This window comes from Osmerus mordax, chromosome 17, assembly GCF_038355195.1.
Source record: "Osmerus mordax isolate fOsmMor3 chromosome 17, fOsmMor3.pri, whole genome shotgun sequence".
Taxonomy (NCBI): Eukaryota; Metazoa; Chordata; class Actinopteri; order Osmeriformes; family Osmeridae; genus Osmerus; species Osmerus mordax.
Window position 1 is genome coordinate 5,153,530 of NC_090066.1, and position 60,372 is coordinate 5,213,901.

At 43.1% G+C, this 60,372-nt stretch overlaps 6 protein-coding genes across 8 annotated transcripts; 3 read left to right on the top strand and 3 right to left on the bottom strand.

Moving 5' to 3' along the window:
* Positions 1-3,916: 3,916 nt before the first annotated feature.
* On the top strand, positions 3,917-13,448 carry pah (phenylalanine hydroxylase). The gene is made up of 13 exons (XM_067255061.1): positions 3,917-3,982; positions 4,740-4,856; positions 7,861-8,044; positions 8,956-9,044; positions 9,428-9,495; positions 9,963-10,159; positions 10,521-10,656; positions 10,799-10,868; positions 11,243-11,299; positions 11,408-11,503; positions 12,173-12,306; positions 12,428-12,543; positions 12,788-13,448. The coding sequence occupies exons 1-13, from the start codon at positions 3,917-3,919 to the stop codon at positions 12,829-12,831; spliced, it is 1,374 nt and encodes a 457-aa protein (XP_067111162.1). The 3' UTR covers positions 12,832-13,448.
* Positions 13,449-13,870: 422 nt separating this feature from the next.
* On the top strand, positions 13,871-16,750 carry th2 (tyrosine hydroxylase 2). The gene is made up of 12 exons (XM_067254153.1): positions 13,871-14,098; positions 14,183-14,357; positions 14,451-14,539; positions 14,620-14,687; positions 14,766-14,816; positions 14,979-15,124; positions 15,339-15,474; positions 15,570-15,639; positions 15,742-15,798; positions 16,013-16,108; positions 16,256-16,389; positions 16,509-16,750. The coding sequence occupies exons 1-12, from the start codon at positions 13,871-13,873 to the stop codon at positions 16,666-16,668; spliced, it is 1,410 nt and encodes a 469-aa protein (XP_067110254.1). The 3' UTR covers positions 16,669-16,750.
* A 4,509-nt stretch (positions 16,751-21,259) lies between these two features.
* On the bottom strand, positions 21,260-29,717 carry nup37 (nucleoporin 37). Of its 2 annotated transcripts, none has more exons than XM_067254617.1 (10): positions 29,581-29,717; positions 28,466-28,679; positions 28,247-28,371; positions 26,761-26,833; positions 26,156-26,250; positions 22,402-22,492; positions 22,081-22,262; positions 21,904-21,954; positions 21,644-21,737; positions 21,260-21,490 (listed from the first exon to the last, which is right to left on the bottom strand). In XM_067254617.1, the coding sequence occupies exons 2-10, from the start codon at positions 28,619-28,621 to the stop codon at positions 21,377-21,379; spliced, it is 981 nt and encodes a 326-aa protein (XP_067110718.1). In that variant the 5' UTR covers positions 28,622-28,679; positions 29,581-29,717; the 3' UTR covers positions 21,260-21,376. The 2 variants fall into 2 exon arrangements, with proteins under 2 accessions (XP_067110718.1, XP_067110719.1); XM_067254618.1 differs by having other exon boundaries at positions 29,508-29,585.
* A 406-nt stretch (positions 29,718-30,123) lies between these two features.
* On the top strand, positions 30,124-38,248 carry parpbp (PARP1 binding protein). 2 transcript variants are annotated; one of them, XM_067254277.1, is made up of 11 exons: positions 30,124-30,158; positions 30,402-30,556; positions 30,922-31,155; positions 31,481-31,585; positions 32,220-32,390; positions 32,483-32,637; positions 33,852-34,029; positions 34,152-34,333; positions 34,546-34,627; positions 36,849-37,050; positions 37,618-38,248. In XM_067254277.1, the coding sequence occupies exons 2-11, from the start codon at positions 30,407-30,409 to the stop codon at positions 37,920-37,922; spliced, it is 1,764 nt and encodes a 587-aa protein (XP_067110378.1). In that variant the 5' UTR covers positions 30,124-30,158; positions 30,402-30,406; the 3' UTR covers positions 37,923-38,248. The 2 variants fall into 2 exon arrangements, with proteins under 2 accessions (XP_067110378.1, XP_067110379.1); XM_067254278.1 differs by having other exon boundaries at positions 37,621-38,248.
* Positions 38,249-38,408: 160 nt separating this feature from the next.
* pmch (pro-melanin-concentrating hormone) lies at positions 38,409-39,649 on the bottom strand. The gene is made up of 3 exons (XM_067254845.1): positions 39,401-39,649; positions 38,606-38,741; positions 38,409-38,458 (listed from the first exon to the last, which is right to left on the bottom strand). The coding sequence occupies exons 1-3, from the start codon at positions 39,647-39,649 to the stop codon at positions 38,409-38,411; spliced, it is 435 nt and encodes a 144-aa protein (XP_067110946.1).
* A 4,848-nt stretch (positions 39,650-44,497) lies between these two features.
* igf1 (insulin-like growth factor 1) lies at positions 44,498-57,824 on the bottom strand. Its single transcript, XM_067254065.1, has 5 exons — positions 57,646-57,824; positions 56,155-56,314; positions 49,196-49,458; positions 48,861-48,899; positions 44,498-47,556 (listed from the first exon to the last, which is right to left on the bottom strand). Exons 1-5 carry the CDS (start codon positions 57,691-57,693, stop codon positions 47,497-47,499), a joined length of 570 nt encoding a protein of 189 aa, XP_067110166.1. The 5' UTR covers positions 57,694-57,824; the 3' UTR covers positions 44,498-47,496.
* Between the last annotated feature and the right edge of the window lie 2,548 nt (positions 57,825-60,372).

Here is a 60,372-nt window from a genome sequence, read left to right on the forward strand (position 1 = left end):
TCTGAGCCGTCTCCACGGAAACCGAAGGAGGGGGATTAGGAGAGGTTATGCCTTTGATGGGAGGGGCCACTCTGAAGATAGGGAGGAGGTTGCCTGGGGAAACCGAGAGGAAGGGTGAGCCAGAGAATGTCGTCCTCTGGTGGCAAAAATATCTATGCTTCTTTGTTTTCAGAAGAATTGCTGATGGAATGCTTGCTTAGAATTGAAAACAGACAAAAGATTTGACTTAAATCTACGTTTGATATCTATGTTTATAATTACTTAGATTAGTTACATTCTCAATGCATGAAAGCCACTGAGGGCAGACAATGAAATGAATGGTTGATTAGTTGTTGTGGAGTGACGTCCCATGAGTGGTTGAGAGACATGTATTGTCTGACGGCACAGGCTGTCGGTACATCACAGACATCTAATTAAGAGCCCAGGTATAAAACGCAGGGCAGTGTGCCTGTGATCACCGTGTAAACACGGCCTTCAGCGCAGCTTGAAAGGAGTCTGTGAGAGTTGAATGGATCTGCCAATGGCAGGCGGAAGTGCTGAGAGACATGATGCTCAACACTGAGTAAACAACACCGGGGTAGACTGATCTCATCACCTTCAACAAAAACATGGCACATGGAATCAGAGAGCCAGTGTGAGTGGCAGGAGAGAGCCCGTGTGAGTGGCAGGAGAGAGTCAGTGTGAGTGGCAGGAGAGAGTCAGCGTGAGTGGCAGGAGAGAGTCAGCGTGAGTGGCAGGAGAGAGTCAGCGTGAGTGGCAGGAGAGAGTCAGTGTGAGTGGCTGGAGAGGGTCAGGGTGAGTGGCAGGAGAGAGTCAGCGTGAGTGGCAGGTGAAAGTGACCAGGCAGTGTGGGAGGAAACACCTATTGTGCTTGTTCAAGAGAGGGCACAGAGGCAGATAGGCCCTGCTCAGTCGCCCGCATCCCTCTGCCAATGAGATCATCAGCCAGATTCGCACCCCCCCGGGGGCTTTTAATGGACTGCTCTCTCTCTCTCTGTCTCTCTCTGTGTCTCACTCTTTCTCTCTCTCTCGCTATTTCTATCTAATCAATACTCTCCCCCGTAAACACCCTCAGCATTGCTGCAGCTCCCACACCCAGGATAGAGTCCTCAATCACCACCCCATGTGTTGAAGACTGGACCTGAAGACCCATTGGCAACAGCACTAATCTGCACTACAAGATGCAGACTGCAGACTGACATTGGGAAGCAACCTCTATTGAGAGCAGAGTGTCTACCTGTTGGGATTAGCGTAGCTATCTCCAAGTTGTAGCACCAAGCAACCGCACGTCACGGTGGTCGGTGGTCCATCCTATCATATAACGCTGTCACTGGCTGAAATAAACTGCCATGAGGAGAATACACGAAACATAATGAACAAAGACACAACAAAAATCCCGTTGAGTATTATTATTCTCTTTCATCCCTTCTCTTGTTTTGCTCATCAGTCTCCATCTCTGTGCTGGCCTGGCCTGGGTGAGATGTGAGCCTGGGAGAGTTTCTGTCAGGGCCACGTGTAGAGGGGAGGTGGCCGGGGGTGACTTTCCTGGGTGTAAAATTCAATTATGCAGCGGGTGATCGTATCTGAGCGTGTCTGTTGTGAGCGGCGGGCGCACGGCTGCCCGTTCCCAGCGTGCGGCGAGGGGGTTAAGTGCCACAGAAAGCCCTCCATTATCCCGAGTGAGAACAGCCCATGTGGCTGGATGTGCGGCCCCCACACTCTTTCACTCTCACAACAGCCCTGCCTGAAAGCCTCAAAGTTTCTTTCTCTTTTCTTTGCACCCCCTCTCTCCGCCCCCCCCCCCCACTCCCCCCGGCCCCCCTCCAATCTCTCTCTCTCCCATCTCTCTCTCTCTCTCTCTCACTCCGAAAAGAGTTTACACAATGCCATGGAAAGGCTGGAGCAGATTCTTCAGCACCCCTGTGGACAGTGGGAGAGAGTGCACATGTGGACCACATTCACGGGTTGTCTGTCAACTAGTCCGTAAATCAACATCATCTCTCATGAGGACACAATTAAGCCTCACAAGTCCATTCTGAGTATTGTCATCTTCTTTTCCTCCACAGCTTTGCAACCTAAATCCTTACCCCGAATAACAGATCTCTCAGGGACATCCATGTCTGTTAAGTTCAGCCCAGCTCTTCTGTTAATGCAGCATGCAACCATTTCAGAACATTGTGGTTTGTGAATGCTCCATAATGATGAGAAAGAAGCATAGGCCTACTTACTCATGATTCATTATACTAAGGAACAGTACAAAACAGCTGGTTCTAATTATGGGAGACATAAGACCAGGCCTACAGCCCTAGATATAAATGTTCATCATTCCTCTCTGTGTTTCATGGGGCACCATTGTCAAATGTCCAAACGCACATCTGGCCAAGCCAGAGAGGGTGAGAATGGACTCTGTGTGAGAAAAGGACTGTGGCCTATGGATCAGGGTCGAACACAGGCATCAGACCACTCACATGAAGAACGAACGCTTGTCTCCAACACTGTTAATGATGGTAAATGACGCAGGCAGTCCTCGATCCGCCATACAGTGTAATAGAGATGAGGGAACTGACACTTTAATTAGGTTTAATGACACCATTATAACATAATTCATTGAATATGTCTGTGCAAACACAATGTGGAGTTCAGAAAATTACTAGTCATGCTATTTAATACCAAGTGTCCCTCCCTGTGACTACAGCAGACATAGCTTTTCAGTCAAAGATTATTTCCTTCAGTTGGACCACATAAGCATTTATGTAACCCACACACTCATACCCAGACTTACTTACCTTACAAAGCCATGTCGTGCTGGCTCCAATAATAAATGGATGATATACTTCAGAAAGGTAGCTACGGAAGTCCAGAGACAGTACATAAGTAGGCCTCAATGTACGAACGTGAAGCTCCAAAAACCTAAATGACAACAGAATGTTCGCATTTGACGTGAAAAGCGCCCAGGGTGTTTACACGCAACATAGGATGATATGTAGATAGAGAATGAGCACAAACTGGGATGATGTTGTTATTATGTTGTTTTTTACCCAAAACAATGTAAACATGCGATGTGTTGTTGGTATGAAGCGTGGACGCTAGGATAAAGTTAACTTGCCGTTATATACTTCCCTCTAGTGGTTAACACTCAATCAACCGCTTACTCGCCTTTTTGATGAAAGGCGACATTTAGAACATTTAGACTACATAGAGATCGATTCAACTTGGTCTGTGAACAAAGAGTAGGCCATAACTACTTTTTCCCGGTAAGTTGAGTTCCATTATAATAATACACTATAGAAGGTGTTATAAAACTACTCCTGTTAGGTGGTTGTTAGGCGTCACCTAGTGGCAAGTCTGTTATCACCACTGGAAGCCAAGTGCTCCAAATGATTCCCCCTGAAGGTGATTAACTGTTAAATAATCTGTCTTTATTTTCCTGCGAATGGCTTGCTGTCAAAACACAATAACAAAGTCAAGTAAAATAATCAAATACATATGTTTATTACTGTACTTATAATTACTTATTTTACAAGTATTTGCATGGGTTTAATGACAGCTATCCAGGTATAGCTGAATTACTGTTTCCATGATATATCTTGTACAAGATGACCGCGGAGGCGTTTGGACGGGCTTGACTTTGTCAGCAGGAAGGCTCCAGTCGGTTTTATAATGAAAACTTGATGCTGAAGGTATTCCTCCTGCCTCCTGCCCCAGCAGCACTGAACAATGCGAAACAGATGTGCCATTTCACAACACAAAACCAGTCGCGTGACAGGAGTATGCCCATATGTCCAAAGGGGGTGTGGTGTCACGTGGCTCAACTTTAAATTGCTGAGGCTTAACAAGAGCCGCTCAGACAAACTTCACCAAACAAATACTGTTTCACGTCCGTGGTTTCATACCTGTGCAGCACTCAGACCAAAGGATGGACGCAGCATACAAAAGAGTGAACGGAGATCATGGACCCATAGAGGACCAAAGTCCGTCACAGGTAAACCTTTATTAATTACTCAATATGTAGCAGTACCGACAATCATTTATTTCTGATAAACAACTGAAAAAAGAATGACGTGATTGCATGATTAAATGATTGAAATGAACATCATGATCTGAGCAATGTTGAATTTATTTCAAATATCACCTTTCAAAAGTTTATTTTCGATATTGTGCTTTCCATTGTATTATTTCCTACTTGGGAAAAAATTAAACAGACCAGCATCACTTAAATCTGCAGTTTAAAATAAAAGTGATGCACAACTCAAGGAGCATCCATAGCCATAGTTGATGTTGACCATTACATTTACAGTGCTATGCATTCATGGGTTCATATGAGGTATGTGGGTTGGATAATGCCTAGTCATGCTGGAGCTGGGTGAGCAGCCTGTGTTTGCAGTTCAAGGGATCAGAGGGACGAACAGGAAAGGGCAAGACACAACTGCGGTTGAGGTCACCTCTCTACAGAAGTTTCATTTAACAGAGCAAAGTTTTGTCAGGCGACAAGCTTCATTATCAGTATACTGCCACAGCTACCCTGCTAAACCCAAACCCCCACCCCCCAAAAAACAAGTTATGGCTCCGCTCCAGAGTCCACCATAACACCATTTTCTATGCCCCTCTCTGGACCCAGTGTCCAATGCTATGTGTTTGAAGGTGTAATCTCTGTGCCAGCTAATATTCGCTCTCTGGATAGTGTGTACAGTGGTGTTATTGGCCCCGCGAGTCACTCTTCTCTCTTTTCTCCCTGGCAGAGGAGAGGCTCCATGTACCTGGAGGAAGAGACCAGCAACAAGACAGGTGTGCTGTCCTGCTTCTTCTCTCTGAAGGAGGAGGTTGGGGCGCTGGCCAAAGCCCTCAGGTTGTTTGAGGTAATACCCCTCCCACACACACACACACACACACACACACACACACACACACACACACACACACACACACACACACACACACACACACACACACACAAACCACCATCCACACTACCACCAATTCCCCAGTATACTTACTACTGTCTAAACACGTCATAGATAAAAACACAATAAATATGAGTATAACCGAAAAATACTGTACAATAGTTTGTTGGTGGAGAGACAATTGGAGAGGAAGAGTCGGGTTACCATGCTAATATGTAAGTGGTAAAATTTATGAAAAAATACAAAATTCATTGCTCCTCCTCCTGCACCAAGGAAGAGTCACCCATATCATATTGACAGCTGCTTTTGGACACATGAGATTGTTCTGTCTCAGAACCTCCTTCTCACCTTCTGTGCTGAGCAGAAGGAAACTTTTCACGGCTAATATCCTGACCATAAAATGAGAGCAGATCAAACAGAAGTTTCTGTCAGAAAGAGGGGTTCATCTAAAAGAGACAGGTAGGACTTCACACTAAGTTAGGAAGATCTGTTCTCTCTTCTTCCCCAACCAAGGAGGAATTTACGAGCCACATAATCTGTTGCATACGGCAAGGTGGTTTTACTTAGCTGCAGATGCTAAAGGCATCGTCCTGCAATCCCATGACGCTCCCAGTGACGGCTCTGAAATGGGCTCGAGCAGCAACAGTTCAGGGTTATAAACCAAAACGCTAACTCATGCACCTAATAAGGTAGAAATACTATACCTTTAATTAGACTGCGTACGTGCATACCCAAAGCAATTAACAAGCCTTGAGGCATTTCACCAGTATGGTATCGAGGTGTTGGAACAGTCTGTTCTCTTTGTTTTTTTTTTACTATGAACAGAGTATCACACACTGATACTTCCCCTAAGGGCAGCACTGTAAATAATTGTGAGGTGTGTATTGAAGAAAATTGTGGGTTGATATACAAGATGCAATATAATCATTATAGCAGTATTATAGTGGGAAAGTAACAAATGGTTCTTCAGAAAGCCATCTGGAGGCTTTACCTGGTTTGGGAAGTAATAAAAACATTGAGCTGGAATCACAAGCCTTTGACTAGGTCTTATGCCAGTGTATCGATTGGCCACTGTTGTGTGTCACCATCAGAAGGTCATCTTGTTACAAGGTACGTCCTGGTTTTATTTTCTGTTTACTTACAACCTACGTGCTAAATCGCATGAAGTAAGGACTTGATAGATTGATAGCATTTTATCCTATTAACCTACTGTGTGGGATGTCAGGTGATCTACACTCCAAACACAGTTGTAAACATGAGAAGTTTCTCTGGGCCTATGGGCTCCCATCCTCCAGATCCACCCCCTGCTCCACCTCCTCTGCTTACCCCCTCCCCACCAAATCCGGCAGCAGTCCAGCAACCTCATAGCCTCTCCACATCTCTCTTTCTAGAAAACAGGCTGAATACACAACATCAGCACACCCTCCTCAATATCATAAGATTTTCTGTACAAACCAGGTCAATTGTAATGTATATGACCAACTGGATCTGGTTAAAAGACAATTAATAAAGTTCTGGTTTCTAAAGCCAAAGTGTGATCATATGGACAAATCATTCAGGAATGCAGTAGTCCATATGGCTGTGTTGATGGATGTGGAGTAAAACATCAAGGTAGCTTGTGCCTCTCACGCACACGTTTTCTTTCACAGGAATTTATTTTTTAACAACAGACATCTCACAGTCATCCTTTTTTATTTTCAGTGAAACATCTTAATCAAGAAGTGTATTTATTTTCTAAAATCCCATCACAATTGACTTTGTAGAATCAAGGTGGCGAGATCTCTTTATTTGAAACCATGGTTCCTAAACTTAAATCCACTCACTGTTTATCCTTTGGAAGCCCAGCACATGTGATGTGGTGTGGGCATCATGTGAGGCGCAGCAATTACCAGCATCTTTTAAGCTTGTTCTGCCCAGACCCAGACCAGGGAGGTCATCCAGTCAGGCCAGGAGCAGGATTCCTGTCCCGCACGGTACACTTTCATTCTCAATGGTGAAATAGCCACAGTGAAACCTCTGTAAGTTACTTAGATCAAACCTAGCTGTCTTATACTTACCAACTTAGCCCTGTGACTGTCATGAGCTAGGCTACACACTGTCATCCACATCATGTTAGTTTAATTGATGTTTGTTGATGTAGAACAATAACCAATTATTTACCCCTGAACTAATTCTGCTGACATTAAGACCCAGCAAACAGTTTGGGCATGTTCCCTGACTCTGCGGAATAATCACACATTCTTATGTGATAATAGCAGGGAGGTGCTATTCAGGAATAAGCATTGTTTTGCTAGGGGATGCAGAGCCATGTGACCCCCAGAGAGCCACAGTTGGGAATAGGATCCAGATGGAGAGAAGGAGCAATGAGAGAAAGAAATGGGCAGAATGCCGCCCCTTTCCTCCTCTCTATTGGACCAATGGCAGGAAGAGAAGACCACACTCCCTCTCCATCCCCATGGTTTACATAAATAAAAACACATTTTTATCACAATTACTAATATTTTTATGGAGTCTAGGAATTTGAGTATTGAAACCATACTTTAGATGTGTGTGCCACGACAAGGAACATAATTATTTAGTTAGAAGATGGTTCACAGAAACTTGGTTTTACATTTTGTGACCAGTGTAAATGTGTAGACTCACTCTAGTCAGTTTTGTAACAGCCAATGGTTGATAAGCTGGTTGATTGTTCTCTGCGGTTTTGACCCCAGGGCATGGTAGACTCCAGAAAGTCTAACAGAGCACGCACAGTCAGACATGCTTATACTGACCTCCAGTGGTGAAACATAAACTTTTAAAGCTCTTGGCTACAGCAGGCAATTATACAGAAATGAATGCCTTATCAGAATCCGCCTTACAATAACACACTAAACAATTAAACACTGCAATATATCAAATAACTTAGATGTAATGCATGGAAGTTAGTATCAAAACCATGCCCTGTTTCCTTGAATGACAGGAAAAGGGGATGAACCTGACACACATCGAGTCTCGTCCGTCGCGAATGAACAAAGAGGAGTTTGAGTTCTTCATCAGCGTGGACACCACCTGCTCTGTGGCCCTGGATGAGGTCATCAACGGCCTGCGCACACAGATCAGCGGCCACGTGCATGAGCTGTCACGCAACAAGAAGAAGGACACAGGTGTGTGATTGAGAATCAAGACTTGTTTGGAGGCCTGTGTGTGTTGGAAAACGATATCGTACCAACCAAGTGGAATTTCCAAAAAGTAGTTTCAATAACGTAATTGTTAGACTTGTTTGTGCAGTGTGAACAAATACTGTACAAGGGTTTCGCTGATTCCATTTTAATTCTGAATTACAAATGGAATGTGTTCATTGTCCAGAAGTAGACAAAGCTGGTGTTATTGATGATGTTTTGGCAACATTGCATGAACTCTGGGATGTGCTTTAGCAGGCAACCAGCCAGACATGGTGATGACTAACTAGCGTCGCCACGGAGACGGATGGCCTGTCTCCCACATCCAGCCCTTTATTAGTTGTTTCCAGAATGACATTAGTTTAGTTACTGAGGACCAACAGGCCTGGTAGGAACAGAAGAGCCCAGTGTCACTGGACCCCTACAGAACAGACAGCCAGTGTGACAGCCTTGGCCCGGGGAGACCCTAACAAGGTCAAGGGTCAAACATGATCCAGACATAGAGACTGAGACAGACAGGGCCACCATCGAGTATGCATTCCCTGACCTATCCCCAGCCTATGATATGCTGGACAGGGTCAAGAGTATGAGGGGATATCTATATTTATGGCCTGCGATGGAGACAGCCTGTTTGTAGAGGGGCCTGGTAGGGGTCTGTTGTTCTCAAAGCCTCAGGCTTGACCACACTGCACAAATGTAGATTAATGAGTAGACCCCAGTGATTCTGTCTGTCATAAATCCACATCCAGCCAAGATATGACCCCTTCCTGCTGTTCTGTTTAATGTCCAAATGTCTCCCTTCCACCCAAGCACATAACACTCAACAGAAAATTCTCCACAAATCCATACTCATTTAAATTCACTTGTTGTTGATTAACATGATGTTTTTTCTACAGTCCCATGGTTCCCCAATCAAATCCAAGACTTGGACCGCTTTGCCAACCAGATTCTGAGTTATGGATCAGAGCTAGATTCGGATCACCCAGTGAGTCATTTATCTCCTGGTCACGACATCCTGTTTTGTGAGAGTGTATGGGTGTGTTTGCCTGTGTGTGTGTCATTAAAAAGATGGAGATGACAGGCCCTTGTTCTGCAATGGAAACTGTCCAAGCCCACAAATTGATGTCCTTGCTTTAATTGAGCCCCTATAATTATAGATAATTGCTCTCTTTTGCAACCGCCATTAAAGTGAAATGTATTCATCATAAGCTGAAAACACTCTACAAAGGCTCCATTTGAATATGTATTTCAGTATACTTATTAGAGTGGGAGTGCATAACGCTGTCAAAGGCCACAGGACTTTTGTTTATATGAAACAGAGGATCATGGGATCTAACACGGCCTACATTTACTTCTCTCTTTCTCCAGGGCTTCACAGATTCTGTCTACAGAGCCCGGAGGAAGGAGTTTGCCGACATTGCCTTTAACTACCGACAGTAACTATCCTTTTAAATTCATACCAATAATGCGTCTTCACTTTACATGGAGACTTACTCGTTCTTGCACAGTTGGTGAGATCAAATCCTTAGTCCTGCACCGCGGAGCCTCCTAAGCCTGTGACAATCCCTACATTTCCTTTTAATGAAAATGACCGCAGACAAAAGAGAGACAAATGACAGGGGAGCAGTGGTGGACTTGAAGCCTTTGGCTTTGTCTCCATAATTGAGACGTTATTCAGAGGCACTACAAAGAGCACCAGCACCAATGAAACGCCCACAGAGAGGAATCTCATTTACATTCTGTAGCGGGGAGACCTCGCTGGTCACCCACACCCCCCCCCCCCCCCTCGACTCTTTCTTGCCCTCCTATTCGTCCCCCTGCCCAATGGTTTGAGTGTGTGTGTTTGTGTGTGTGTGTGGCTGTGCATGCATGTGTGTGTGTTAACAGCATACCTTTGTCTCAGTGGCCAGGTTATCCCCATGGTTGAGTACACACCTGAGGAGAGGGCCACATGGGGCACGGTGTTCAAGGAGCTGAAGACCCTGTACCCCACGCACGCATGCCGCGAGCACAACCGTGTGTTCCCCTTACTGGAGAAATACTGCGGCTACAGACAGGACAACATTCCCCAGCTGGAGGACATTTCAAACTACCTGCAGTGTACGTGAAAAGCAGGTTCCTCACCTCTACCACTGAATCAAAAGGCTCAGTGGAATAGGTGTAGCTCAGTAGCAGAAGGTTTGAGGTAAAAGGTTCTTCTACATGAAAGGACAAGGAAGGCCATTAGCCTGTACTGTAACAGAGGGCTCAGTCCCTTTTGAGTTATCTAGCTCTAAGTGTGGCCTCTTCATCTTTTCATTCTGAGACAGTGAGGATATCTTCTGTGATGATATGCAAAGTGGGCCATGTAAATATCCAATTTTTCCAGACCAAATATACACTCACATGATACCCTCCCATCACCCTCTCTCCCCTATCTCCCCCCTCCTTATCTCCCTGTCCCTCTCCCTCCCTCCCGCAGCATGCACAGGGTTTCGGCTGCGCCCCGTGGCTGGGCTGCTTTCCTCCCGTGACTTCCTGGCTGGTCTGGCCTTCCGGGTCTTCCATTCCACACAGTACATCCGCCATGGATCCAAGCCTATGTACACACCTGAGCCGTGAGTATCTCCTACAGGAGATAAATCAATGAAAACAACAGTGAACTGTGTGTGTGTGGGGACGATCTGCAATCCAACACTCTTAGAAGGGGAACAATTCAGTAGTAACCTGTCTTCTCTGTGTCGACTTGTCTTTCCACAGGGATATCTGCCATGAACTCCTGGGACATGTTCCTCTCTTCGCAGACCCCAGCTTTGCCCTGTTTTCCCAGGTCAAGTTTCTCAGTAGTATTCCTCCAAATCAGCATAGAAGAAAGAGCTCAAGTTCATTTTTGCTCAAGGGGAATGTTATAGCTGAAGGCTGCATTATACTGAGGTTACCTGCCTACTTTACATTTACATTTAGCAGACGCTCTTATCCAGAGCAACGGATAAGGTGAGTAAGTACAGGGACATTCCCCCCGAAGCAAGTAGGGTGAAGTGCCTTGCCCAAGGACACAACGTCATTTGGCACGGCTGGGAATCGAACTGGCAACCTTCAGATTACTAGCCTGACTCCCTCACCGCTCAGCCATCTGACTCCCTGATCTCTTTGATCTCTTAGATATATTTTTTTTCAAAGTTTGTTTGACTTTCCTCTGTACAGGAAATTGGTCTGGCTTCTCTGGGCGCACCTGACGAGTACATAGAAAAGCTTGCCACTGTAAGTATGTCCAACATTGCATATCTTCCTCAAAACGAATGACAACACTTTCACCTCTAAATTGGGACTGTGGATGTAAGGGTGATGTTGAGCTTGTATTTCCTCTAGGTCTACTGGTTTACTGTGGAGTTTGGCCTCTGCAAGCAAGGCTCTGAGATCAAGGCCTATGGAGCTGGACTGCTTTCCTCGTTTGGAGAACTGCAGGTGACTGATTTTATAACAGCACACATAACAAACAGTGTCAGGTGGAAATACATGACATATACAAGAGCACATACTGTAAATACTGACTGGTTCCATAACAGCAGAACTTATGTATTGTGTTGATCTCAGCTTTCCTTTACATGCGATACGAAGTATAGGCCATTTGAGCACTATTTTCTACCAAACACAAGCATATTGTTAACCTAGCAGTATGTTATTGGTTCACCTTGGGCTCTGGATAAATGGGTCACTTGTGAGTACTGCTCACAAGTCACTGCTGCCAGGTAAATGGGTTAGTGGTTCACTGAGGATGAGAGGCTGCATCTGGTCAAATGTTACATCAGAGGATGTTCAGTTTACTGAGTCATATTAGTGGCAGAGTAGCACACTACACTGCACACCCTTAACCCTCCACATCCTGCACATCCTTAATGTGATGGGATCCAGAGTAGCACACTACACTGCACACCCTTAACCCTCCACATCCTGCACATCCTTAATGTGATGGGATCCAGAATCCATCTCATTGAAGAGTCCATCTTTCTCTTGGTCCACAAACAGCAACCCTCCCTCGTAGACCCTGACAAGATGTCTTCAGTGTTCATTGTGTCTTACTTTTCGATTACAGAACACAGTCATTGAAAAGTAGGGATTATGACTGTTTTCCAGTACTGTCTGTCCGACAAGCCCAAGATTCTGGCCTTCGACCCCGAGAAGACAAGTCTCCAGAAGTACCCGATCACAGAGTTCCAGCCTGTTTACTTTGTTGCTGAGAGCTTTGATGACGCTAAAGACAAAGTCGGGTAAAACTAAACATCAAGCATTGATTGTTTATTGAGACAAATATTCATTATAATGATGCAGCTGCTTAGGAGCATATATTTGCAATGCAAATCTTTTTTTATTGTGTGACCCTTCCCAAAGGAAATTTGCTGCCACTATCCCTCGCCCTTTCACTGTGCGCTACAATGCTTACACTCAGAGCATCGAAGTCCTGGACTGCACCCAGCAGCTGAGGAACCTGGCTGACAGTATCAGTGGTAGGTGACACAATAGGTTCACTCCTTTAGACCGTGTAACTGTCCTATGGAACATGCCAGTATATTCTCCATTGCTAGAAATGCACAACACATTTACTATAAAACGAAAACTAGTATAAAATGATGAATAACTCAAATGAGCCCTTTCGTTTTTCACTTTCACTGTGTGTTTCCGTAAAAATAATTACCTTACACTACATAACAAAATTCAATAATACCGTGTTTTTTTATGCTTGCCTTTAAGGTGAAATCGGAATCTTGTGCAACGCCCTACGGAAGTTGGAGTAAAAAAAATATTCTGCTTGAAATGGTCCTTGAGAACCTTCACGAAAATGATTGAATTATGCGATAGAAACAATCTTTGTTATCAGCCTGTTGCAATATTTGTACGTAGGCTATGTATGCTACATTGCTTGCCTAATAAATGTAACATTTGTATTTTTGTAGAGTAGCCTTCATCAAGTAACCGAATTAAGGGATATGCATGGGTTAGTGCAAATTGACATTTCGTGACATTTTAATAGTATAGTCACATAGTTTCAGTAGAATATGTTATCATACAAACATGCCAATAGCCAAACGCCTAATTGCAATAACATGTATTCGCATATTATTAATCTATTAGCCTGCGTTTAGGAAACATAAACCTTCTTGAAATTAATTGTATGATATGATTGTGATTTTTTCATTTGCTTTTACTCAATAAAAAATAACGAACGAATGGTCCTGCAATGAACGTCAGCTACAGCCAACTTTAGGCCTATGCCATGAATAGGCTCTAAATGGGGATCAAGTAGCGTAATGAAAACGGGGAACACAAAACCACAAACAAAATGAAAAGTGTTAGATGCATGAAATAAATTGTAATTGTAATGTGATTAAATAAATATATTTACTGTAAGTTATTAACTGTATTATTATTATTGCCAATATTATTATTACATGGTAATGATATTGATGATCAAATAGCCAGATGTTTCGCTTTCAGCACCCTGGACAGCACACATCCTCCCTGTCGGCTATATTTGAACTTTTTTTGGTTAAGTCTAGTTCTTTGCTTCAACCCATCTACGAAATTTTTTCATAAATCACCTATTTCTGTTACATAATAGAAGATGCAGAATGACGCATAACACCTTAAAATTCATACGCACGCATTTGCGTAAGTAATTTCCATAAGGAATCCTTGTGGCATGGTATATAAACCTGTCTCCCGGCTGATGGTACAGAATGAATCAAACCGTTGTGGACTTATCCAGCACACTTAATACTATAACCACATATCAGACATACATCAGGAATATTATCTCAGGAAAGTCCTAACTAAATGAAGACGGAAGGGATAGTTCAAAATGTTCCATTCACCGGCAGAAAACGGAGTCTTATTGAAGATGCTCGCAAAGAGCGCGCGAGCAGCTCATCCTCACCGGGTCCGTCACATTGCGGGGACAACTTTGTGTTTGAGGAGAAGGATGGAACAGTGACACTGAACATTCTTTTCACACTCAGCAACGAGAAAAATGTAGGGTTCCTACAAACTGGCAAGGTCTTTGAGGTAGGTGAACAAGCCAACTCTCCGATGTGATTGTGTAATGTTGCCCATTACTAACAGTAACCTTGGAAATGTGATGATTTGCAGACATTTGAAGCCAAGCTCCTACACATTGAAAGCCGACCTGGGAGGAAGTCGAAAAACAGTGTGATGGAATTAGAATTCTTCATGAAATGTGAAATCCACAGCTCTGATGTTGACGTATTCCTTAACTCCCTCAAACGAGTTGCCGAAGATGTGCGTCCTGTTCAAGAGGAGAAAGGCAAGGCAAATATGTTTTACATCATATACCTGTATCTCTCGATAATAACAAAAATCTGTTTACTTATGTGCATTTTGCTTTTCAATGTTTTAGTTCCATGGTTTCCCAGAAAAATAAATGATCTGGACAAATGCAACCTGTTAATAACAAAATATGATCCAGACATGGACCAGGATCATCCCGTAAGTATTATTATTTTTTCCAGTTTGCAATTCAGATTCATTTGCAATTGGAGTCATGTATGCTTATGACTTCGCTCTAGGGATTCACTGATACAGAGTACAGAAAGAGAAGAGCTTACATCTCAGAACTTGCCGTCAACTACAAACAGTGAGTCAGACTTTATCTCCTGACAGACTGTTGCAAATGGTCCTACTACAGTCATGCCTGACTTTTTGTCTTCCACAGGGGGGATCCATTACCCACAGTGGAATACACTCCAGAGGAGGTGGCAACATGGTGAGAACTCAGCCTTTAAACATGGAAATAATGAGGACTGTTAATTGATAATTGATCATTAATCAGCAATATTTCCCATGTCTTGCGAGTAAAACTCAGAACTGTTCTTTTACAGTTCATTGAGGAGTTGTCTTTATGCTTAAATGCTTTGTTTCTTCACAGGAGAGAGGTGTACCGCACCCTGCATGATATCTACCCTAGCCTGGCCTGCAGACAGTTCCTGGAGGGCCTACAGCAGCTGGAGAGAGAGTGTGGCTATGGCGAGAACCGCATCCCTCAGCTCAGAGAGGTCTCTGCCTTCCTCAAAGGTGAGAATGCGGTGGTTACTGTAGAATTTATACGAAAATCAGGCCAACATAGGCAATAATTGTGTTAGAGTAAATGTCTATCGAATGAAACAAACGGGTGTTTTGTACAATAGCACAATATTGATTCTGTTCACATAAACGTTCTAAGGACATACATGTGGCTGGTGTGAGTGTGTCTGACAAGTCTGGCTTGCTGTGTTTGTGATGTCATCAGGGAGCACAGGTTTCCAGCTGCGGCCAGCGGCTGGGCTGCTCTCGGCCAGAGACTTCCTGGCCAGCCTGGCCTTCCGGGTGTTCCAGTGCACTCAGTACATCCGCCATGCATCGGCCCCCATGCACTCCCCTGAACCGTAAGGCAAAGAATTAGTCTCACACATGATCAAATTGTAGCCTAGTAAAATCTATATAGTCACTCATGTATTGTCTCTGGTTTGGACTTTTACAGAGATTGTTGTCATGAGTTGCTTGGCCATATTCCAATGCTTGCAGACAAAGAATTTGCTCAGTTTTCCCAGGTAAAGTTCCACTTCCACATTTGTAATTGACTTTATTACAATGTGCTTATTTATCAAAAATGTGTCTCCTCTCTTGCCAAAGTCAGTTCTTCTTTGTTACAGGAAATTGGTCTTGCTTCTCTTGGAGTGTCAGATGAAGACATTGAGAGACTCTCAACAGTAAGTCACTCAGACATACATCAGTGTACTTAAAATTAAACCATTTGTTTAACCTATAACAAAATAGTGCCACTTTGCTGCCATCTAGTGGAATAAATAAGGCACTGCACACTTCATAAAACATTGCATTTACCTGTTTTAACTCATTTCTATTCGATTGGAAGGGGCACATGGGATCTGATCATTTGCTTATCTCTTCTCCTTACCTTTACAGCTGTATTGGTTTACGGTGGAATTTGGACTCTGTAAGCAGAACGGAACAGTAAAAGCCTATGGTGCTGGCCTCCTATCGTCATATGGAGAACTTATAGTGGGTTCAATTTATGGGTAGCCTTATCTTGCTTCTAGTCCAGCCTGTTAAGGATCTTAACTGAAGGAGATCATTAGACCACGTTTCCTTACTGTGCAACGTCTTGTCTGCTTTTCTCAGGCTTTCAATCATTCTTTCTTTTTTCAGTATGCCCTCTCTAATGAGCCAGAATACAAGGCCTTTAGCCCAGAGGAGACTGCAGTTCAACCCTACCAGGACCAAACATACCAGCCAGTTTACTTTGTGTCAGAAAGCTTTGAGGATGCCAAGTTAAAGATGAGGTACACATATTTGCTTCATATTTGTGCCTTATTTGAAGTTAGAGTATTTTATAAATACTGTAATATTGTGTAAGGTATGTGTGTGAGGTACTAAAACATCAGGCATTCCTATGCTTCAGGAGATTCTCAGCAAAAATCCAGCGCCCCTTCTCTGTGCGGTACGATCCGCTCACTTGCAGTCTGGAGATCCTTGACCAGCCAAGCAAAATCCAGAATGTTCTGAGCCAGATGAGAGAAGATCTGAAGATCCTCCACAATGCCATAGAGAAGCTTGGCTGAACCACCTGGGCCAGTTCTTTAGTAGTCTGTTGCATGGATGTATGCTACTGTTCTCATTAAATGATTTAGTTGAAACACAAAATACACAGTATAATATAATTTTGAGAGAATTTAAGAACCAATAAATGTATTTATTTACTTTTTAAATAGCTTGGAATAATGATGCATCTTGTACGGACTACAATGGTAAAAAGACAAAGTCAGAAAGACTGAAAAAGTGAGTATGATAAGGGAGGTGGAGCAAGAAAACAAGGTGCCTGATAGAGAGGAAAAATAAATGAGTAATAGAGAGAGAGGGGGGCAGAAAGTTCATGGGAGAGAGAAAGAGTACGAGTGGTGGGACCACAACAGAACTGTGTTCTGTATCTGCTTTGCCATCCAAACCAACCGTTTCCATTTCCAAACTTCTTGGAATCCATTTGTCTTCACGTGTTATTAGGCAGAGGGAAGAAGCTAATTTTGAACAATTTAAGTATCACATTTCCTTAGCTGGCTCATGTCAGAGCCAGCACTAAAGCCCAATGGATCTGAGCTGGACTGGGTCACTGCAACCTCACAGTAGAACATGGCAGTCAGTAGGGCTTTCCAGCTGACAGATATCCTCCTTCCTTTCTCACTTCCCCTCTCCTTGCATATTTCTACCAGGGACATTTCCTGTGTGATTCTGTCTATGGGGGTTTAAGGGTGTCAGATGTGTTTCCACATAAATGACGCTTTGCCTGTAAGTCTACTTCAAGAATCAGGGCACAAATCACCCCACTACAGCAGTCATAAAACACCATGATGTACACAGTGGCTGGTAAAGCCTCCACATCATGTGGGAGGCCTTCCTTTCCTGTGATTCGACTGTAAATCACGGCTCCTTCGCCCTCTCAGGGTAACCCAAGCCCTCTGCACTGCACTGAGAACATTGTGTGGTGGCCGCGGAAGGGGAGGAGGGATCCGCCGCTTGACTAGAGAGCAGCGGTGCACACACACATCCACTTCCTTCAACCTGAAAGTTGAACACTTCATCATTTCTAGTAGCTCATCTTACTTCCAGCACACTGAAATCCACAAATCCCCACAAATCACCCCTGAAACCACAACTGGGAACCAAATACGCTGAGCCCCAAACAAAAGTGGGTTACCATGGCAATAAGATAACCACAACGATTTCCAGCAAAATCCTTGTGCCTAACATGTTACCCGCAAATCCCAAACTCTGTATCATCCTGCCTCCAATCATGAGTGTTTCCTTTGTCAATGTAACGATAACTATCGTTACCTTGGCAGGCTCACATATTCCAAGATGAAAACTGGGTCAAAGGGTTTACCAAGACCTCAAAGACAGGAGAAGACTGAGACACTCGTGGGAAAGTTTCTATTCCCTTCCAGAAGTTATTTAGTTAGTATTTAGAAGACTATTTACTTGCACTACCTTTAGAGTTTTCTGTAGCTTTTAACAAGACTTCTGCACTTGTTAACAGGTAATTTGGCCCAATCTTCCTGAGCAAACTGCCCCAGCTGTCTCAGATTTGATTGGTGCCCTCTCCAGACTGCAAGTTTCAGCTCTTTCCGTAAATATTTGATAGGATTCAGATCAGGACTCATAGAAAGCCACTGGACAGAACAGTCCAATGACCTTCGAGAGAGCTTTCTGACAGTGTACAGTAGTCTGCCCTGAATGTCTTGAGATTTCATTGGGCCCTGCACAAATTCAAGGCATCCTAGACAAAGCTTAATCTTTTTGTCTGCGAACATAGAGCTGAAGTGACTTGCCAAAAAGCTCCAGTTTTGACTCATCTGTCCAAAGGGCATTCTCCCAGAAGGATTGTGGCTTGTCAATATGCATTTGAACAAATTCAAATGCATAGTCTGGCTTTATGTTTTTCTTTCAAAAATGGTCCTCCTGGGTCTTCTTCCATGGAGGCCACTGTCACTCACAAAGCAACGGATGGTGCGATCAGAAACTGATTACCTTCACCTTGGAGTTCAGCTTGTATCTCTTTGGCAGCCATCCTTGGTTCTTTTCCTACCATTCACACTATCCTTCTGTTCAATCTGGGGTAAATGTTCCTCTTTAGGCCACACCCAGGGAGTTTGGCTACAGTCCCATTCCATGGACCTTGATATTATTTAATAAAATTTTCAACTGTCAATCTGCAAATATCAATCTTTTTGGAGATAGTCTTGTATTATTTACCTGTACCATGCTTGTCTATTATTTTCTGTCTGATTTCCCCAGACAACTCTCTCTTTTGCTTTCTCTGGTTCATGTTCAGTGTGGTGCACACATTGATACTAAACACAGAGACTACTTTCCTTTATTTGAAAAGGTCTGAAATGACTGATTACAAGATATGAGACATGTGTGATACTAATTAAAGAAACTAACTGGTTTGATGAACCAATTATGTATTATCTTTTCAAAGGGGTACTAACAAATATGTCCAGGCCATTTTAGAAAAACTTAGTAGATTGAGAAATAATTCATCTCTTTTCACAGCTTCTTTTCTTTATTCTATGACATACCAAAAGCATGCAAGTATACATGATGCAATAGCTTATAATGTCATAATTGTTCAGGAGGAATGAAGCCTTATTTCAATGAACTGTAAGGGTACCAACACATTTCCGGAAGTCTGTATATGCATTGATGTTGTAATCATTCTCTAATGATATACTGACATTAAGCTTTTATCCAGACTGCTCTATCCAGACTTTAAACTTCATGACATCATTCAACAAACCAGCAGATTAAACAAAAGTCTTCAAAGGCGATTCATCCATCCCTTTGTTTTCCCCCCTCATTATTTGCATGTGTTCTCCTTGTCTTTAATCCCTGGCTTTAGAGGTGGGTTCAGAAAGTATTATCTTAGAGCACCACCATCTGAAGTAGTGGAGGAGATTAAAGACACAGAGGTGTAGAGTTTAAATCTGTCCGATCTCTCTTTGATCCATTTCTGGGTTTGTTATCACATCACAGCAAGAGACGAGATTGTACTATCAAGGCAAAGTTTACACTTCTCCCACATGGTCAAGAGCAGGTCTAGGAGCATATTTCGTTTTTTTCCATATGTACCATCTCACAATCATGTTCCAAGGAGTAGAGTAGCCAGACACTTAAACCAGGGGACACATGCACGCTGAAAATGTAGGATCCACCAGATGGTGCTCAAGTCATTTTTATTTGCTGGTGCACCACTGACTGGGAGATTCTTGACTCGTGTTTCAGAGAAAATCTCTTCTTACTTAGCAATTCTAATTCTCACTCAAAGTAGCCTAGTTTTATATCCTTTGGAAAAATGTCCAGTGTTTGCACAGAGATGTGGCAGCAGATCTCTCTGACATTGACATCGAGACTCTGATTTCTCCAAAGTGTTATAAACAGCTCTTCCAGCCCCACTTGTGCCCAGCCTTGCAAACGTAGTGGAGACCACATTGGACTTGTTTAAACAAAGAGAGTGGACCAGCAGAGCGGTAGCATGTTATTATTGTAGATGGTGGTTCGAGAACACTGTCCAAGAATCATACATGGCTGTCTAAGGGGTTTGAAGGAGTCTTCCCCCGTATACCTGCCCCACTCGTCCACGCAGACAGATCACTGCACAATACGACCCAGTGTTTGAGTCAAACACATACATTAAGAGCACAATAAACTGCTCTGTTCCTCCCCTGGACACGCACTCTGCTGTCACTTTAAATGATCCATGATTAAAGTAAATGCATGACCTCTGTAGTTTATTAGATGTCTAACCACCTTGTAATGCATTAAGTGTGATTCTAAAGTATACCCATCCAACGTGATACAATGACTCCTTGTTTTTACACAGTGAGCATGACAGGCCGCTGGCAAACTACATCTCCCATCTCAGCATCCCTGATTATCCACACGCTCTATGAGGGAGGGATGAGTGTCTTTTCTCTCTTCTTCTGCCACCACCTCCTCTCTTCAACCCCGCCAGTAACTAGCATCTGACCTGAGAAGACTTCAAACTCCTAGTTTCCTGAGATGTCCCAGAAAGAACATGCCTCTTGAGCCATCTCTCTCGTTTCCTGTTCTTGTCGGGTTTACCCCAGTCTTTGAAACCGAGCCAGGAGCCCGACAGAGCAGAGTGCCTGTCTAGGCCTTCCTCTACCACACCAGTCCCTCCTAGCACACTGTTATACACTGGTGCAATATGAGTATGTCACAAATGGGGATGCCTGTTTATACTGCCACCAATGTGAGTTTGAGAGAGTGTGTGTGTTAGAAGGGAAAAAGGGGGGGAGAGAGAGAGAGAGAGAGAGAGAGAGAGAGAGAGAGAGAGAGAGAGAGAGAGAGAGAGAGAGAGAGAGAGGAAAAAAGCAGAAGATAGAGAGTGAGAGAATGTGCACCTGTGGAGGAGTGATTATCATGTTGACCAGTAGAGTGGTGTGCTGGCACGGTAGACCTAACACATTCCTGTGAGCTGGAGCTTACTCAACTCTTCTGAGAAAAAACAGGCAGGTTTTCACAGAAGCCAGATCAACCCATGGGTTTGTCCAGGGGGTGACACAGAGGTGGTCAGTCACAAATACCAAAGGTCACCTTGTGTATTTGTCCAGTATCCCATTAGCACACATCACATTAAATACAAATAAGTTTATTGAAACGTTATGACACACTTTACCAAAATACAAAAATAGGACCTTGTGACACAGAAGCATAGTGTCTATAATCCATATCCCCAAGTGAAGTGCAAATTTACATTTCTGTCATCCACAAGAAGAGTTTCCGGTCTCCGCCGATAACACATAGTGGAAGTGTCCTGTGCCAGCTCAGCCCTGCCCCCACCATGGCTGATCCAATCATAACAGGCTGAAACAACAACACATACAACATAAGGCACAGCAATTCATTTGCATCCTCAAAGACGGAACTCTTATTTAACTTACAGGGACCAGTGGAAGGTTCTTCACAGGGTATCGTTAACCTTGACAGGGAGCCAGTACAAACACAAAGCAGACTGACCTGTGGGTGACCCAGATGATGCACCAGCAGCTGACTGCTGATTTTTCCTGGACATCCCGTAGTGGAGAAGAGGTTCTCATTGGCCCTCGACCACCTGTGTAAGTAAATGGAACCCATGATTAGCACCATTATTATTTCCATCCTCATTAGAAGTGAAGTCATTACCATATCCTCTGGTTAACAGTTGGACCATTGTAGGAAAGCCTATATACTAATGCATGGCGAACAATAAGGCTCCAATATAGGGTGAAAATTCTTACTTGAAGAGCCGCGCTCGGCCTACATGGGCAGGCCTTTTCTCTTGAGGGTAACTGAAGGAGAACAAATAATTAGAGTTGACCTTTTACCTAGCACATTACTGTCATTTCCCATGATGGAATTCGGTACAGTGGGCAGAGTAGACAAAAAGCTGAACCTGGGCTCTCTTGTCCACTCACCTGGAGCGGGTTATGTCCCAGATGAGCCAATCACTGCCCACCACAGCGCCAACCTTGATGGTATTGGTGAGACACCAGTCAGCAGACATGAGTGGAGACTGGCCGCAGTCCAGCGACAGAATAGCCTGCCGGGTAACCAGGTCATAAAAGCGAATTGTCCCCCGCTTTTCAGCTACCATCAGCTGCAAAGAAAGAAAGACGTTGAAACATTAGAATTGCCTAGCCTTTTCTCATATACCAGTAACGAGAGATCAATTCACTTTAATAATCCTGAAGGAAATTCAGGAGGCATTGCTGTAGATTCCAATGCTGTATGGGTACCTTGAAGACCTCCTCGGGGTGCCAGCACACACTGATGCCAGGGGAACGCAGTCTGAAGGAGGTCGTCTCATTGCCCTGCAGGTCCCACACCCTGTGAGATGCATCAAATATAACAACAATTGGGAGTCAGGTGGCTGAGCGGTTAGGGTATCGAGCTAGTAATCAGAAGGTTGCCGGTTCGATTCCCGGCCGTGCAAAATGACGTGTCCTTGGGCAAGGCACTTCACCCTACTTGCCTCGGGGGAATGTCCCTGTACTTACTGTAAGTCGCTCAGGATAAGAGCGTCTGCTAAATGACTAAATGTAAAATGTAAATAACAAGATACAGGTTAGGTCAAACCATGGACTTGTACATGCCGTCCAATCAATGCAGAAATCAGGGGTTCTAACTGAATTGTTTTGTAACAGTGCGGCTGCTGTCTTCAACAACCCCTGGTCCCCAATCACATGCAGGGAGCCTGGAATTCAAGAGCTGGGTTTGAATCCTCAGAAAAAAAAAACATTATTAAGACAAAAAAGTAAAAAATAATAGGCTGGTCAGACTGTAAGCACACAGGTCCTAAAATAGCTTCCACAGTCTAGCCACCCTCTGTGTGCAGAGATGACGCACAGTCGGAAGGCTTGGTGCTGACAGCACAGAGAACAAAGGATAACACAAATGTGCTAAAAATACCATGGAACAAAGTGTCGCTGGCTGGCTGTTCTCTCACAGCTTCTTGTCTCAAAGGTCTACTGTACCTTGGTTAACTTCCCTTTCTCCCATCACCTCCTTCTATTAGCACACAAGGTGTTTGCAGGGTATAATGATGAGAGATAAGTCATTTGAAAGCATGTAATTTCCTGTAGGTCGCCATTGGGCTAATCTTTACACGGTGGAGAAGATGTGCAGAAATACCAGTAAATTCCCTTCTTCCTAGAAAAGAGGGGATCTTGTCTTTAAGCTGGTCTCTGAGCTGTGAAGATGGACGGGCCGAGCACTGGGACTGATGACACAATGAACCTGCACACTGTGGCAATAAATCACATGGATGGAAGAGACAGAAGCTTCTGAAAGCTGGATCTAAACCCAACCCACATCTAAGGCACCACCCTGGCAAGTTCCCCCGAGCAAGGGGCGCCAGACTTGCAAAGGTTTCTGGGAATCTCAAATAAATTAATAAATTAATAACCGGGGAATGATGAAGGCGCTGACTGATGAGGTCATGCAGAAGACTTCATCTGAAGCCTCAAAGTCCTCCAAAGCCAGTCTAAATGTCGAGCGGTTATGGGAGAGATTAATGTCCTCGGGGGTACAAGTGGCAAAGACAGATCAGGATGATTAGCCCTTCTCAACGGAAGATTTCTGCAAACTCTTAACTTTTCTCAATTCTCCTCCAACTTTTCTCAGTTCAACTCCTGTTGAAAGGGGGACGGGGGGGCCCTCGCCCTTTCAACAGGAGTTGAACCCTAGAGCTCTTGGGGCCTTTTCCTCTTGCCCCGTTCAGAGTCCAACCCTCTTCCATGTACGTAGTGTGTGTGAGGTTAAAACCCTCAGACCACAGCAGACAAACAAGCCTCAACCCTCTCCTCTCAGATTATAACCAAACAGAGTTCAATCGCACGCTACGCCACCGCCAGCCAAACCGTGGTCAACCACGCTGCCCTTCAGATGATGGGGGAGGCCTGCCCAGTTAAACGGAACCCTTGCCGAAAGAGGTGAAAGGCATGAGATGCAAAAACAAGAGCAACCGCCTCTGACAAAGCACCGTGTAATTGCATAACACTACGACTGACACAGCATCAAAAAGTAACACTCGGCTTGCCTGCACAATAGAGTTGAAAGGGGAGTCGAGCATTTGAAGTTGCTGTACTTTAGATCCTAGCGAGAAAACCAGCTGGCCAGACTGTTTGGGTTTGTCAATGTTTTCCCAAAAGTGGAGGAAACGGGGAAATGTTGTGTACACTGTGATCTGATTTATCAGAGAGTGCGCAGGGTAAACAACCGTGGCGACCCTACGGGGAACCAGAGATAACAATAATCCTGCCTCGGATGTCTCGCAGGAGAGTTGAGTCAGAGGTACGCGCCCTTTCTCTACTTCACCACCTCAGCATCCATCTTAATCGGACCTGCTCAAGTGTCTCAAGCAATAACATTGTCTTTAAACATTAGATATTTGGATTGTTGAAATGACCTAGGCCATTAGTCACTTTTATTGGATCAACTCACCCCTCTAGGGCTGGGAGCCCCTTGCACTACATCAGAGGGATAGCGAAGCACTTGAAATGCGTGAGAACATGTGCTGAGAGGACGGAAGCGGAAGGAGTGATGATTAGGACAAGAGTTTAGTCCAATAGAGAGGTGAGCATGACCTAGTGCGATCATTATTATTTTCATTTAAAAAGGATTCAAACTGATGGGGAAAGGAGTTTGGATCCCATACAGTTGTAGACAGTGGATTTCATCCACTATCCCAGGTCATCTGTGAACTGTCCAACGCCCCGAAATATATATAGATAGCTGTCCAGAGTAGGGTAGCAAATGCAATCGAGATCAAGGTTGTGACATCTAGCAGGTGGTATAGTCCAGAGGTCGTGGCCTACAGCTACAAGTTGCTCCGACAGGAACAAAATGTCATGTTGTGGTAACAACATGCCAGACACTGAGGTGACGGCAGCTTGTAGTCACACAAGCCCAGTTTGGTTCTGAAGGTAATTACGTGTACACACAGGGAGAAGTCAGTTTCCCCCTTTCCTATTAGGGGCTCAGTTTGGGTGGGCTGACTGAAAAGCTCTGTCCTATTAACTTGATCTTTCACTCGTTACGCCTCTCTCTTCTTCCTGCGTCCTATATTTTCTCAAGATGACATGTCTTTAAATCTTTCTGCAGATGGAGTGCAGCCCTGTTTTCTCTGGCCGGCCAGTAGAGGGAGGGCTGAGCGGACCCAGCGGATGTTCTCTGCTTCAGAGGGGCCTTCCTCACCTCTCTCTGCTCATCCCCTCCCTCCTCCCACAGCCACGGGGGGAAAGGAGGGAGCGGATCAGTGGCTGTGACCCAGACAGTGCCGTTACCATGACACTCTGAAACCTCAAAAACAACTGCCCGTTCCTGCTGAGTCGTGGCTGGAGGAACCTTTTCTGTGGTAGAATTATCATCTGAAACCATGGGTACATAACCCTTAGGACACAGATTCAATAATACATACAGAATCTAGATCTAGAATTTCTATTTTCTTTATTTATAGTAGCTATCGTACACATCTAACTATTAGCCAGATGTTACAGTTTAATTGAAAGCGGATTAAACTTACATATTATATTATAGGCCATTACTGAGAACTCAGACTCCAGTAACACATAACAGATAAGTACAAGTGTGTGTGTATGTGTGGGAAGGAGAACAATCCCTGTGGTTAGACCTGGCTACTAACACACTTTTCCTTTTCCACTACTGATTGAAAAGACACATTTGGGGACCTTGTTAAGAACCCCCCCCACCCCACCCACCTTTCCCCCTTTCCCCAGGAAGGGAAAGACTCAGCAACTAATTGGATTTCCATATTTAACTAATTAGTTAGAAAAGCTGGGAGGCAGTTGTGTGCTTACGCACAGCAACACTGGGGCATGTTGAACTAAGCGTTGGGTTTCGCTGTGGAATCCCAGTCAGGACTTTCTGCACCATTAACAGAGAACAGAACACAGAATGAGGAAGAGAAGACAGACAAACGAACAGTCTCTACTGTAGTCAGGCCTAGAAGCCAGAGAGGGTCATCCTGACCTGCAAGTGTGGTCGTCACTGACGGAAGCTATTTGTTGTCCCTCCGTGGGCTCGTACACCAAGTGATTGATGAAGCTGGTGTGACCGCCAAAAACCTGAACGACACAGATGTCCACAAAAATAAGCAAACAAGTGCAAATAGGAAACTTTCCTTTTTCCCCCTCATTGTATGAGAGCTTTTATTGGCCAACTGTTGGCTCACTAGGTACTCATTATTCCATTACTGATTTATAACCTTTAATTACTACTAATTTGATTTCCATAACTATTAAACTTACTACACGCAATGTTTGCTTCTGTTTTCAGGTAGCTAGGAACATAATTGCAGACATGACAGTTAAGTTAAAAGGGAGGCTACAGTTCTCAATTGTTAAAAGGGAGAAGTTTTACATCTAAGGAAACAAACATTCCATAACTCCAGATCCAACATACCAGCAAAGACATAAACACCTGCCTGTACTGAAATACACTTGACAGCATTCTAATATGAACAATGGAATGGAATATGATCAACAGAATAATAATATTCCAGTAAGATAATTATCCCTTGAAACACAAGTGACCTAAAGACAGGAGTTGTTGATGGAGTGCAGATGGTCCAGTACCTTGACTTCATGTTTGTTCTGTAGGTCAGAAGACAACACCCTCAGTTTGAAGTCAGCCGCTGCGGTGCAAAATCTGGAGAGGGAAAGAAAGTGAGATGAAGAATAAAAATAAACACGGAGAGAGAACATCCTAACAGAGCCTAAACGTCTTCCTGAGAAACCACCTTCCTCCCACCCACATCTATGCGTGTGACTGCTGCCGGCCCTGACACCTTTGGATAAGTGTGAGTAAGTATGCGTGTGGTAAGGACTTGGACATTCATCCAGGAAAACATCGCCAGGGAGATTGTAATTGCACTGTAAGATAAACATAGAGAAAAACAAGAAGGCTCACGCCATTTGACCATTTCTCTCTTCAAATCCTAAGCAAAGCCAGGGAGCCTACTTTCCCTCTAATCAGCTGGAGTGTATACCAGTAATTATTCACACAATTACACAAGACTTTAAAAAAAGCACACACATCACAAGTTGCAGAAACATATGGACTCGGGTCATGACACATCGAATGTATACTCAGAATGATAGCAGTAGATTAGTATAAACTAGATCCTACTCCAGTATTTGCTAATAATGTTTAATTCTGCAATTAAGTTTCCTTACAATGCATTTAAAATGGCCACCTAGACAAATCCGCCAAAGCAAACCTCACATATTGAATTGTTTAACTTTTGTAATATGATGAAAGAGCAGGCACTTCTAAAGACGATGCCTATCATCAGAATATCATCACAGCCCTTTTTACCGTCTTAGCTGGAGAGGTTTGACAGTACTGGTAGACCAGACTCACAGCTCATCTTGGTTCCCAATAGTGTGTTGCTGACTGGACATCCCTTGCTGGCCTGGTAGAACCTGGTAGAGCCCCAGCACAAGCCCTCTTCTCCCACCCACCCTCGCCTGCCCTGGCCCCCTCTCCAGGCCACTGCCTCAGGCACGCCCGTGAGAACACTGTACTTTTCCTGGAAGGCACCGATACGTGCAAAATGGGGGTGGAAGGGGGAGGGTGGAGGGGTCTGGAACATGAGCGGGGAAGCCATCAGTGCAATAACATGTATGGACGTCACAAGGCTGCACTCAGGGCCCTGCAGGCCTAACCACGGAAGGGCCAGGAAGTATCACTGCCTTTCTCTTTCAATTACAGCAATCTGAAACACCTCCAGAGGGATTGTGGCATTCCCATCCAAGATTCCAATTAGAGAAGAAGCATTGCTTTCTAGCAGGTTATTGTAGCCCCTTCCAAAACCTACAGCGTGACTCTGTGAGACCATGATGACTAGGCTAATCTCGTTTGTAAGCTTTGACTGCTCTGTGGTCACTATGTTTAAGCCTTTAAGTCCATTTTGTTAAGACCAATCTGGATAAATACATGAATAAAAATGAATAAATGAATGCAGCTGAAGCTGAAAGTCATATATATATATTTGTATTGATATATATGATTTTCATAGCTTTATTGTGACAGCGCTTAGAGTGTCACACAGGAGCCTACCTTATGAGCTGGGGCAACTTGTCCAGATGAGATTCAGGACTCCAAGCAAGAGCATCCACACGCAACGTGTGGCTGAAAATCTGCAGTGTCGTAAACTCAACTCCCTCTACCTCAAGATCTTCCTCCTGCATATAAAACAAACAGCACAGCTGAATAAAAAGTCAAAAGTAAACAGACTGAACTAAAACATTCCACAAAATGGACCTAGATCTCACTAACCTGGAACCGGACACTGCCTACAACCACAAGCTGGTTTCCTCCATAGGCCAGAAGGGACCCTGCTGTGCCGTTGTCAAATGGGCTGAATTCCACCACATCCACATAACCCTCACACGGCACAGTGTAGCTGGCACTGCGACGGCTGTCGTCCTGCATTGTGTCTACTTGGAATAAACCTTTGTCAAATCAGTTGATCAAGTTGACTTCACCACACCTGAAATGGGATGACAGCAGCATTATAGTAAAGTTTAAATTTGTTTCAACATCTATTATGAGACAAGTGTTTTTGTTGGCTATACACAATCTAATGGGTTACAACTGTTTCCAATGGGGTGTATTAACTTGGTACTGTAGAGTTAACATAAGTGATTACAAGACCAGCGGCCGCCTCAACATGCAGCATTTCCACTAGAGACTGAACAGACAGTCATGTAGTCAGTGTTTCCAAGGAGTGGTGTGTGTGTTCAACACGTCTCTCCCACACATACGGACCCTGGGTTCATGTAAATTCAAGTTTTTTAAATGTGTGAAAGGGCATAGGTGACAGCTGTCACCAGCACACCGTGACGTTATTCTTGCTGTTTAAGTGACATCATGTTTTAGTCAAAATGGGTTAACTGAAGGCTAGCATGAACTGGGATGCAGAACAGACCATATGGCCCGTTATCTGTTGTAATGTTGAGTAGTTAGCTTATGCGAGGCGCTCGCTGACTTGCTAGCTTGTTAGTGCTAACGTTATAAGTTAAAGCTGTGGCTAGTTAGTAGTTGTGCAGCATGTACAGTTTACCACGTGTAACTAGCATCATGTAATAGAGTGATTAAACATGTGTATGAGATTTCATTGCCTTCACAGTGCTCTACAGTTTTGCTAAAGCTTTGCTTGGTTAGCTCAGTTAACTTTGGTTGGCTAGATAACTAGAATAGGTAGAACTATAACGTTCTAGCTAACATTAGCTCGGTTTCCTGGTAAATGTACTAATATAATAATGGATATTTGGTCACCAAGTAAAACACATCGTCCAAGTTCAGTTTGTCGACTGACCTGAGCTTCTGGATACATCGTTTCGACAAAAGGTTTTACACTATAAAGCTATTCATGTTGCATTGACTCATACCTCCGCGCGCCTTTCATTCATTCTTTAAACGTGCTGCACTTCTTGTCTATGTCCTTGGTTTAGTGTCGTCCAGATAATGGAAACCCAAAGCCGCCCGGTTAATCTGAAATCGAGTGAAGTTGAGTCAAAAATATTCGTGAGCGATAATACAATGCACCGGGAGGCAGCCCGGGCGTCTTAAACTAGTTTTTCATTAGTTCCGGGTCGGAAGCAGAATGTACCAATTTGCAGCACAATCTAAAGGGTGGTTGCCCCATGGATGTGTATTAAGCCAATGACGAATAAACGTTAGGAACAACTAACTGTTAATCATTTTAAATTGTTGTACATAATTGTGAATATTACGTTTTCTTAGCCTTACAAATGTGTAGTATGAACAAAATGTAATCTATAGTTACACGATGAAACCCATTCAGTGATGATCCTTGATCAGTCATTACCGAGACGAGACATCATTGGTCGGATTCATTCGTTGAAGGAGATTTAAATTTTCAAAATGTCAGCTACGTTAGTGCGTTTAGTTTACTTTTAATTATTGTTTTGGATGCATCTTAATCCGAGCTAGACTTCAGAGCAAGGTGAGTGGTTGTTTGTGCCTGGAAAAGGTAAATTGTATTTGCTACTTTGTTGCAACGGAATATAAAGTAAAGCTCTAGTTGGTTGGCAGTACAGTATGCATTTGAACTGTCCGTGTAAAACAGTTACTTAATTGTATCTATCTAATCTTGGTTGCTGGTAACATAAATCGCATCCCTCAAGTCAAATTGCTCTCGAGTAATGGACAAAAAATAGCCTACAGCAAATTATGTTGTGTGTAACAGGTACAATGGCGATTTTGGAGGAGAGTCTGAAGACAATGGTGAGAATCTTTAGAAGAGAATGTCACCGAGTTCTGGACTCGGAGAGGACAACTATTTTGGGAGCAAATGAAATATTGATGGTTTTACAACTTGTCATAGCAGACGTCAATAAACAGGTAAATATTACCAATAAATGCACCACAAAATACTGATGAGGATGTATGTAGTAACAGCAGGGCTGCCATTTTTTCACTGGCATTAGATATTCCATTGACGTGCATGAGCACAATACATTTCAAGAGTGTGGTAGTGTTAAACACAAACACACACACAGTCACTCAATCACTTGAACCCTATTCTACTAGGTCATATTCTCCCTCATTAAGGCCTCAAACACACTTGACATCAGCATCACCATAAGATTCCCAATGAAAGTAGAGTAGCTTTTTCCCCATGGTAACATAGGACTCAAGGACACTGATTTCTTCCATAACATGTGGTCGTGCCTGATGACATTTCTTTTTCTCGCTCTCTTTGACAGGAGTGTGGAGAGTTTAGTGTGGTGCTGAGTGAAGTTCTGATGATCTGGAAATACTTACTGTGTGACAAGCTTCACCTACCCCACAACGACTCCCCACGCCCAGAGAACTATGACCTCATTCGGAGAGCGTACGAATCCTTTCTGAAACGGACAAACACTGTGGACCTGATTGATATCCAGTCTATGTACAAACAGCTGAACGTCGACTCAGACCCAGGGGAGACTTTGAGCTCAGTGAGTAGTACATCTGATTGATACCAGGATGAGTATGATTTAGATGGGTTCACTAGGACCCCGTTTTACATTTAGTCATTTTAGCAGACACTCTTAATACAATTTTTTATAGTTTTAAATACAGCTTCAACCTTCTATTCTCTCTAAACTGGACCTGTGCCTTTACACAGCTGTGTTACCAGCTACCTATTTGCTTGTCATTTTGCCAAAGAATGGTTGCTATTAAAAAGTTAAACAGGCCACAAATTTCTGCCTTCATAGACGCCAGCAAAGCCAAAAAGCTAAGTCGGCCAAGCCTAACTTCCATGTTTTGTTTGCTGCCAAGATCCAGCTGTTCCAGTTTCTGACAGGTAATGCAGAGACTGGTGATCTGAGGGATTCCACAGTCCCTTTAACTCCATCAAGCAAGTCAAGGCCATGCAGCACACAGGTAATAGCTGCTCATAATATATAATTCCCCCCTCTGCATCAGTGATGGGGGTTGTGTCCATAGAATGAAATGTAATATTGGCTCATGTCATTATACCAAATTCCAAACAGGAACTTTGTGTGTGCTGTCTAATTTTCCCCTTTGGCAAGGATTCATTCATCTCTTCTTTCCCAGTTTTCTCAGCACTCGTTTACCCTCTGAAATCTGTCTTGCTCTTATTAAGAGGAACTTTAAATCATATCACTCAGATTTATGTGAGAAATGTGAATTCAATTACCAGGCAGATGTTTTAAAACGCAACACAATGTGGGCTTGGACAAGAGCTTTTGCAGCCCAGTCTCCTCTCCAGATGCTTTGACAACTGATGATTTGTGTTAGAAACTAGTTGCTACTATGCTAGGAGCTAGAGTGATGAGGTTTATGAATTTTGGGTTTTATAAACCTACCTGTCGTTCAAAAGCCTTTGCAAGCCGAGTTGCATTTACCAATTCTTTTTCAAAGAATATAACTTTTTATGGGTCTAGTAAAACTGTCTCTCCGTCGTGCCATGAATTTGAGAGTGCTTGGCTGATTAATAGGATCATTTGGTTGGAGTGGTGTCAACTGACTTGCATTTTTGTTTTCAATCTCCAAGGTTAAAAAGGTAATGAGGATGGTGTTCTGCTCATACTTAAATCTGCTAGTCAACACCAAGAATGACATAGCTTTAGCACACATTCTTGATACACCTAATCGTTCGCTTGGACGCGCAGCATTTACCAACCTCAAGCATGCAGCACGGGACAAGGACACATCACTCTTCCTGGTACAGTAAAAACTCTATTTGTTTACATTCCGCTAAGGTGACTTCTATTGATCTGTCAGAAAATGATGTTCCATCTCTGTTCTGCATTTCAGGCCGTGACCTCTTTCGTAAGGGCCATCCAGCTGGGGGGGAGAGGCTATGCCCCAGCTGAGTCTGATCCACTGAGGAAACACTTGAAAGGACTGTCCGACTTTGTCCATTTCATGGACAACTTGGACGAGATACTGGGAGATAACCCTGACCCCAGGTGAAAGACACGATCTGGAATCTGTACCCATCTTTGACCACATCTCACTAAGACGTAACACCACTGGACACAGTCCTGGTGGTAGTGTTTGAGAATAGATGTGAAGCCCATCTGTTTGGGAATTCTGTTGATTGTAAAAAGCACATGGAGAACAGACTGTTCTGCACTTCGGCCTTGTCAATAGATCCCACCTGCCCCATCATGGTGTCTAGATCTTGTTGTTTTCTTGAAATAACTCCTAATGACCTCTGACGCAAGGTCTTACGATAGCGTATAAATTGCAAAAACATGTTTATCTTAACATAAAAGACAAATTTGCCAACAGTCAAAATATCTTTTTGGACTTTATCGGTCTGATCAGTTAGGGGAATTATCATCAAACTAAGCTTCCCTTGATCCGCCCCTCCCCCATCTGTCATTATACAGTGCAACGTGTTCTTGGCAATGCAACAAAAGCTTTCTTTTTTTAAATCATTATAAGTACTGAATGTTGAGGTAATGCTGTGTGTAACCAAAGGATTTCCTTCACAGCAGAAACTGCTGTGAAGGAGTTACCTGTGATGCTTCATGATCTCTGACTGTAGCTCCATAGTGGTATTAACATGGCTGTAGAATGACATATTGTTTCATGTTAGCCCCTCAGTTGTGTTGATGACTGCAAGCTTTGCAAAGGGTTTCCTACCAACACGGCTGCATGGTGCTTCTATGATGAGATTGTGAATGTTCGGAGCCAGAATTGCTCTTTCAACAGCCCGCACCCATAGCCTTCCCCCTTCCCCCTCAGTGGAGTACTGTATTTCCACACACAAACACCTTCCATAGAGGGTTCAGGGCCTCTTGTTCAGCTAACATCTGTTTTCCCAGATGATTCTGTTACTGAGCCTCACTCTCTTAAACAAGCGCTTGATCAGGGGATTTAAGACCATTCCTTCCCACCTTACTACAATGTTTACACCCATTTTTTAAGACCCAAAGTGTGACTGCTCTATGCCAATGTTTCAAGTTGCTCGTTTGATCGTTGATAGTTTTTTTTGCTCATTTTCCTATATTAAGTAAATGCTATGCTTTTGAATTATTAATGGGAATGTGCTCTCAACTAAGTCAGTGCAAAATATGCATTATTGCTATTAATGCAGTGTTTTTATCAGTAACTAGGTCTAGACACTGAATCTGTTTGTATTTAGAGATTAACTTTTTTTCATTATTCTCCACAGTATTGCGGGAATAAGACTAGTGACCAGTATTCGAGCAGCTCTTGTGAAGGGCCGCAGCAGGGATGATATGGTGTATTCTGCAGCAGAGGAGACTGCCAGGGACCTGCAGGAGAGGATCCAGCAGATCCATCAGACCCGGAAAAAGACGGCTAGTGGAACAGGGATAAGTCCAGCCAGGGTAACTCATACTGCAGTCTGGTCCTGAAGCTCATTCATTTTGGTGGCCTCTACAATCCCTTTACATGTGTGTATATATTTGAAATATGAACAATCTAAAGTATGTATTTTGTTGAATGTTAGCCCAAAGCATATGCGATCAACCACGCCACCGCGTTAGGTGGGCGGGAGACAGTGAAGGTCCTGATGGCACTGCTTGATGAGGAGGCCCTGGTCCCGCCGTGCAGGAACAAGGCAGACCTGCTGTCTGAGGACCTGGCTGTCCTCACTGAGGCAGAGGAGACCTGCATGCTCACACTGTTCAGGTAGCCTCATGCTCATTGTCTTTACCCACAAGACACTCCAGGCAAGTGGGGTTGATCCTTTGCCAAGACAAGTAGAAGGAGGGTTAGTGCAAGCGTGATGGAGGTTGTCTTTTCACAATTACAAATTGAATTTGCTCATTCAGGCTTGTGCACCTGTCTGACCCTGACTCATGAACTCTGCTCTCTCCTTCTGATCGCTTCTGTGTCCTCAGATCTCCTGCAGCTCCTTCGGTGTCTTCTCCAAAGCCGCTGGCCAACCGTGTCCAGGATCGTCAAGAATCCTTTAAACCCAAGGTACCCCCCCCATCACCTCTGAGTACAGAGACCAGGGGACCCAAACCCCAAACATCAGTTAGCTCAAATTATATCAGATGTACAAACACTGAATAATGTCTTTACGCCCTGTAATTTCTCCCCGGTGTTATATTATTTATTTGCTTAGCTGACGCCCTCATCTTAACTTGCTTCCACAATTCACGTTTGCACAGCTGTATTATTACTCCTTATGTTGGTTTAGTGTGTTGCTCGAATCTGAGGTGTAAAACTACTCATCCGCAGGGGATTCAAACCGTCAACCTCCTGATCCTCATGGTCAGCAGGACTCCACCCTATTGACATGTGGGCAAGATCTGCATTGTAGATTCAATTTTTTTTGCCTTATCTAGTTGAGTCATATCCGTAGGTATGTAGATGTTATTTTAGCATCTGTAACTGTAAAATAATCAAATATTAGACTTTTCTTTGCAGCCAAGGAGGCTGTGCAGTATATACTTACACTTGGTATAAACTGGTTTCTGTTTTTCACTAGACTAGAGAACAATGATTTCAAGAGGGACCGGGTACATGTGTATGTTTAATACACCCTACCACAGTAGTTGGCAATTAAAGTATCCAGACATCAAACTGCTGAATCATTCAAAGATTATCTCCAATGACAATTTTAGATTTAAAGGGTTGGGCTGTTCTTTCAACATGGAAATAAACTGCTTGAACCCCTTTAAGCATGTATGCTAAACGCATTTTGTGAAATGGCTTCTTTATTTGATTGCGCTAGCAGATGTCACTTTAGCTCCCCACAATCCTCCGGTCTTCCTGTTTGAGTGCAATGTAATGGTCCCTGGGTAGCTCACTGTTTCCTGAACTCGGCCGGCGGAAGCTTTCTGCATCAAATTCACTTTGAGGATGCCATATCAGTGGCGTAACTGGACTGGCAGGGGGAACTTGAAAGGTTATTGTTTCCTGTTGTCTGCTGAATAACTTTATCCTGCTCTCTTCAACAGTTTCATCATGTGCTGACGTCAACTGGCACACTCGAGAGATACTGCAGACAGATCTAGTTTCTGCTTTGTGTCTCCCCACATGCTTTTCACTTTTTTATATATATATATCTCAATCCAAGCGAGATCGTGAAAACATCATGCACATTTTTTTTTTTTTTGTCTTGTGTTTTGAATTTAATGCCAAGAGAAAGTCTTCATGATTGGGAAACTTTGTGTATTTGCATGATGGTTGAAATTGTTGCAAGATGCATGGTTGTGGCCTGTCAACATTTGTGTTGCATGTGCACTTTAAAAATGGGTAAAACGGTAGCTGCATTTCGAGTGTGCCTATGCTCCACAGCTAGATCATAAAGCCATGTGCATGGCGTTCCTACAATCTTAAACGCTACTTTAATCAATATGGCTGGAACACCATGTACGTGCCTTCTGATAATCTACAAGATTATGATGATGATAACCATTTGGAGGCCTGCCTGTAGTGCAGTCTATTCTTGTTTGGAGTTTGTGGGGGTCGTTCGGTCTACTGGGGTTATGTAAGGACAGGACGCCCCCCCCCAACCACTCCTTCCAGGGAATGGAGGACTCTGCACGCAGTGCCACGTCAGGCCCCCACCTGCTCTAATTGGATTAGGTGTTCTATCCACTCTGGCCCTGTTTTGCCATGTCTCAGCCTCTCTCTCGTTGTTTCTGAGAGGTGTGTTATATTAGAATGCAATGGGGGCAAGCCAAGCCCTCTTTTTAGCTCCCATTATTGAAGCTCCTGGTCTGAGGGTTACTGTTGTTTTAGGTGCTCTTTTGAGAAGTTCTTTGAACATCCCCCCACCTCTCAGGTCTTTGATCCCCCCCCCCCCCCCCCCCCTTTTTTTTTCCTGCTTTACACACCCACCCAGCTTTTCAAACTGTATTTCTTCCCTCACATTCGTCTTCCCTACTGCGGCCCACTAGCCCGGAGGGCGAAGTCCTTGGATCCTGATAATCCAGAGCAGGCGTAGATCAAACGGTGGATGAAAGGAGGGGATCACTGAGTGTCCCTGGGATTGAGGCCCCTGGAGATCATTGACTTTATCTAGGATGTTCTTAGAGCTGCACCCGCTTCTTTAATAGGCTACCAAAGTCAAGTTTTGGCCATCTATGGAATGTTCGTTGTCTAATTGTGATTGCAATATAGTTCTGTGTCACCCCCCCCCCTGACACTTTTCCAAGTTAAAAACTATTCCGTCTTTTTTTTTTTCAAGGTCGCTAAACTGGTCATTAGGTCCCAGTTTGCCTGTACCTATCTGGATGAGGAGCTGCCCCTGAACCGCGTGCTGGAGTTCCCCAGCACCAGCCAGGTCCCCACCTGTGTGCACCCTGCCCCCAAACGGACCATCACCACAGTACCAGATGAGGGAGACTGGGAGCCAAAAACCACCTCTGCTGTGGAGGACCCGGGCACAGGTACAAGTTCTAGCTGTGTTACATCCATCTCCATTTCCCCACCTCTAACTGCTTGCACTAGGCTGCGTGCTGAGAACAGGGTCCAGATTTCATCACAGAAAAGTGCAGCATACACACTCTTAGAACCCCCTCTCTTCTGGGATAGGCTTCTATTCCCTCTGACGCCACACAGTGGGACCAATGCCTAGCCCCACCCTCACAGCCTGGCCTCGAACCCTGCCCAGTCCCAGTCTGGGGACTGGTACTTACGATCAACCTTTAAATGATTCCCCGTTCTATAAAACCTGGCCACCCCCACATCTGTAGTAAAAGGAAAACTAAAGAACACCCCTCCTTCTCCTCCCCCATCACTCTTTTCCTTTCTGTGGGAAATCCGGCTGTGCTCCTTCAGGTTACATGACAAATGTACAGTTTCAGCTCTGAAGAATAAACACACCAGCTGTTAAACGGCAGGCTAATGTCTACAATTTTGTGATATGCAACCCCCCCCCTTCACTTCTGTTATATACTTGTTTTTGTTTTTTTTACATATTGTTAAGGTATTTTTCCTTTTTTGTTTGTTTCCAGCAGAGGTGAACACAGAGTCTGTGAGGAAGGAGCGAGGACGTCCACTTGGGCAAAGGTGTGGAAATGCCCCTGAGAGGCTGGTTGTCCAGAGCAGGAAGAAGCCCACCAGCCAGACAGCAGTCAAAGCTTGTAAGAGGAAGCAGGTGGATGGAAATGAAGATGACAGCTCGGAGAACCAGCCCCCTCAGAAGAAGCCATCCATAACAGTCTCAAAGAAGATGCCTGTGAAAAATGCCCCCAAAGCCCCTGGTAAAAAGAAGCTGATTTCAGGGCAGGGCAAGCTTACCAGCTTCTTCAGAGTGTGAACATTTTGGTTTAGTTGTGGAGGTGGGAGGCATGGACAATGCATCTTCTCTCCAGTTATACGGGGAAAAGTGTAAAATGTGTGTTTTTGAATGTGCATAATGCATTGATGCAAAATAACCATGAGGCAATTTGGAAAATCTGAGCCCTGTCAACCCACCAGTTTGGTTTGGTACTAAATCAGTTGACACAGTTTAACTTTGACCTGGTAGTTTTGCCAAAGGCTTCTCTTTTTTTATCTTTTGTATCTCTGCCATCATGGATCTATTATTATTATTATTCTCGTTGCCTGTGGAACTGTAATTCTATTCCGGTAATGAAACACACACTGTACATATTGTTCAATTTTAATAAAGTTGTATCATTTTTTAATATATATATTTGTTTACACTATTGTTTTTACAACATGCAACACATTCTATACGAGCACTATACGTTTTAAAGAGCAGGTTGAAGACACTAGTCAGAGGTGCAGGGGTCGCACTTCCTTAGGACTGCCAGCAGGGGCGGTAGACTCTTCCTATCATACATCGGAGCACTAGATAGAAGAACATAAGAACAACTGAAGTAACTGGTACATCGCTGTGTCGACCATTCACATCAAGCTTCCGATACGTTTTGACTTTAATTGGCGAAGATTTTTTTAAATCTCAGATTAGAGGAGCACCCCATAGTTGATACTCACTGTCGAGATCTGCCTCCCTGCGCTCAATTCTCAGGTTGTATTCAGCTGGAGTTTGGTCTGTGCTGCGCTCTGTGAGAAGAGGGGGAGCGCGAGCAGAGTTCAGGCCCCGTCTGCTGTGTCGTTTCAATCCGATATCCTGTGGGAGGGAGTCGATCAGTGCATTGGCAGGGGCAGACTTCTACTAAATCATATCAACCACTTTTAACGTTGGTTCACACCATGATTTCGCAATGTTCTGCGTAAAGGATCCTCTGGTAGTTCAAGCCGCAGCAAATCTGTAACAGCTTTGTAAGATTTTCAATTTAAGACCCAACAGTGAACATCAAGTAGCAGAACAGACCCTCTGGGTCCCAAACCTCAGAGTCTGGACGAGTGCCAGCTCAATGAAATAAAAAACACATGGAAAAGATGGCCAATGCCTCACCTAACCCATGTTAACTATAATACAGTGGCCTCGTTACTCCAAAGCCTTTTTTTGCTGAAGTGACTTTGTTCCCCCCGTCATCTTATTCCAATGCAGTTCCATTACAGCAGAGACAACCACCATGTCCATGACACCATCTGCCTGACTAACTCCCTACAAATGTCTGGCCAAACCTTTGCGGTGACAAAGACATCTTGCTACTTTTTACCACTGTGACAGTAAAACATTGCTATCCTTTTACGTCTCGATGATATTTTTGGAAAATCCTTGCTCATAAACTTCAGTTAGAGAGAATTACATGCATGGTGGGGATCAGAGTCGAAATAGACTAGAGGTATTGCCTAACATGGATGTTGTGAGGACCCACTTACTGAGAGGACGATGATCTTGGGGGTTCCATCTTCATCTTCCAGTCTGTTGTCCTGGATGGAGCTCTGCCTGTACGCAGGCACATGGAGGGAAGGCTCAGCCATCGCCTCATCATCCAGCATCGAATTCAAGTTCTGCCGCTCCATCCAAGCTTCTTCCAGCTTCCCTGTTGGTTCGCCCTGGCAGACGGTGTGGGCGCTGAGCTCACAGAGGAGCACCAGAGTGAACATGGCTGAGTGGAAGGAGATCATGGTATCTACACTGTTTTCTGCTTCCTTTTGAGTGACAGTGACGCTAGACTGACTTGATGTCTTCTGTGACGACTGTTTTTGGTGGCCTGTCAGTGTCTTTTATATTTTTGATTACCAGAGGGTGCCTATTTCGAGAAATCTGAACAAAGGGAGCGAATGTGACGTGGTTTGAGGCCTCCTGTTGGGATAGTTACATGTCTTCATTGGAAAACGTGTTCAACAACAAACTGAGAAGAGCCTGAGGGGGATGTGTTTTCTAAGCTGCAACCAAAAGTCTCCTTTACAAAGAGTCAACAGAACATAGGTCAACAGAAGGATTACTCGGATGTGTATAGACATTACATACTCATGTGAAAGAGAGGAGGGACCCGGTTTCACCCCACTGTGCAGTCAGGGTCTTCACTGGCCCTTTGAAGGTCATAGGTCTGAAATTGACAGCATATTTCCTCTAAAGAGATAAAGAGAGAGAATAGACACAGACCTACTGTGCACTGTGAAAGACATCCACTGCATGTCCAATGTGGATTTGTCAGCATCATTAAATTACATCAATGAGAGACCAGTATTCTTTGTGAGGGCAAAATATTGAAGAAATCAAGTCTCCAACCATGAAAGGATGTTGTGCAAATCAGGGTCGCAATGTCATAAGGCTTCAACACAATCTAACAGAAAAGTGCGCCAACCTGTATTGGTCCAGTGATTTATTGAGTGGCTACGGCGCTTTTGGGTAAGAGAACTTGCCATGTTAGTGTAACAGATGCTACTGTCCTTTTAAGAGAAAGGACATGGCTGCACCCAGGGATGGTGCACCTGTTAAGCCATTCTTTCCGATGTGTGGTGGTGGGTAGCAATTAAGCACCCTTTTTTATTTCTTTGGTGTGCTGGGTACAGTACCCTTCCTGCCATAGTGTTTCACGTTGTGCTCCAATCTCGCCACAGTTAGGAAAAGTGATGTTATCATCTCTTCAAGTTTTAACAACAGCATGTTAATATCAAGACCTGTGGATCAATACGTTATATTATGTGAATCCACATCTCTGCTCTTTTTATTTGGATGAAGGCTTGCACGGAGGTTTCGGTGTTAGGTGGACCACCAATCACCACCTTGCCACATTAGCATCATCGTCATTAGCTGCCTGCTGAGTACCTGTGGTTTACATGCTTGATGTCTAGGGGTTATGGCCATCAGTTTGGGAAATGAAGGTGGAGGAGTTTTACAAATGAAAACAAAAAGGCCTTGTTGACATAGCTCTCCCAAGCTCCTCTTCTGGTCTTAGGAAAACATAGGAGGGCTTACATTATTACCATCACAGAAGCTGTAGCAGATGGATGGAGAAATGGGACATGAATAATAGTTATTGAACTCAGTTGAAGTGATTTTACTTGGAGCGCTCAGCCTTTATTTTGTGAGTATTTTTGTTGGAGAGTGACGGGGCTCTACTGAAGGACTGAACTGGTCTGCTGGGGCACGGCTGTTCCAGCAGCAGCACAACTGAAGCTCTGAGCTTCAAGCTCTGTTGTTGTAACCTGTCTTTCTCCACTCCCTCTCCTTTTTTTTGTTCTGTCCGTCTTTCATTCTCTGTATGACTCTATTCAACAGAAGTCGGGTGGTCTTCACATTATTCTTGAGAATGAATCTGTGTTGAACCTTTTCTGAAACAGCTCCTCTGCTGCTATTTCAGGTTGTTTCCCACAATTAACACATTATTTACCAATAAGCCACCTATGTTATCTCTTAGACACCCCTCAGTGCTTCAGTAAAACACATTTTACTTGTGCACCTCTGCCCCCTTTACTCCAATGAACTCTAAAGTCGGGGTGAAGCTCTTTATCTGGGGGGTTTCTATTTTCCCCAGAGGTTAACAGGAAAACTTTGAATAATTCAGAAAAATCTCTAAATTCTCATAAAAGAGAAGAACAGAATAATCTCGTAAGAACCAGATGTGATATGTGGTCAAAGTGTGAACATGAGTGCGTACACTCTGTGCCTGTTGAATAGCTATGAAAATGAAGGTGATATATCATGCTGTTTAACTAGCTAGTTTAAAAGTCATGGGGCATCATTGAACTGAATGCCTGCAACCAATTGACAAAGTGATACAACTGACATTTTATCATGGTGTATAATCATTTTACCTCGAAAAAATATTATATTATATTTCCCCATCATAGCTACCAGCACCATGACACCGGGCTGTGGAATAGTTTTCTCATCAGCTCCCTCCTGACAGTTGTCAGGGGCCCAATGCTGTAACTTGATCGAATCCATCTTTCAGTCATTTCAGAGTTCCTCAGAAGTCAAGGCCAGATAGACTACATCAACGGCAGCATCACTTAATAGTTCCCATCGGAACAACATATTATTTCCCTGTCCTGTTTTGATACATCTCCTTTCATCACTGACTCTTCAGCACCTGTGGTAAAAACGAGTAGCAGTGTCTTAGCAGAGGGGACATTCCAGACGTGTGTAATGCTACTAGTCCCGGATGCTGCTCACTGTGTACTGTCTAACTCAGGGTGAACACAAGGGGGCTGGTGTAGGGGGGCGCTGGTGTAGGGGGGGGTGGGGCGGGGGGTGGGGGTTTGGGTGAGCATTGAGGTCTGTATTTCTGCAGAGATGTGTGTGTAGGGCAGGCCCTCTTTGTTGCCCCAGAACAGACCATGGTTTCCTGGAACAATGCAGCTGATGAGAAGCTCTCCAAGGAAAATATGGGTCTGACATCATGGGTTCTTAAAGTGCACAGCTGAGCCAACACTCTCCTGCTATAATCAGTGCTCAGTGAATTTCCACTGCAGAGTGCAAAGAAGGAGGAAGAGTAGTGAGAATTGTAAGGCTGGGTGTCATCCTGCCCCCACCTCTCCAATGCTAAAATCTGGAGTTGCTGGACGGGGTCTCTACTTGATGGCTCTCACACCCCATTGTGCAACTTACTGTAGCACTGTTAGTCATATGTTGATAAGTAAGGGTCAAGAAGTGGTCTGATTGACTGTTCTTGTGTATGAAGGGAATTGTGAAGCATTTTTATGTGGATTCTTTATCTCCTGAGACCTCTTCAGCTCTGGCTTGTCCTTGTACTCATTCTCCTTCCTAACATCTTGCTTTTTATCTCTGGTTTACAATAATCATGGTAGCGTAGGTAAGAGTGGACCTTCATTTTGTAACATGTTGCCTTCAATTACAAAGCCTTGTAATTGATTTCAATAACATTTGCAGTGTTATTTAATATTTATTTCATTTAACCTTACTTTGACCATTCTTGCTCTGATTTAACCCATAGAGTCAAATAACTGTAATTCCATTGGTATTGGCATTATTTGGTCCATGCTAATACACTGTTCAGTTTCCCATCTTCCTTTCAACCATAACGGAATTAGTTTTGGTTGTTTGGCCAATATTTAACCCCCTACAGAATCATGAGTGGGCATGGATGGGCATATCATATACCTGCCTGCTTGCTCGTTCTTACAGTGAATTAAAGGCATTTAGAGTGCATGTGGGATAAGGGTTTCTTTATGATGGCCATTTAGGGCTACTTTTCCAATCACAACTGAGCATTTGACCAATGATTATGATACCTATGTCCAGAGCCCCTAAGCTAAAGATAATGGAAATTTGTCCAGTTGGGTAGAACAGTGTGACTGAAAGACTAATGGAGTATAAAATAAATGTTCATAGCCTGTGTTAGAAATGAATGAAGAGGATCTGTTTGCCACACAAAACAAAAAGAAGATAAAACTGAAGCTTGTATTGGAATAAACCACAAGTCCATTCTAAAGTCAATAGGGTATGTAAGTAGTGGGGGAAGAGATTCAATGTCAGGGCTGGGTCCAAAATCTGTGTCCTGAGGTGCACTCAATTCTGTGAGCTAAAAATTAATTGGGAAGCTGTCTCTGTTTCTCTACAATAATTCAGTTGAATGTTAAGCTGGAGTTGCACTGGAATAGAATACAAAATTATACCTCATCAATTTGTTTTGTTGTCACATTTGGAAATTCATGAACATAGGTATTTGGTATCGATTTGCAAGCGTCACGATTTTTTAGGTAGCCACAATGGACTGAAGAACTCAGGTCATCCAGCATCAGCAAGCAATTTATCAGGGGTTACTTGAAGATTTATTTGAACTTAATCTGTGTAGCTTGCACACAGCAATTTGACTATCTTGGACTGATAACTGATCCTGTATTAGGAGGTTTGGTGGGGTGAAATACCATCCACGATAGTTGGACCAGACGCCTGCCAGCCCCCTACTCCACATTTCAGACTGTAAGGTCTTGCTGAACGCCAGCCAGGCGGCCAATTTATCAGTGAAAATGACTTGATTGTTCCGCTATATATTCATTAAAAAGTGCTGACAGTAACTGAAAGCTTTGTCCTGTCACTGTGTTCGTCCTCCAAAGACCTGAACATGCAGCTCTACCCTCGGTACACCCACACCAACTCTGTTTTCTTTGGCAGAACATGCCATTTTGTAGGAAGTATCACTTTGTCATGGAGAGTGTTTTTAGTTTCAGACTGGTGAAAAGATTTCCAATCTAATTTATGGGCTGATATACTGTACATCTGACAGTTATCCTCCTTTATAGAATTTGCACATGCTCAGAGACAAGTCTCCTTTGTTCTCATCCAGTAGTCCATGCCTGTATCCACTAGCTTTCTCCTACAGTGTTGTCTCATTGGTAGATAGCAATACCAATAGTGTAATATTATGTAATAGTGCTGATGGTGTGCTTGTAAGATTTGATATAGAATAGAAGCATTTCACTTGGACAATTCAGTTCTATCATCCAGCATCAAGCAGTCAGTAAATAAATATCCAGTCAGTGTAATAATGTTGACAAGTGGTTTATTCAGCAGGAATGGTGAACAATCTGTCAGTATTTAAACATTTTCCTACAGAAGGCAATCAATCGAGTGCCAGAATAACAGCACTTTAATCAAACTGTTTTTTTTAATAGTGAGCTTTAAAGTCCTATGACAATACTGTGTTGTACTGAAGAGCTTACTAGAGTAACATTGTGGTTTCCAATTGTAATTAGGAAAATTGTATTCTCTTGGGAAAATATCAATTACTTTTCTCTCATTTAAAACATCAGCCATGTAAATTGTAACACAAATCTATTAAATTATATTTTCATGATTTTACTGGAGGACCGAAGGCAGAGACATTAATCTCAGTCACAAGAGTTTTGATTGTAGTTTTATAAATGTCTGCCTCTAAAGATGCCAAAAATATATCTCTCAACTTTGCATTCAGCCTCACATAACTGCATCTTCAGCTTTGTTTCAGAGAACAGACTTGTTCATGTCTAAATGAATGACTGAGGTTGTCAACTTAAGCAGCTTTAGCATTGCTGAAAAATGTATGTGATGGAGCTAACTTCAATGAATAGTGATGGCTTATAATTGATTAAAAAGTATTGAATTGGTCAACGGTTTAGTTGACACTGTTCATAGATAGTTTGTAGATAATTACTAAGCTTTATTGAAGCAAGTGAGGCTGTGTTTTAATCAAAAGGTCTTTGGTATCATAGTCTGGTGATATGACTAAGGAGGACAATCATTGGCTGACCACAGCAACAACTCAGCCCTTGTCTAAAACAACATGCATCTTCATTGGTAAAAATGGGAGAGGCATCCATACATAGAATATGTTGATTGGAGTCAAGGGTCAGAAAATTCAGTTAACCTTTACATTGAGCATTTGATCCCAGTTAATGTATGACCAAATACACACCCATTATATGGACACTAGGAATAGCATTTGTTTCGTGGTATGATTCACTGTCACTAATCGAGGACATGGATATAATTAAAAATAAAATGACTCTCTGAATGAATCTCTGCCTTACTCATACTCATACCTACTCATGTGTTTGCAAAATTATTGTCAATAACCCGGGCTTTCAGATGAATGAAGTTCATGTACACACATTTCATGACAGACAAAAGTACACTATGACTTATAACACCTTAACATTATTGGAAGATCACAGTTCACAGTACTTTTTGTCAAGTCATTTGGCATAGGGATCCATGTTGAGTAACAACAATAATTTAAAAACAGTAGAAAAAATAGCGTTTTACCTTCTTGGGACCACAACATGATATTTTTCCATGCATTCACAGATTTCACACAAATACATTTGCTCGCTTACACTACTACCTTATTGAAATAGCTTAAAAATAAAAACACTATTAAATGGTGGCCACAAGGCTGTGCAAAAGGGAAGACCTCCAACAAGAAGCTTTTCCATCTCACGCTTTGTTTTCTTTTTTTCAGCCAAACCCTTGCAAGTAACAAACTACAAAATAGCACCATTAAACAGTGGATAGGATTTTCTTAATACGGTTTTGCTATATGAAACCATCATGTAAAATGATAGAGGAAGAATGCATAGGATAACATAAATGGGAGTATTGGTTGATTATACACAGACAGAGAAGGCAGTGCCAGAGATACGCTGTCTAATCTGGTTACTAGAATGGGACTGGACTATCATCCACATGGAGGATTGTGTAAGCAGCCCTTCCTTGCAGTCCTGGGACAACCACAGGACTTCTCAGAACAGGGTTTTGATGGAGCCAGTGTGTGTGAACCTTGCTCTTAGTAGAAGAGCTCTGATTTATTATACAGTAACATGGTCTGAATGTGAAAAAGAGAAACTGGGATTGAGGATGTGTGACAGCATTTGAAGCCTGCAGATTTTTGTGTATGTGTTTGTGTATATGTGTATATGCATATTTGATTTGAGTGTACTTTGGTTTGGAGGTCATTGACTTCTTGTCTTTCTTTTTTAATAAAAAAAACATGCAGTCCAAATTGTTAGAAAAGTAGCCAAGGTCCCTGTCCCCCTAAGCTAACAAAATGAAAGACTGTAGACCTATTCAAATTAATCATTGATCCTCCTTTTAGTGGCTATTCTTTGGCCTCTCTGTCCTCTGTATTGGCCCCAGGTTTTGACAATACCATGTATTTGACACAGGGAATCTCTTTCTAATCAAACATCTACATTTTAGAATAGCATTATTATTTTAAAGTGTTTTCTCTCAACTTGAAATATGACTTACATGTAACTCTTTCACCTGTGATCAACTTCATGTGGTACTGCATTTTCTTTCTCAATCAAACTATTATTTTCCCTCTGTTAGTCATGTATGATAATGAATCAGATTTAGGCCATCCCTTTTCTAGGAGACCTAAAGCTCTCCTCCGATTTCTTTGACTGTCTAATCGATGAATATTATGTGTGAATATGGGATTCCATCTCTAAACCTTAGTTATTCAGTACCTTAAATTGTGAAACAGTGTCTTCTTCTGACAAATGCATGACACTCCAATAAAATGGAATCACTCTATCAATCTTGAATACAGAAGCTTGATCTTACCTAACATGGCCAAACCTCTCAGTGTAAGATTCAACTCTTCAGAGATCAGGAGATGAGAACATCCCAACGAAGCGACCTCTGTTAGCTGCTCTCCGACTGGTTGTTGCCCCAAAAATGTCAGACCATTCCAGCAGCAATGGAGCACTACTTACACATGGAGGAATAATAAGATCTGGTATGTTTCTCAGCAGCTAAACTAGTCTGTTACATTGATTTGACATAGAGAATTCATACTTATATGAAATGGTGCAGTGGGTGGGGTGTATTAAATAATCAGGACACCTCTCACATAGCCCAGCACTTAAAATGTCAGGTTTATATCAAACAGAGAGCTTATTGTACCATTTCTCCATTTTGATTTTTTTGTTTTGTTTTACAGTGAACCATTCCATAGGGGTACCAGGTAAGGCCACACCCTTCTCCCCTCCCTATGCACCATCGGCCCGTCTGCGGTCTCCTACATTCTGTAGTTTCTGCCTCCTGTGTTTCCTCGACTTGAGTTTTTCTGATGGACCTCCTAAAGAAAACAAAGAAGAAAACAAATTCAGTTAAGCAATGGAAAAGTAAGAAAACACTTGGGGTCATAAATCCTTCCCTACTAAATAAATCCTACCCTCTGAAATGTAATGGACAGGTTTTGTACATTCTGCTGCCACATTCCACAAGCCTTGGACTGACGTTGTGTCTGCTGCTATTTCAATGTGTACTGTATGCCTTATTCTTGGACCATGCACATACCAACCTGTTAAAACCAGAGGCTGGGATTTCAGCACATGATGTACAGTACAGTAAGAGCAGAATATGCCCTGGGAGGGAGAGTGCCTGCAGGTCTACCACAAAAACCACTTAGTCCTTCTTTACTAATGGAAGAGTACAGAGAAAGTATAACACTGGGACACAGGTTGGAAGCTAGAAATCAAAATCCCTACATCTTGTCCTCACTGTTTCCTATTTTGGGACCAGTTAAAAATTCAGTCTAGCACTTATTGGTTTAGTGATGAGTGTCTGTATTTTAACAGACTCTATATGTTGCACTGGCTTTGTAAAGTGATTGATACACACTTGCATAATCTTCCCTCTCACAAACCCATAGTTGAGAATGTGGGTGTCTCTTCCAACCATATCACAAGTACACCATCAGCCCTTCTTGACACCATCAAGCCACACAAGGGAAAGAATAGGGGGGCGACCCCCTCTACTCTGCATTGTATTGCTTTCTGATGTTTACAACTGACCTTCAAAAGATCTTCCTAGACTACCTGACTTCAGTCACCAGTTCTCTTCCTCACTATTTCCTTGGCGGGCCTTTCAACAAAGGAGCAGGCGTTTACCATGGAATGCAGTGAACTGAACTTCACGACTTAATTCCTCCAAGACTACACCTTTACCACAAGAGTATAAGGTGTAGATTTAAGATGGGAATATATGTGTGATGATAGCTACTTTTGTTGTGTTAGCATTACTAAGGATATCACCTTGTCTGCCATCTGAACTTTGTTGAGGGATGTTCAAAATTAATAATCAAACTTGTTTGTTTTATTTCATATTTACTTTACTTTATACGTAAATATTATTTTAACCTGTGTGTTCATCATTTTTACATTCTGCTTCAGAATATGGCAATTATTATATTGTATATCTTTTCCTTGTAAGGTGGTCCCATACTTAATAAATAACAACATATTTCATGCAAATGATGTAGCAGATCCAAATGATCCAAGTGTTAATCACAAGCATGCTTTAAATATGGCCTATCATGGCCCATTCACACCATGCTGTGGCTTACATCAAGTCCCATCACAAGTTCAGGGAGTGACATACCTTGCAAGAAGGGTGACTACTATGCCCAGATATAGGTTTCTGTGGGGACAATAAAGCAATTTAGATGTGATAGATTTGCTTCCTATTGTGTAACAGGCCGTTTACTGCCCATCAATGGAAGATCAATCTTCTAAAATATTTGAAGGGTACATTCAAATGAATTGTATTTTGAACCAAGTCAACTACTATCATTTTCTGAAGCTGTTGTGGGATATGACATAATGGACCAATGTTAAAGCCTCGCAAGCCACCTCTATGCATTCTTTTTATGCGTCCCTGACTGTTGTCAACTACGACCTTTGTTTTGGTGTATATCGGTTTGGCGCTGTGCTCACCTTCTTGCTTTTAGTCTTGTCTGGGTGCTGTGCTGTCCTACGCTCTGTGCTCTTGTCCACTTTGTGCCCTGGGGTACTAACCTTAGGTGTTCTCGGCATGTCTGTGTGGCGTTGTGCACGGACAGAGCGAGCTGCCTTGTCAGGCTTGGCAGGTGCACAGTACATCTCCAGCCGCCGTAGCTCACAGCTCCGGAAGCAGCACTCGTCCACAATGCCACGGTTATGTGACCGCCGAGCACTGGGCCCATAGCCTGCCGGTTTATCTGGGAAGGAGAGAGAATAGAATAGAATCTATGTCATTATTCTGTCACCATGCCTCAAAGTGGAACAGAGTAGATAGCAACATCTTGCTGTTTGGGACCTATTGTCAGGATATCTATGTCACTAATGAGTTCAGATTTATTTGCACATACATCAAAAGGAGGCAGTAGAGGTCAATACAAAGGATGACATAACCTCTTAGCACTGGGTCTCCATTTCAGTATGTATGATGTTGCTGAATAAGACAAATTGACAGTGGAAGCCAATTCTATATATAATTCATTCACAGGACACTGAATTTGGTTATGGGCAGAGTTGTGGTTAAGCGTTTGGTACAAACTTCATTTGGGTGGTGTACTTTCTTATATCACATACACTGTGCGTATGCCATCACCCCACCTACATCTACCGCTGCTGTTAGGGTTTTAAATATTCCTCCTGTTACATGTTTCAACTGCACTGATGACCAATACCTTCCGTCTTTTCACCTGATGTGTAGCTTGTATGAGGACAAAAAACAACACACAGACCTCCCTGTACAGGTGCTTTAGAAAAAGCCAATGGGCTTACAGGCAGACATTTAGATGTTGGATGTAGCCCAACTTTTATAGAGCAGGTTTTTCTCCAAGGTCTTATATCTATGAGAATAATTAATCACAAAGCTGTAACAACTTATGGCTTGCAGCCAGGCTCTGGAGCCTGTAATAGCTGAGTGCTAACAGCCAGGTCTTGGGTCTGATTATTCTGATATATGGACAGCGTTAATGACATGGATTTCTTCAGTGTAAAATTTACAGGGTATCACATTGCTCCAAGTGGACCTTTTTTGGCAGATGTTTCCCAGTAAAAGGGGGTCACCGTCACCCAAATGTTGAGAATATCACGTTTGGCCATTTCAGACCTGGTGTCTTTTACCCTGAGGCCCTGCAAGCAAGGCCAAACCTCAAGCCAGGTGGGCCCAATCAGCCCTCAGCAACCAGGCGGGCCCGAATTCCCGCCCCCTGTTGGCTAAGCTTCCACTTTTCATTCACATTTTCATCTGGATATCCAGAAAGGCTTCACTTGCTGACTTTCCGGGAGCCAGTCTATCTCTGGATATCACACAGTAGATGGGCACAACACCCAGCTTCATACCATAGGTGTTCTCGAGGGCCACAAGATGGCCCAAATTACATTCCTTGGAAGTTTGCTGTCCTTCAGTATTGCTTACCATCTTCCCAATCTCAGCTCTTCTGTTTTAACCTTTAACCTCCATGTTCCCAGTATGATGGAAGGAGGAGAATGTCACGTTGCACACCTGAATGTCAACAGCTACTTTTCTCCAAAACCCACGTTCTATCAGTGGCCTTTATAAAATATCCCACTCTCCATTTAAAATTCCCACGTCACCCTGGGCAATATAGCCCTGCTAGGCTTTTCCCTGTTACCAAATGAAATAATAATAATTTAATGTGGCATTTACAAGGAGGAAATGCCTTTCCCTCTCAGAGTTAATAGCACTTGGCTCAGAAGCCTGCCAGTGCTGACAAAGTACATTAACTTCTTCTCTTTGCCTGCCTTATCCTGACAATGTTGTTTTGGATAGAGAGGAGGTCCCATTCAGAAAGCCATGCAGCATCTCAGGTCCCTGGGCACAGTGTACCATAGGATGATAGAGGGAACAGAGTGAGAGAGAAGGAAAGGAAGGAGGGAATGAGGGAAGGAGTTGTGCTGTATGTTGTTTAGTAGAGAAGTTATTAAAGTTATCTAGGACTAGTGCTATATCTTACATTTGAAAGTCTAACAAAGAGGTGTCTTATTCTCCCCTCTGGTCTGGATCATGGTTTGAATAATACAGTCTACTATGAATTGCCTTCTTAATCATGGTTCTTGTTGTCTAACAAGCACCTCTGGGAGAGAGACATGACGCTGAGCCTTAGCCTGTGATCTTGCAAGCAGACAGGTTGCTGCAAGCCAGAAGTCGACTGTGCGTAGTTCTTTGGACTGTTTTCCAATTCCTTCAAATAAAGCCTCACAAATTAACATCCGCTATTATTCTCAAAATAGCCCTATAACCCTGCTGAACAAACAGCGGGAGAGGAGAGAAAAATCAGCTGGCACAGTTTTTAACGTGCAGAATAATCAGCTGAAGCAAGTATTAAAAAACTGAATAATCAGGTTAAATAGTTTCTATGCCGTATTTTGAAGGGATCACTGTAATCCCCATAAACAGAGTTTTTGTCTGTGAGCTGTGGTAAACAAATAGGGAAAACAACCTTTCCTGTCAGGCTGAGCCTCAAAGATGGCCAGTTTAAGGGGGGATCCATTTGGAAAGCCATTGTTTTTTAGTTTGTTCGCTGACATTCAGGTCAGATTAGTGGACACTTCTTTTGTTTGTGTCTCGTAGTAGGCAGTCACGACAGATTAGGGAACAATTTTGTTTTGATGTTGTTTGCTATGATCCACGCCTCCATCATGGGGTGGGGGGAAGGGAGAAGACCTACTCCCTTTTTGTGCCATCTCACAGATATGTATAGTATGTAATGACTCGAGGGACAAATGGTGGTGTAAGGAATAGTGAGTTCCTGCATCATGTCACACTTGATTGACGATTTGCATTTAGATCAATACAAGTAGTGCTAATAATAGGTGCTATGGCTGCTTGAAGAGATGCATGCAAAAATCCACACACATTAACAGACATACTGGGTTAGAGACATGACAGCCTCCCAACTCAGTGACGACATCTCCAACCCAATGCCTCTGATAGTGATAAACATAATCAACAGTTAATATTATTTTTAACAAGTCATTCTTTGCCTGACGGACAAGTGAGAAAAGTCATGGTGAGGTCGACCCGCCATCTGGCTACTTGGGAAGTTGAGTCAGTGTCTCTGCTGGAGACATAGCAAGCATTCCTCAAAGGAGTAGCGCTGGAAAGAGACTGCTGGATTCCCCCCTTCCAGAGTGGCACAGCAAGGATCGCAGTTTTAAGGCCTCGCCGTGGTCAATAAAAAACGGTGGATTCTTGGTCAGTGCAGTGCACTGCCTGCAGAGTGTCAGGGAGTTTATGGCTGGACTGGGACTACGAAAACTGCTATAGACCTGGAAACTAGCTCTTTATCACTGGTACCACAAAGCGTTTATAGCCAAACTAAATTTTTCTTCTCATTTTCAACTGAGCTTCGTCTTCTTTTGTTACGCAATTAAACCGGAGTATTGAAAGGCACAGGCCTACATGATCTGTCTCTAAGTAGTGAGCCACACTCCCGGGGGACAGGACATGCAAGATGCCGCTGATGTTTCTACAGAGAATGACATGACAAGTACTTGGCAAGCTCTGAGTAGACAGATTTGAACATTTTACCAGGGTCTAGCTTACATTTGCTGGCCTCATTGCTGGTCAGAGATAGGGTTATAGGTATATGGATGGATAAATGTAAAGCTATATGACATATAAATTGAGTGACATTTAAATTGAGTTATTAAGGTTAAGTATGATTACATTGCAGCACCCCAGGAGTACTCAAAACACCTTGAGCCTGAATGCAGAGGTTCCATGCCTGTTCTTTTCATGTGGTGCCTCTTTGTTCAGCTGAGTAGTAATTCAGACAGGGTCAGAGTTTTTATTTCATCCCTCGTTGGAAAACGACACCTTTTTTCCGTGATGAAGTGGACACAGGAGGCCTTTCTTTAATGCTGAGTGCCTTCCGCTGTGTGTTCAGGTCCAGAGTAAAACTGGGCGTAGGGGGGGGGGGGGGGGGGGGCATCCTGATCATCCTGTAATCCCTGTAATCCCCTGCTGCTCAAGGACAAGGCCTAGCTGTGTGTGTGTGTGTGTGTGTGTGTGCGTGCGTGCATGTGTGTGTGCATGTAGCTGATGTGCTGTTTACACGTTCTAACACTCTTGGCTCCAGCTGCTTCAAGTATAACAGAAGGAGACAAAGGCTAAGAAAGTCTCATCTATGCTTGCTTAAAAGCAATTTACTACCCACCTCTTCATTCCTTGTTCATTTCACATGCTGCTGGTAGAGGATGACACAGCCCTAAAATAAATGCCTTGAGGCATTTATAAAACATTTTTATATCATTTACATTTAGTCATTTAGCAGACGCTCTTATCCAGAGCGACTTACAGTAAGTACAGGGACATTCCCCCGAGGCAAGTAGGGTGAAGTGCCTTGCCCAAGGACACAACGTCAGTTGGCATGACCGGGAATCGAACTGGCAACCTTCGGATTACTAGCCCGACACCTGACTCCCTGACTCCATATCATAAATCTTCTCTTTGTCTGAGATTGGGTCACTTTGTTTGTCAAATGGGAAATCGAAATGGTCCTTAAGTGTTTGTGAAACTAAACAATTTAAAAGAATAATCTTGTTTAAAACTGTTTTATCTCCAACTGGTTGTATTTCATATAGACAAGCAAAAATGTACAGTGGGTGATTAATAGTACCTAACTACCTCTTAGATTTAGACTTGGGTTTATATTACATGGTGGGGGAGGCAGCTACTAAGAGACAAGTAGCTGAGAAGTCATTCTTCATTTTTATTCTGTTGTAATTCCCTTTGACCTTGTTCCCCCTGCGATCAATGGAGGGCATTGATCGCAGGGGGCGCAGATGTTAAACTGAGTATGTATCCCAGGATGCATTTCAGCAGGAAATGGATGTCACTTTAGGGCAATGAAGACAATGTCCCTGGCCAAGAGACCCCAGTATATAATTCATGGAATGCCTATCTACATATCCTCTTCCATGAAACTCATGATTCTGCCTGCTAAGGCATTACAAAGATAACTGAGGATTTCTAGGTCAGGCTAATAATTGGAAAAACTGACTATAGTTATGTATTTTTTCCCCTCTTTTTGGAGACCACACTACATAAAAAAAAGGTAGATATATATAAAAATACAAAATTTCCACCGAGTAGTATTTCACATTCTTGTCAGGGTAATGAAATCTGAAGTCTTGAAATGCAAGTGCAGCTACTTTACCAGTGACACGAGGTAAGGTGGATTGGCACTGACTCTCACCACAGAGAGCCCAGTGTCACTGCAACACCCTCTGACGACACATCATCACCCTGGGGTTTGCCAAGTTCAACATAGGCAGACTGGAGGGTAAGAGTTCAGGCTGGGCCCAGCTGTCACACTCCCCAGTGCTGAACCAAAATGGATTCTCCAGATATCTCACCTAAAGAGTCATCGTTTTGGATGTGTTTCCATCTGACAGCAGGAGAGAGGCCTATTTTCCACAACCAGCACCCTGGTACACATAGCTCATCGTCTTCTTGAAAAAGGATAGTGTGCAAGAAATGCCCTCCTTTCTGAAACACAAGCGACTGTGGCGTTGATGGATGGACAATTTGCAGTTCTGTGACTGCTCAGTATAGGGTAATGCCGTCAAGGCCCAAACCTCCATGAACTCATTTACAGAGTCACAGAACAGGTCAGTTGAGGTCTGGGGATTTAGAGGGCAAACAGGTTAGTTCCTTTGCCATTGTCCAGCATTCAGTTCATCAACCACACGTTGAGTGGCGGCCTACTGTTAAACATTTATATATAGACTATGTGATATTAAAAAAACTATAAAAGAGAAAAATGAATCAATTTAATATTCCCAGTCCATATTAAATCCATTCAGTCTCACCTCATCAAATCACTCTGACACCATCACACCTCATCACAATCTTTACACATCTTAAATATTTCATTACCTTTACACAAAGTCATCACTCATGTTACGTGCGTCTATGTTCTCAACTGTCACCCTTTTATAGAACAAACAGTCAGTGGTATAAAATGTGATTGACAAGAAGATGGACATGTCTGTGCACATTGCTGCACAATGGGAAGATGATAGCTGTCCACATAAAAACACCACGGTTGTTCAGCATTTGAGAACTGGTAAGTGTGGGCTTGACATAGGCTACAGTGTTTGCTAGTGCCAAGTCAGCACATGATGCCAGAGAACCCATTCTGGGTCTGTAGTTCCAGTTCTCCCAAAGAGGGGAACCAGGGTATGCAGCAGCATTGCTATCATTGAGGGAGAGCACACAGCACCTTGCATCAGCAGCTCCATTTTAGTCATCTTGCTCTGGCTTTTGTGTCTCTAATGGAAACAAAAGATTTAAATCCTGGATTCTTATTGTGGGGTTTTCTTTGGATAGCTGTGCTCTCTCTCTCTCTCCCCCCTCCCCCCCCGCCCCCCCCCCCCCCCTCTCTCTCTCTGTGGAAAGAAGTTCACTGCAACATGGAGTTTTTCCCTCCTCTTTCTTATAGATATGGAGCCAAATTCCACTTAGTCCTTTTTTTCTTGGAAGGAGCTGCGATTTGCCATGAGAAAAATATACTATATTCCTGTTAAGCATCATTCTGCACGTCATTTACCTCTCTGTTACACCCATACTATCTCATTTCTGCGTCAAGAACTGGGCACCATGCCATACTATATTGAAATAGGTCGTAAGCACATTCCAATCAGTAATTAAGACAACTAATCTTGGATATATACTGCTGTCTTCTCTGATAATATAATTGGAATTGTTTAATAGGAGTTAAGAAACCAAGACAGAACCCGCGAGAAGCGGGGGGGGGGTCTATATCAGAAAGTAAAGGAAACATGAAGAATATGCTCTTTATTTATTCATGAGGTGCGCATAAAAGCAATGGGATAGAAGCCGCTATCCTTTATTAATAAGTAAAAGATGCACTTACTGAAATAAAAGCCTCTGTCTCCACATACAAACTGCAGCGTGTCGACCAGCTCCGCCCCACACAGGGTCTCTGGCCCTGCCCCTGTTGCCGCCGGAATCAGGGCTACGACGCACAGCAGTAGTGAGAGGGTGTGGGTACAGGAGATACAGCACATCGCACACTGCGCACAATGGGAAGAATGAAGCATTTAGTTGGTTAGAACGACGGCGTAGCAGGTTGGTCACATGGCATCTAAAGATAATTCCACATTCAAAACCAAAGTAATTTAAAGGCTGTACGCTACCTTATACAGCCTAGCACTAACAGCTGCCAAACCGAAGGTGAGGGAACAGGTGTCAATACGCCAGGACAAATTGTGACAACGTATGGGCCAAACTAAATAAGACTTCAATAAGAACATATTTGCGTGTCACTAGCTATGCCTCCGTTTGGGCGAAAAAATATTAGTTGTATCTTAAATCATCCATCGTGTAAATAAAAGCCTTCGTTTAAAGGATGCGCTGTGACCGGCACGCGCCCTGTCTTGAGTAGAGGGATGCATTTCAGTTCGGACCATGCAGTCACACTTTGCCCACAGTCTCGTCCAAGATAGTTGACTAAAGGCTACTTGCCATAACATCTGATATTGGATAATACCTGCATTATGCAAGGACCTGTCAGGTTACTCAGCATCAGCATGCGCAACAAAAATGATTTGTGCCAAATTCTGTCTTTGAAATTGTTCATTAGCACACTGACAGCAATATTGTAACGCGCTTTACTAGCTCTTAGTTTTAGCACAAAAAACGATGGTTTATGAGCCCCGGATCTTGCCTATCCAAATATGAGATGGAAAACGGCTATCCCGCCAAACCCAGCAGAGGAAGCTAAGTGGGCCAAATATACATAATAAAGAGAATAAACACAGGATCCATCTACATCAAGCTCTTACCACATAGTCTCCGTTCCCAAATAGCGCTTTTAAGACTTCTTAAGTCATCCCCTTTAAAGTTTTTTTTTTTTTAATTATTGGTCATTATCAGAATCAATGCAGAGTCAGGAGAAATACACTGAAAGTTGAGTAACGCTGCATAAGGGTTTATGATTATGAAAACGACACCGGAGCGCACTGCGCAAACATAATGATGATTCTGGAAAAGCATTCATATCCAAGGAGTGTGCTAACTCATGCACGTAGATAGTCTATCAGGAGATCCCCAGAAAGTCAATTAAAGTAGAGGGGGGGAATTCCTATATTTCTATTTGAAAACAATTGGGGATGCTCTCCAGCGCATGCATTTAAATACATTTATTTTTCCTGATCAATTCTGAAAAGCATTAATGCGTAACATTTTTATAGTATCAAATCCTAAATCATAGGCAATACTAGAACGAAGATTTTTATTGATTTGTAATATTAATCTGAACATAAATACGGTTACTTTCTGCAAAAATGTAATAACTGAATGACCAAAGTGACAATCTGGTGTCAAATTAAATCAGATAAGTTACCTTGAAGACATCACATAAATGCCACTTGGAGGAATGACCGCTAGACATCCCCACGGGTCTCCGCACGACAAAGCCCAGCAAAAATGAACTTGTTTGAAGTCATTAAAAACAGCGAGAAAGAGGATGAGATGCAGGCAATGTCACATCTCAATATTCCGACTTTGTTCCATTGCGCAGGCTCGTTTTGGAGAAGTGAGATTTAGCGAACAGGAGACGGATTTAGAGAGAAAATCCCTCACATTTATCTACATTACACAGACATTTTCAACAGGAAACAGCTGGGGCAGCATTTGCCTTCTCCTCGTTCTAAGTTATTCATTAAGGATTTTGGGCACATATTCAAATAACGTCATTTCTCTTTTTCTTAGAACGGGATTGAATTTTGATCTCTTTAAGACTTGGTTGGTAGTTCAAGTCAAGATCAAGCACCACAGTTCCACCCGCGCCATCAAAAACTGTTGGGTGAAGAAATCTGAATTAATTGTTGAAGGTTTTGAAAATAGCATTATTTTGTTCACTGCGCGCCCGTGCGTAATTTGGGGTGCTTTCGCCATGAAATGCCTTGCATTCATATTAATTCACCTGTAACCTTCCAATATCCAAATTAAACAGTTATAAATGAATTAATGTTTTCATTGTGATTAATCGTTGTCCTCATTAGAATAAGATAACCCACAAATCAAAATGGATGAACAGATACACCACTTTATTCATTGCTTCATGCTTTATATAGACTATGCTAATATCTCTCGGCAATATGACACCTCGACTTGAACTTAATTCCATTTGATCAGACTTTATCAGACTCATTTTAAGACTGACACTGACTTGACAGCCCACAAATGGAACCACAATGTGGACTTCAGATATATAAGACAATACATTTTGCATTACTTTGAAGATTCATTGTATTGCAAATATGCTTCCAGCTAGGGGCAGTATGTTTTGAAGACCACTGCATAATTGTGCCAGGGCTTAAGGAGAGTTCATTTTAGCAAACAAAGAAGAAACAACAATGATTCAGTGACTAAACAGGAGATCAGTGCTGACCCAATCATGAAGAAGGACATCATCACATAGCTAAGACACAGTTATAAGTGCACTGCACAAACAAGGTCAGATCTACATTGAACCAAATATGTTACTTGTAAGGAAACATCTAAAGTAGTAGCACTAATGTCAAAGCGCACAGGTTAGTTGTTTATTGGACAGAGCAACTTAATTGATTTATTCATTCATGTCCAATTGAAAAATTGTTTTATAAATTGAATCACTTCAAATAATGTCACACAGAAGCATGTGAAACAGTCTTTTTTTGTTACCTATGACTAATAGCAGTGCAATAATTCCTTGGTTTCAAGCCCAGATAACTAAGAACATGTCCTCACCCCATTTCAAATCCTCTTGTCTGCTAGGGTTGAATATGTAGCTTACAGTTCTAAGGAGATTGGGTTCATTCTGAAGCCGGTCACTGCATAACCTTAGTGGCTCTCTCTCTTTCAAACATTTGACATCATAATCTCTGACTTGCTGACTGGCACAGAAGAGGCAGGATGTGCTCTCTATGTCTCTATTTCAAGTCCCAGGTGGATTGTTTCACTGTCAGGAGCATGGAATATGATGATGCTCTTCTGATGAAAGACAGAGCCGCTTTGAAAACCAGAGGGTGACCTTGATAGAATCAGGGTTAGAGTCCCTGATGCAAGGAAAAGAAAGCTCTGGCATTTTATAGTTTAAATATAATGTCTTAAAATGTGTTAGACCTTGACCCTTGGTCTTTTGTTGGAGAAAGTTGTCAATGATATCAGTGTATTATCACAGTAGTGGGTGTTGCTGTCGTCACTGCTGCTGTACTATTGATGGAACTCTCTGCTGATGCATTGTGCTGACCTTCCCTCTTCTCCCCCTCTAATATGCAGCACTCAGGGCTGTCTCCTTGCCAGCCCCCTCTTCCCCCTCCCTTCTCTCTCCCTTATTCCCTCTTTCTCCTGCTGTCTCTCTTTCTGTTTCTCTCTCTTTCTTTGCCCTCTCTATCTTGCTCTCTCTCTCTTTGTCTGTCTGTCCAAACCACTCCCTCCTCCCCCCCACACACACCCCCTAGGCACCACCCACCCCAGTGAACTCATTGACCAGCTAAAGGCTTGTTTTCACTCCCAGGGCTTCCAGGGAAAAAGGAAGGGCTGACAGCATCCTCTGTCTGGCCCAACCTCCCAAACATGCCCATGTCAGGCCAGAGGTGAGGACAATGGAGTAGCATACTAATCAATGTGAAGAGAGGAGAGAGATTCAGCACTGAAAGTTCCTGAAAGAGAGCTATTTTACACACAGCGTCAAAGGCATTCACCACTGTGTGTACAAAAGTGTAAGCGAGTGGAGAGGTGTGTAGAGAGCAGAACTGGTACCCAGGAAGGAGGGGACTTCAGGCAAGAAATGTGTCTGGGTACACAGAGGAGTTCACCCGAGGACACATATATAGACAGTCCAGTTCTATCAAGACTTCATATTCCTCCTCCCACTGATTACATTAATTTCTCTCACTCTGATTAGTTGGAGTTATGAAACCACAATATCTGTTGCATAAAAATATAAAACGAGGTTAAATATTGCATGCAAGAGAGAGAGGGAATTATGTGAGGGTTTTTTCCTACAGTCCACCTTTTTACAGTTTTAACAGTTTTCTGTTAAATTAAAGAGTGCAGTATTGATGTCTTTTTAAGGTGCTTTTGC

Bases quoted from the DNA above. Each gene is read 5' to 3' on its own strand.
- pah (XM_067255061.1), top strand. From the start codon at position 3,917: ATGGACGCAGCATACAAAAGAGTGAACGGAGATCATGGACCCATAGAG. The intron at 10,160-10,520 runs GTACGTGAAAAG...TCCCTCCCGCAG, and splicing joins CATTTCAAACTACCTGCAGT to CATGCACAGGGTTTCGGCTG. The intron at 10,869-11,242 runs GTCAAGTTTCTC...TCCTCTGTACAG, and splicing joins GCTTTGCCCTGTTTTCCCAG to GAAATTGGTCTGGCTTCTCT.
- th2 (XM_067254153.1), top strand. From the start codon at position 13,871: ATGAAGACGGAAGGGATAGTTCAAAATGTTCCATTCACCGGCAGAAAA. The intron at 15,125-15,338 runs GTGAGAATGCGG...TGATGTCATCAG, and splicing joins GGTCTCTGCCTTCCTCAAAG to GGAGCACAGGTTTCCAGCTG. The intron at 16,390-16,508 runs GTACACATATTT...CCTATGCTTCAG, and splicing joins GATGCCAAGTTAAAGATGAG to GAGATTCTCAGCAAAAATCC.
- nup37 (XM_067254617.1), bottom strand. From the start codon at position 28,621: ATGCAGGACGACAGCCGTCGCAGTGCCAGCTACACTGTGCCGTGTGAG. The intron at 26,251-26,760 runs GTACTGGACCAT...TGTGTCGTTCAG, and splicing joins AGAACAAACATGAAGTCAAG to GTTTTTGGCGGTCACACCAG. The intron at 21,491-21,643 runs GTCAGTCTGCTT...TTGTTGTTTCAG, and splicing joins ATCATCTGGGTCACCCACAG to CCTGTTATGATTGGATCAGC.
- parpbp (XM_067254277.1), top strand. From the start codon at position 30,407: ATGGCGATTTTGGAGGAGAGTCTGAAGACAATGGTGAGAATCTTTAGA. The intron at 31,586-32,219 runs GTAATAGCTGCT...TCAATCTCCAAG, and splicing joins CAAGGCCATGCAGCACACAG to GTTAAAAAGGTAATGAGGAT. The intron at 34,628-36,848 runs GTACCCCCCCCA...TTTTTTTTCAAG, and splicing joins AAGAATCCTTTAAACCCAAG to GTCGCTAAACTGGTCATTAG.
- pmch (XM_067254845.1), bottom strand. From the start codon at position 39,649: ATGATCTCCTTCCACTCAGCCATGTTCACTCTGGTGCTCCTCTGTGAG. The intron at 38,742-39,400 runs GTAAGTGGGTCC...TCCCTCCCACAG, and splicing joins CCAAGATCATCGTCCTCTCA to GATATCGGATTGAAACGACA. The intron at 38,459-38,605 runs GTGAGTATCAAC...TCTTCTATCTAG, and splicing joins CAGGGAGGCAGATCTCGACA to TGCTCCGATGTATGATAGGA.
- igf1 (XM_067254065.1), bottom strand. From the start codon at position 57,693: ATGTCTAGCGGTCATTCCTCCAAGTGGCATTTATGTGATGTCTTCAAG. The intron at 56,315-57,645 runs GTAACTTATCTG...CATTGTGCGCAG, and splicing joins ATTTATGTGATGTCTTCAAG to TGTGCGATGTGCTGTATCTC. The intron at 47,557-48,860 runs GTATGTCACTCC...TGTTTTCTTTAG, and splicing joins GTAGTCACCCTTCTTGCAAG to GAGGTCCATCAGAAAAACTC.